This window comes from Ipomoea triloba, chromosome 15 (genome assembly GCF_003576645.1).
Source record: "Ipomoea triloba cultivar NCNSP0323 chromosome 15, ASM357664v1".
Lineage (NCBI taxonomy): Eukaryota > Viridiplantae > Streptophyta > Magnoliopsida > Solanales > Convolvulaceae > Ipomoea > Ipomoea triloba.
In genome coordinates, this window is record NC_044930.1 from 4,390,404 (window position 1) to 4,461,789 (window position 71,386).

The 71,386-nt window shown below is 35.5% G+C and overlaps 5 protein-coding genes and 1 long non-coding RNA gene across 8 annotated transcripts; 2 read left to right on the top strand and 4 right to left on the bottom strand.

Annotated features, from left to right (window-relative positions):
• Nucleotides 1-1,513: 1,513 nt before the first annotated feature.
• Nucleotides 1,514-3,327, bottom strand: LOC116005621 (cationic peroxidase 1-like). The gene is made up of 4 exons (XM_031245864.1): nucleotides 3,014-3,327; nucleotides 2,715-2,906; nucleotides 2,301-2,466; nucleotides 1,514-2,208 (listed from the first exon to the last, which is right to left on the bottom strand). Exons 1-4 carry the CDS (start codon nucleotides 3,233-3,235, stop codon nucleotides 1,823-1,825), a joined length of 966 nt encoding a protein of 321 aa, XP_031101724.1. The 5' UTR covers nucleotides 3,236-3,327; the 3' UTR covers nucleotides 1,514-1,822.
• Nucleotides 3,328-18,033: 14,706 nt separating this feature from the next.
• LOC116006002 (G-type lectin S-receptor-like serine/threonine-protein kinase SD2-5) lies at nucleotides 18,034-20,558 on the bottom strand. The gene is made up of 3 exons (XM_031246246.1): nucleotides 19,987-20,558; nucleotides 18,540-19,901; nucleotides 18,034-18,436 (listed from the first exon to the last, which is right to left on the bottom strand). Exons 1-2 carry the CDS (start codon nucleotides 20,368-20,370, stop codon nucleotides 18,897-18,899), a joined length of 1,389 nt encoding a protein of 462 aa, XP_031102106.1. The 5' UTR covers nucleotides 20,371-20,558; the 3' UTR covers nucleotides 18,034-18,436; nucleotides 18,540-18,896.
• Nucleotides 20,559-23,851: 3,293 nt separating this feature from the next.
• Nucleotides 23,852-26,290, top strand: LOC116006341. Its single transcript, XM_031246675.1, has 4 exons — nucleotides 23,852-24,143; nucleotides 24,389-24,946; nucleotides 25,044-25,388; nucleotides 25,709-26,290. The coding sequence occupies exons 1-4, from the start codon at nucleotides 23,928-23,930 to the stop codon at nucleotides 25,982-25,984; spliced, it is 1,395 nt and encodes a 464-aa protein (XP_031102535.1). The 5' UTR covers nucleotides 23,852-23,927; the 3' UTR covers nucleotides 25,985-26,290.
• A 13,923-nt stretch (nucleotides 26,291-40,213) lies between these two features.
• On the top strand, nucleotides 40,214-53,190 carry LOC116006523 (regulatory-associated protein of TOR 1-like). Of its 3 annotated transcripts, none has more exons than XM_031246936.1 (23): nucleotides 40,214-40,976; nucleotides 43,044-43,146; nucleotides 43,683-43,765; nucleotides 43,867-44,025; nucleotides 44,111-44,215; nucleotides 44,303-44,463; nucleotides 45,575-45,729; nucleotides 45,828-45,972; nucleotides 46,062-46,140; nucleotides 46,298-46,399; nucleotides 47,820-47,903; nucleotides 47,982-48,092; nucleotides 48,294-48,647; nucleotides 48,729-48,918; nucleotides 49,269-49,856; nucleotides 49,988-50,320; nucleotides 50,430-50,553; nucleotides 51,051-51,175; nucleotides 51,254-51,399; nucleotides 51,627-51,728; nucleotides 51,851-51,936; nucleotides 52,261-52,345; nucleotides 52,466-53,190. In XM_031246936.1, exons 1-23 carry the CDS (start codon nucleotides 40,629-40,631, stop codon nucleotides 52,802-52,804), a joined length of 4,107 nt encoding a protein of 1,368 aa, XP_031102796.1. In that variant the 5' UTR covers nucleotides 40,214-40,628; the 3' UTR covers nucleotides 52,805-53,190. The 3 variants fall into 3 exon arrangements, with proteins under 3 accessions (XP_031102796.1, XP_031102794.1, XP_031102795.1); XM_031246934.1 differs by having other exon boundaries at nucleotides 40,215-40,976; nucleotides 44,099-44,215; XM_031246935.1 differs by having other exon boundaries at nucleotides 40,215-40,976; nucleotides 44,099-44,215; nucleotides 49,991-50,320.
• A 158-nt stretch (nucleotides 53,191-53,348) lies between these two features.
• Nucleotides 53,349-57,557, bottom strand: LOC116006525 (TOM1-like protein 6). The gene is made up of 9 exons (XM_031246937.1): nucleotides 57,163-57,557; nucleotides 56,649-56,727; nucleotides 56,391-56,489; nucleotides 55,914-56,027; nucleotides 55,405-55,568; nucleotides 55,244-55,325; nucleotides 55,076-55,161; nucleotides 54,620-54,892; nucleotides 53,349-54,512 (listed from the first exon to the last, which is right to left on the bottom strand). Exons 1-9 carry the CDS (start codon nucleotides 57,315-57,317, stop codon nucleotides 53,654-53,656), a joined length of 1,911 nt encoding a protein of 636 aa, XP_031102797.1. The 5' UTR covers nucleotides 57,318-57,557; the 3' UTR covers nucleotides 53,349-53,653.
• Nucleotides 57,558-63,068: 5,511 nt separating this feature from the next.
• On the bottom strand, nucleotides 63,069-65,054 carry LOC116007574. Its single transcript, XR_004095293.1, has 3 exons — nucleotides 64,738-65,054; nucleotides 63,748-64,461; nucleotides 63,069-63,430 (listed from the first exon to the last, which is right to left on the bottom strand). It is a non-coding gene; the product is annotated as an uncharacterized LOC116007574 (long non-coding RNA).
• Nucleotides 65,055-71,386: the final 6,332 nt, after the last annotated feature.

Genomic DNA, 71,386 nt, shown 5'->3' on the forward strand with positions numbered 1-71,386 from the left:
ATACATGTTTAATCCTGTCCGTGCAATTGAAATTTTGGATGGTGTGGATTAAACCACATGACCAAGCCTAAACACAAAGAACACACATATATATATATAATGACAACAAATCCTTAGCAGAAAAAATTAAGAACTAATCTCAGCCTATCAGATTATATTTTAAGAAAAAAAATGCAGTGTCATTTTCATAATTATTACCAATTTTACTATGCAACCTAGAATACTAAAATTTGCACTTAGAATTTTTCAGGATTGCACATTTAGTATTTACAAAATGTACATTTAATATTAAAAAATTGCACATTTAGTATTTAAAAAATTGCACTTGAAAAATGCGAAAGTACATTGCACTTAGGATTTTAGATCGAGTTTATGACTGAGTATTTAGTTTTATTTTATTTAGGGGTTCACTTTTTTACTGTTTAGGATTCATTTACGATTTAGATTTAGAATGTAGATTTTTCATTGATTTTTTAAAAGTTATCCAATAATGCATAGTTAGCTGTCACAAAATGCATTATATTGTTCTAAAATGCATAGTGAAGTTGACGATAATTACGAAAATGCATGTATATTTTTCTAAAATCTTATATGATCCGTCCGATTTTTACAGATGTAAGACTGAGATTGGTTCTTTGATGAGTTCATATTTTATCATATGTTTCATCATATTTGATCTCCTTTTTATGCTCAAAATGTGGTCATCATATACATACAAAAGAACTCTTATTTGCTTTGATTGTGCATCTAGGTACAAATAATCATGTCAACACAAAAATGAGTGATTTTCAAGCTTTTTGGAAGAAGATTAGGGTCAATTATTGAATTGGAGACATTGCAAGGTTAACATATATTGCATATTAGAGATATCAAGGAAGCATGTCAAGTCACAAAAGGCCATACAGGATGATGTGCATCATGCCTAATCGTTCTTCACATTTCCACACTAGACTAGTGGCATGGTCAGGCATATCGTCTTGCCTAAGTCCATGCCACAAAACCAATAATAAGTATCAACGGACACCAAAATTGGCCACATAGCTTCATATTTGACCTCTATTTGACTCTAATGCCTCCCAAAATGCATGAAAATGTTCAATTTTGCTTCTAATATTTTCCAACTCATACTCCTTGCAAAATAGCACAAATAAGCACTAATTCTCATGAAATTTGGAATAATGTATAAACAAAATGACTTAGTAAAATGAGGAAAAATATAGACAAATAAGCACCTATCATGGGCAGTTGTTAAGGACCATCCACTCGTTCTACTGACAAGTACCCATGCTAACAAGAGCATCGACAACTCGATTTTGTTCCCGGTATATAATTTGAGTATTTGATTCTTTATATTAAATATTCTCAATAATTTCTCTCTTGCCATTAAAATATATAATCTGCCTTTATTCTATTGCATAAAATTTAAATTCTATTCCTCACAATTTTTTTGCATAACCTAATATAATAATCAAAATACTCAATTAAGCACAAATACATAACAACCATGGCTAAATAGCCCAATACTTTTGTTTCCATTATTTTGTTGCTCAAATAATGGAAGAATTGAAGTGTTATATTGCACTGGAAAGCTTAATTAACGTTGCTTAAGGAACACATGTATTCATACAATTAACTGCCAATGGATAAAAGAAAAACATTATCTTCTAACATCAACCCAACTTGTTTGCTCCAGCTCCCATAACCCCCCAGCCCCACACAAAACACTGAAATTCGATCACATTACTATTACAAAACTTTATTTGAGAATTGTAATATTGATTATTAAAACTAAAAATATAAGCATGGGCACTTTGAATGCAACTCAATTGGTTTTCCTGCAATTCTTCCTAATTTGGCCATTTGAACCTGTTAGAGGGCTGAGATTACCCATTTTCACCATAGCATTTGCAAAATCAGAAGCAAAGGTAGAAGGATTTGAGCTATAAGTGTTGACAATAGAATCTGCGGAACCTCCATTGAAGAGCTCCTGGTCAGAGTGTAGAAGTCCTTTTTGACTCTGCAAGTTCTTAAAGTAATTATTGTCAAATGACGTTGGAGTAACGACATCAAGCGGAGCAAGGTTGTTGTTACCCCCGCTTTGGGGACAATTTCCTTTCAATGATGTGGCAAATGTGCTGTTTATATTGGCATCATTATAAATTCGGTTTCTGAAAGTCGCGCATCTAGCCTGCCCAATTGTGTGACTACCTGCACAAAAATACATGTAACATATTTTAGTACTAGAAAGGACAACTTAAATTGTTATCATAATAATTAGGGTTAAATATACTAAAACAAACCTGAGAGGGCAACCATTTCCCTAGCGCTAAAGCCTTTGTTTGAGAAAGAAGAGATGAGTTGACTGAGACTAGAAGTTGGTCCAGGAATATTGCTATTTGCACCACTCAAACTTGCTGTGGTTGAGTCTCTTCTGCCTACTACAACATTCCAACTAGGGCCACCTAGCTGTAATAATATAATTTTATAACACTTTTAATAATGAACTAATAATTTCAAGTTTTTCACATAATTTTAGTAGTTTGTCCCCATTCATGGTTTATGATTGGTTTTTTGATTCCTAACTTTGACTTGTTCATGCATGCAGTGAGTCTTTGACTTAGACAATAATTATCCAGTATAGTTTAAATATAGTTTAATTTGCAAACCTAGACAAGAGGAGTAAATAATTTGTATGTGAGAATATATTTTTTTACCGCAACAACTGAATCACGAGCAGCAACAGCAACAATATCAGCACAGGATACAACACCAGCACAAGAACTCTCAAGTTGAGTTTTAATATTGTCAATCACGTTAAATCCCCTCAATGAATTGTTGTTTGGACCAGCAGTCTTCTCCCCCGTGAAGTTTGCTGTGTCATCCAACAAAACCGATGCATCACAACCCTATTTTAATCAAAACCAGAAAAACTATGTTAACATAATATATATATATGTCATAGACACCATCCCATTAAGAAAACTATATATGTATGTAGGGAATGAAGACTTGCATTCACGAAGCAGTCATGGAAATGGAGACGAAGCAAGGAAGCTCCCATGCGAGCCTCAGACTGCACAGCGGAGTTTACGGCCGATTTGATAATGGAGAGGGCATTAGGGCAGGAGGATGAGTAAAAATTTGCAGACAACTGAGCAGAGCTCACAGTGAAGAGAAGTGAGAAGAGTATGAGTCCTGCAACATTATGCAGTGAAGAAGGCATTGTAGTCTTCATGACAAAGCTAGGGAGAAGATCAGAGAAGAAAGAGAGTGTGTTTAGCAAGCTAATTAAGCTTCAGCTTCTCTCTGGGCTTGTGGCGTAGTGATGCCTCCCTTCATTGATTTATAGTGGCGATAGAGATGGTGTAGACAAGTATACGCCAGCCATGCATGTAGCATTGTTCTACAAACTCCTTTAAATTTTGTATACTCAAATATTCGTTTTTGGTATGCTTAACAAGATCAACAATTATTATACTATACACCAGGTCCTCCTTTAGTCCTTTACTATTCAAGTTATGTACCTAGAATTAACAAGTATTTTTAATTAATGAATTATTTATTTATTATAAGTAACCTATTATGTATCTACAATTAATAAATTATGCATATGTAACACTTCATTAAAAAAAAATCAAGAGATGAGCTTTTCTAACACTTTTGTGTGTGAAAAGAAAACACCGCGGAATCTGCATTTGTCAATCGTCAGAACGTTGCCGCCGGGAAGGTCATTAATTATTTTTGTTTTTTTTTTTAAAATTATACTCCGTTGCATGCTGAAACGCGTAGTCTCTCTTTGCATGGACATCATGTGATTTCGACATCAATAGACTTTTTTTTTTTCTGAAATAAATAAAATAAATGACCTCCCGTTGACCAATCGCATTTACTACCAAATGCCAATCATAGAAAACTCTAAAGTTAGACCTTGAAGAGTCAAAAAAGATGTTTACCCCCTGTCCCACTTAACATATTTAGTTTATTATTCAATATTTACCTCTATAAGTGATGGAGACATTAGAGATAGATCAAGAATAAACCGACTCCGCTTCGCGGAGTAAGGCGAGTCCAGTTGGACTCGGGGTCGAGCCCCGTGCTGGGCTGGCCAGGCGGAGTCAAAGTGGTTACAAGTAATTCCCCTATTTTCAGCTGCGATTAAGGGCACAACTTAGTATAAATACAATAGTCATTATCTTGTTAGGACATCATTTATCATCTTCAATCTTCGATCCTAAACTCACTTGTGTTACATTGCTACTAAGTACAATATCCTTATCTTTTCAATATCATTTTTGTCTTTTACTATTACGTTTTATGGGTTGCCTCATGGCCCCATGGGAACATTGTGCAGGCTTGCAGAGATCGAGTTTATGGGACGTGCTTGAACTTCAAGTTATTTATCTGTTTAGAAAACAAAATAAATTATTTTATTTTATTTTTTTTCCTCTCCTTTCATTTTCTCTTTCGTAATCACACTTACAAAAACTCTTAAAAACCACAAAAAACCTCCAAAGTGATAAGGATGCTTATTCCTTTTCAATTACTCCGTATATTTTAATCTTGTTAGTGGCGGTCAATTTGTTTTATAAATCCCTTCTCATGAATTATATTTCAAAGTTTGAATTTTATCTCATATATTGAATAAAGTGTTGTTATTTCACTTGATGAGGGATTGAGGGTACTGTTAGATTTAAAATTTTTGTTAATAATTGTTAGTTGTCTGTTTATTTCTGTAATTTGTATAAGAATTAATTCTATTTTTTGTCATTTATTCATTTTAGTTATTTTTTATCAATACATCCTCCTTTGTTCCTAATATTATTGTGACATTACCATTTTTTGTCCTACATTAACAAAATCGGTGAAATGCCATTAATACAAGCACATTGTTTTTAATACAAAGTGTGTTGACCCATTATATTTTTTATGTTTTGTTTTTTGAAAAATTCATAATTGAAGACCAAAATACCCTTGCATTTAACGGCATTTAAACTGTTTTGTTGATAGATGACCAAAAATAGTTAGGCCACAATAATAGTATGACCAAAGGATGATGTTTTGAAAAAAAAAAAAAAAGAAGAAGAAGAAGTGGACTGCTACCTATAAATCCAGGATAAGAAATAGAATTAACTCTTTGTATAAATAAAAATTAATATAACTTACCATTTTTATAAATTTTTAATAAAAAAAAAACTCAATTACATTCAAAAGGGTACATTTTTAAATTGTATTCAACAATTTAAAATAATGTTAATTTTTTAAAATCATTTTACATCATCTACTAAAATTGCTCCCTTCATATGGTATAACTCTAATATATTATATATACCAACTAAAATCTAAACTTTGATTTACAGAAAAGTCTGCAACCACTACTTAAAAGTACGTTCTGTTCTAAGTCTAATACCAATTAAAAGTTTAAACTAATAATTGAACTACATGTCTATTATTACATGCTCAACATCTAGGTTATGTAATGAATATTAGAATCTCTAGTACATAACATAGCTACTATGAGAATTTTTTTTACACATGCATGACGGTTTTTGAAGTGTCGTGTAAGTGACCGACATTATAAATAAATACTTTCTACGGTAATTTTGGAAATCGTCGTATATGTTAACTATATATGGCGGTTAAACAACCACCGTATAATCATAAATATATATGCCATATAAAATATTAATTAACAAATACATATACTTTATACGGCGGTTCCCGCTTGAAACCGCCGTCTAAAGTACTTATTTAAGATATATATGCTTTAGACGACAATTCCCACTTAGAAACGCCGTATAATTATTTATTAAAATTTAAAAGAAAATGTGTATATAAGGCTGTTTTGAGATGAAACCGCCATATATTACAATTTTATATACTTTATACGGCGGTTTCAAACGGGAACCGACGTATAAAGTATATGTATTTCTTATTTAATACTTTATAATTAAGATTCAAACCCTTTTGATATTATCTAATTAAACAAATTAGATAACAATCATAATATTAATATTATTCAAAATATATTTAAATATATTAATATTAAAAATAATCATATTTATCAAATTTTATGTGTCAACAAGTATGAAAAAATAAAACAATTTAAAAATAATGAATCTTTTATCGTCGCCTCTGTCATCAGATACTTTTGAAAATTTTGTTTCGGGTAAACAACTAAACATTCTTTTATCTTTTCTGGGTATTTTGTAATGAATACAATAAAACCTGTACTTTTATTTTCAAACAAGGAAAATAGAAAATGAATTAAAAATAAAAATAATGAACCTATTTGATTAGTCTCAAGTGCAAGAATAGGTAAAATCAACGTCAAAAAGCAAGTGGAAGATGATGATAGATTCAACATCGCGCCACGCGACTATAAGAAGATTAGCTTTAATTAACTGTCATTTTCGTGTAGGCCGGTTATCCTTATAATTGATTTTGTCAAATTTTGCGCAATCTTTTGACATTTGATACTCAGCTCGTAAGGTTGCCTAGAGGGAGGAACTATAAAAGTCAAATTTAACACTGTTTTTCCATTTTCCGACCCCACTTATTTTCTTTCGTGCTTGGAGAAATCAAGAATTATGAAATTTTCTTCCTTCGAACGCGTTTATTAGGAGCTGTTAATAATAACTAATAATCAATCATAACCATGCATGTCACGTTAATACAATTTACAATATAATAGAAGCGGACCAATCTTAGAGTAACTCCATTTAGAATTTTATGAGGTTTTTACATAACTAAAAAATTAAAGAGATGATTTTTAGCTAGTGCAATAAATGATTTTTTGATGGATTTTACTCTTGAAAGTTTATGACTTTTGTCAGGAAAAAAAAAAAAAAAAAAAAAAGACGTGTGCTTGCACCGCACACCTCACCCCAGCGGAAGCGTGTCACGGCTGGCGACCACTCTGATGAACTATTATAGTTTTATCTTCTTCTTCTTTTTTAATAAAAGCGGTCTAACGGCGCCGGTCAACTTCTGTTTATTTTTTCTTTTTCTAACATTTTTATTAAATTTTTTAAAATTTATGCTATGCCACTGCCAACGTCTTTATTTTTTATATATATATTTTTTAAAAGTTTATACTATCACTTAAATTAACTTTGCATAATTACCAAAAATATTATTACTAAATTTATAATATCAATAATATTGTTATTAAATTTATAATTATAGTTACAATTTTAATTTTTAGAACGACAATCAATAAAGAAATAACTAAAATATAATTGTGTAAATTGGTGGGTCCATTAAAAAAATTGAGGAAAAACTTAAAACTATTGGGAAGAATGATTTTTGAGATTGTGTGAGATAGTAGATGATGAGGTGGATGTTGGAGTTCACAAAAAACGGGAGGAAAAACTTCACTATTGAATGAGGTTGCTCTTATTTGATAAAGATTTTCAAAAATAATATTTTCTCTGTTCAATTTTACTTATCATGTTTATTATTTATGTGTTAAATCACTTTTTTTGTTTATTTTTTAGTATTTTTAATTATTCTTAAATTTAATTTTTCTATTTAATAGTACTTTTAATGTAAATTCTAAATATATAAATTTTATGTACTAATACTAAACTTAACATTATAAAAATTAAATTAAAAATAACATCAGTTAAGTCCGATCCCATTAACAGAACTAGACACATAAAACGGTATGGAGGGAATATAAAAGTTTGTCTCTATATAAATATATGAAAAAACATCTTCGGATCATGTTTTAAAATGACATTTTATATTTTAAGAGTACTTAGTAATAGTATAGATACAAATTTTAAAATGACATTGAAATTCCCAATAATTTTATTTCTGTAAACCAAACACGAGAATTTGAACGAACTCTCACTTTATTTCCACGTTATTCTTTTTCCATAGAATTATAATTTCTTTTCAACCTAATTCCTTCCCTCGAACGAAACACCCCGTGAAAGCGTGATCTGCCAATTCACCAGTAATATAAAATAAATAGTTTTTCTTTTTTAATTTAGAAGTGACTAATAGGGAATAGTAATGGTAAGAGTAGTTGAGTGGGAAGCATTTTTTAAATATTAAGGAGTCGTCTTTCTAAAAATTAATACTTTATGATCTAACTAGTATATGACAATAATGATTGAAAGTTACGTAAATTACGTAGTTAAACCTCTTACAAATCAGCAATCAGGACCAAATTTTCTAATACCTAAATCATTCATCGGAAGATTCGGTTAAAATGTGATAACCATGTTGCATAATTGCAGACATTATCCATTGAATTAGCAAAGCAGCGGCTGTTTAGAAATAAAAGTTGACTAAATTAAGTTACGGACTATTACATTAATTTTCTTTTATTTATAATAAAACTCATATCTGCTACTTAAAAAATGTGTTCTAAGTGAAACTTTATGACTCTAGTAAACAAAAATAACTACGAGGTAAATTAAATCAGTCTAAATGGTTTATAATTGACATGGAGCTATACATTTTGTCTTACACCCTACTTAGTAACATTTAGATGAGTAGTAAACTTAAATACGTAGTATTGTATATCAGTATATCCCATCAATATAGGTAGGTGTACTATTCTAAACCAAATCGGCAAATGAAATAGTATACCAAATTACCTGCTTTGATCAAACCTTTTACTTAATAGTCAATATATCTATATTTGTACCACAAAAAGACTTAATTAATATATATTGCACGAAAGTATGTTATAGAATTATTAATAATATAATTTTCTACTTAAAATTTATTTACATTTTTAATTTCTCAAATGTAATCATATTTTTTTATACCACAATTTTCAATAGATCGAAAGTAAAATTCCATTTCTCATATTAAGTCGAGTAGACTACAAAGCAAATGCAAGTTAAGAATGGCATGGATTATCATGGTAAGCATGAGTTGTGTACGTGTTGACATTTCTAATATTGTCATTGTCAACTTTAATCATGTACATATTACGTAGAGAGAGTCAAAAAGGTTACTTTAACTACAGCGGTTTTTCTTGGGAATTATAAATTATTATTTTTTGAACGAAGGAACTATAAATTATTAAACATGATAAAATCACAAAATCTTCTATAAGACCAACTTATATATTATTGTTTGTGAGACTGGTCAAATTTTTCAAAAGTATTGCATTTTTTCTTATAAATTTTATAATTTTCCTCATAAATAACTATTCAACCCCTATACATTTTTGTTTAAACGTATTACATTTTTAATCAAAATGTATTATATTATTTCTTATAAATATTACATTTTCTCTCATAAATAATAATCATTTAATTAGTATTACATTATTCTTTCCACCACTAAATATTATATTTTGATTTAAAAATATTAAATTGAGTACTCACACAAATATATCTCACAGGAAACTCACCCATTAAACATATATTCCTCCAAAGACAATATTGTACGCTACGTGACAAACGTTTCTGCCTCCGTATTTATTAAAACTGACCTTCATTCATGTCCTCCACATACTAAAAGTCGCAGATTCCGTCTATATCTTCTTTTTCTTTTCTTTTAGACGACTTCGTGATGTTTTACAACTCAAAAGCATCCCGCCGTTTGCGTTAATATTTGAAAAAAACGATAACGGAAACGAAAAGTACACACCGAATTATAATTGGGTGCAATAAGGATAATGTGGGGACAATTGTTGTCCATATGTCGGGTTGACCCAGCCCCTGCTCAATTCGACAAGTGGTATTGTGGCTAAATGGTTAATGTTCACCTATTTATTATTAATTTATTTTAAATAGAATATGACAACCAGGTAGTCAAAGAATTCTATGATTAATATTGTTTGACTTACAGCAGTCACATGATGGTAAATCAATCAACAATTCTTGTTATTTTTAAATGTTCTTCTTTACAAGTTAGTATATGTTTTATACTTTCTCAATCATTTTCAGTTCAAATAATCAAAGTCTCCATGCCACCGGGTTCAATCATATGATAGATCATCCATTTAGAATAGTAGCAATGTGTCATCACACTACAAAATAGTTGGCTGGGACAATCTTTTAAAATCATTTTAAAAAAAAAAACAAATCTTTGTATCTAGCCGGAGCGGAAGAGTTATTTTTTAATTTATTTTAAATTATTAAAATATATTAAATAATTAATTTTTTAATAGTTATCACCTCGTCAGCCAAGTACATATAGTAGCACAAGTCACTTTTAAGTTAATTGCACAATTTTAGATTAGTGTTGAGAGGCTCAATTACATTTTTTTTTTTAGTTTAATAACTCAATTACAGTTTCACGTGTAGTTCGATGACCTATTCAACTCTTATTTTTAAAAAAAAATTGTGCCAAATTCTCTTCTACATTTCACTATATTTTTTTTACTACCTAACTTATAAACTATAAAACCATGCTTTCTAGCAAGAAAAATGTGTCGACTATTCAACCTTTTTCATCATTTAGTGAACCATTCAACTTAGCAACATCATGGAGGAATGCTGGTCAGTGAAAATGCTGGGAAAGAAGTATTTTTCAAAAAAAAAAAAAATGGAATAGAAAAATGCATTGTGATAATTGGTGGATTGGACAGGAATGTACGTGAATCTAGAAGTGGATGGGTTGCCATGCATGCAAGATTGAAGATTGGTAGACAGAGGTTTTGGAAGCATGCGAAAATTCCGATAATCAGTACCTAACAACTGACAATCGGGACTGGCGACTCTTCTTTTACTCTCAGTAGAATTTAGATTGTATATTCATCGTACTCAATTTGTTAAGAGTATTGTTGCAAATATTTCTATAAATACATTGTACGAATCACGGATGAGTCTTTTAACTCTTTTTTTTTTTTTAATAAATATGAAGTCTCATACTCTCATTTATTTAATTAGAATGTTGTACCTACTATTGAATTGAGTATATAAAAACATTTTCGAACAAGTTTAGTTTACTTGTTCAGTATACCGTATACCCGTATTTGTGAAAGAGACTAAGATTCGAAATTCAGTATCGGTAGTGTGAGGATTATGTCCAAATTGGGTGAATTCCTTGTGCGCACTGATATTTAGTTTGTCTACTAAGCCACTAAGTTACTAAATATTTTGTCAGGCCGGGGTGTAAGGGTTCCTTGGAGTTGAGAATTCAATTTTTTTGGGAAGAGTATATAAAAACATTCTAATTGATGCATGTATGGATTAGTTGATAAATATAAATACATCATTATAATTAATAGATATATTTACCATCTTTACTTGATAAATTAAAGTGTCTCATTATACCATAATTGTATTGAAACAAATTTTAGTAAAAATTATCTATTTCGTATAAAAATTGGAGTCCAAGTGAATAATAATACTCCGTATTTCTTCTTTAAAAAAATAATAATACTCCGTATTTAAATTTGTAGTCACAAACTCACAATTTCCAACTCCAGTCATTCAACTTGCACCGCCTCCACCTACTTCAACTTTGATTAGGTGATTACTAGAGATATTTATAATATTGATTTGCAACACTCTTTAGTACGGAGTATTATTCAATGATGCAAATAATCATCCGGAAAGATATGACCGAGCAAGTGAAGTATTTTTTTTTGTACTTATATACTACGAGTTTAATGCATATACTATTATACAAGAGCGAGATTTATTCAAAATAAAAAATATAAGATCGAAATTTATTTAGTGTACAATTTTCATTGTCACCCTAGAAAATTAGGATAAAGAATTTAACTACTTTTCCTTCAACTTTTTTTTTTGAGTACTATTAACTCCATTACAGTATAGTATATGTTCATATAGAATACACTACGTACTTTGAAAATACACAACACTGATTGGGCATGATTTCAATTTCTTCTTCAACTGGCGCTTGGGTAATGGAGACGTATTGTGTCAGAGACGATTTCGTCATCACTAGTTGCGAGTGGAGAAGCTATTGCGCAAAAATCGAGATACGAAAGGGGAGAAAGATTTAATTCGCATCATTGATCGCCTCTCATCCAATGGTGTATTAAGAATTAGTCTGTATTAAGAATTAGTCTTTATTCTTTATATTTATTGTTTATTTGTTTGCCTAGTCTTGAGGAGCAGATGTAACTTCTCCTCATTTTGTGGCCCTGTTTGCTATTTAAATACCTCTGTAAACGTTGAATAAATATCAAGATTCAGATTTTAACATGGTATCATAAGCCCTCTCTCTAACGAGAATTTTTTTTTCCCTCCCATCCCACCCTTTTTGTTTTCCACTTTCCGGTCATGGCAGCTACCAGCTCCCCAACTATTGTTCATATTCATGCTCCTAATCATTTACCAATCAAACTAACATCCTCAAACTTCCCTATCTGGAATAAACAAGTTGAGTCCACTCTTATAGGCCTGGACCTTCTGGGCTACATCACAGGAACTACTAAAGCTCCGGCCAAGTACTCTGATGAGGCTCAGACCGCGTTACACCCGGCCTACACAACCTGGTTCAGGCAAGATCACATAATCCACCCGGCCTACACAACCTGGTTCAGGCAAGATCACATAATCCTCAGTGCCATCCTTGGTAGTCTGTCAGATGTTTTGCAACCTGTTATTTCCTCCGCTGCCTCTGCATATGATGTTTTGCAACCTGTTATTTCCTCCGCTGCCTCTGCATATGATGCCTGGACTCGTTTGTCCGTTACTTGTGCCGCTACTTCACGCGGTCGCATTGTTTCACTTAAAGCAAAGCTTGCCAGGAATCCGAGAGCAAACCGGTCGATTGATGCATATATGAGGGATATGCGTTCGATCGCCGATGATTTGGCTTTGGCCCAATCTCCGGTTTCGGAAGAGGATCTAGTTGTCCACATATTCACCCAACTTGGCGATGAATACAACTCTATAGTGGCGGCTCTTCGTGTCCGAAACGATGCCATCTCGTTTGGAGAATTACATGACGTTCTTACTGACTATGAACGTCTGTTGAAGAATAATGAGGCTACCTCACCTGTCCATATGCCGACCGCCAATGTTACCCAGAGACGGACCACTGGTTCTAACGACACTCACTCTCAAGGGTACACAAGGCGTGGGCGAGGTGGTTCGGGCTTTTCTAATGGGCGTCCATCACGGAGCTCCAGTAATCGGCCAACCAGGTATTGTAATTACTGTGATTACCCTGGTCATGACACCAAGTACTGCAGCAAGTTAGCTAAATTCCTGAAGGAAAATGGTGTACCCGTGTTCGAGCCGCAAGGCACTACGGATCCACCCCCTTCAGTTCACGCTACCTCAACTGCCAATATGCCGACTCAGTCATGGCTCATGGACTCAGGGGTTTCCCACCACACTGTGAACGATTCCCTGTCTCTTCACACGCTGTCTGACTACACAGGACCTGATGAAGTCATGTTGGGTGATGGTAAGTCCCTTCGTATATCTCACACCGGGTCAGTTTCTTTTCCCTCTAAAAGTCGGTCTCTTCACTTATCTAACGTGTTATGCGTTCCGGGTCTACAAAAGAATCTTGTTTCAGTTTCTAAACTATGTCGAACTAACTCTGTCTCGGTTGAATTCTTTGACACATACTTTGTTGTTAAGGATCGGCAATCGGGCACTCCTCTCATGCAGGGTCCGGTCGTCAGTGATGTTTACGCTCTTCCTGTCCGGCAGCCGCAACTCAATGTCACCACCAAATCTTCGTTGTCAAACTGGCACCACCAATTCGGGCATCCTAGTGTTCCAGTTTTATCGTCTCTCCTGAAAAATAATGGTGTTAATTTCACGCATAATGAACTCGCAGCATTCTATTGTAATTCCTGTCACGTGAATAAAAGCCATAAACTGCCATTCTCCTTTAGTTCAATGTCGAGTAGTCGACCGTTGCAGCTAATCTACACGGATGTGTGGAGCTCTGCAACAGTCTCGGTCGACGGGTTCAAGTATTATGTAAATTTTGTCGATCATTTTACTAAATATGTTTGGCTTTTCCAACTAAAACTTAAGTCATACGTATTTAGTGTCTTTGTTCAATTTAAATGGATGGTGGAAAATTACTTTGGCTACAAAATTGTGTCCATGTTCTCTGACAATGGTGGAGAATATTTAAAACTAATTTCAGTTTTTAATTCTCTGGGTATCTCACACTTCACTTCACCCCCCCATACACCAAAACATAATGGTCCGGCAGAGCGCCGACATAGGCACATTGTTGAGATGGGAATGTCGCTTTTTCATTATGCGTCTATACCCGTCTCGTATTGGTCCTATGCCTTTCAAACCGCAGTCTACCTAACAAATCGTATGCCCACAGCCCTCCTCGGCCATATCTCACCTTATGAGAAACTCTTTAACAAACACCCAAATTACAAAAAAATTAGACCATTTGGCTGCTTGTGTTACCCTTGGTTGAAGCCGTATTTCCCATCCAAATTAAGTCTGAAATCTTTGCCGTGTGTTTTTTTGGGATACTCGTTGAGTCAGTCAGCTTATAAATGTTTAGAAGTGTCTAGTAGGCGTCTATATGTTTCTCGTCATGTCCGGTTTGTACCTACTGTATTCCCATTCACCACCTTGGCTAAACAAGTCGTGCCTGCCAATGAAGTATCATCTCAAGCCATGCAATTAGGAGTGCCTCTGTCTTCCTTTACTCCCTATACTACAGGTATTACAGGGTTGTCTGATGCTACTGCTCTTCCGGCGTCTTTGGGAATCGCAAGAGACACAACTCCGGTCTCTACCTCGGTGGGTGTCCAGCCACCGTCGCCTGCGGTGGTTCTAGAAGCTCCCTCGCGCACACCGGTGGAGGCCAGTCGCGTCGGGAGCGGTGTGGAGCTCCGACCGACAACGCATCCGACTGCTCAGGGCTCTTCGACGACTACAGAGTCCGGAAATGCGGGCTTGCAGGTTGGGTCGGCTGGTCCAGATGTATCGCCGCCTGATGCTTTTCTAGAACAATCCTATGGTGGTCAAGATGCGGGTATGGCAGAGACGGACGCAGTGGCGACCTCGGTGGAGTCAACGGACTCCTCGCATGGGGTTTCCACGCAAGCTGCTTCTTCGCAAGTTGATGTGCCATTAATGGTGCCAGGACAGGCTGCTGTTGCTGCGCTGCCTTTACGACGTTCTCAGCGATCTCGACGACTTAATCCAAAATAGTTTGGTGAGAAATTTGTCAATTTCACAACGTCGTATCCTCTTGCTCAGACTGCCGAACCACGCACTGTAGATCAAGCACTAAAGGATGATTTGTGGCGAGCGGCTATCTCAGACGAATTCAGTGCATTGGTCAAGAACTCCACATGGAAGTTAGTGCCCCGGGCGAATCACAATGTGGTTGGCTACAAGTGGGTGTTCAGGGTGAAGCACAATGCTGATGGATCTGTAGACCGTTTCAAGGCTCGTCTAGTAGCCAAAGGTTTTTTACAGAAACCTGGGCGAGATTATTTTGAGACCTTTAGTCCGGTGGTCAAACCGGTCACGGTACGAATTATTTTAAGCATTGCCTTGTCACAGGGTTGGTCGCTACGTCAATTAGACGTGAATAATGAGTTTCTAAATGGCACCCTACACGAAGAAGTTTACATGGCCCAACCGGCAGGCTTTGTTGATTCAGGGAAGCCAGATCATGTATGTCGGTTGAGGAAGGCGATTTATGGGTTAAAACAAGCCCCCCGTGCTTGGTACCTCGAGTTGTCGTGCTTTCTAGTTTCCTTTGGTTTTAGAAAATCGGTTGCAGACACCTCTCTGTTTATTTATTGTAATGGTGCCATTTCCCTATATTTTCTAGTGTATGTCGACGATATAATCGTAACAGGCAATAATGACGACTTCACCTCGGGCTTCATCCGCAGTCTCGCAAAGCGCTTTTCTTTAAAAGATTTAGGGTCGTTGTATCACTTCTTAGGTGTGGAGGTGGTCCCTACGGCCAATGGTGTATTCCTTTCCCAAAGTCAGTATGTGGCTGACATTTTGGATCAGTTTGCAATGACGGGGGCGAAACCGGTCTCTACTCCGATGTGTACATCCGTAGATTTGGCATCCGATGTCACACCTTATGACTCCACAGCGTATCGTCGTGCCATTGGTCGCTTGCAGTATTTGGCTATTACCAGACCAGATATCTCATTCGCCGTTAATCGCCTGGCACAGTATATGGCGTCACCCACTAAAGGGCACTGGCAAGCTGTGAAGCGGGTACTGCGTTATTTGAAAGGTACACTACTCTTTGGTCTGCATTTATAGCGAAACAGTCCACTCTCTCTTGTGGCTTACTCTGATTCAGACTAGGGCGGTGCTCGTGATGGGGGGCGGTCTACAACGGCCTACTGTGTGTTTTTTGGGACTAATATTATCTCCTGGAAGTCTGTGAAACAGCGGTCAGTTTCTCGATCCTCCACTGAAGCAGAGTTCCGCGCGCTTGCTAATTCCGCTGCTGAGGTTATGTGAATTCAAAATCTGTTATGTGAACTTGGGATTCGTCTTTGTTCTACTCCGATGCTGGTCACCGACAACTTGAGTGCTTCGTATGTTTGCAAAAATCCAGTTTTTCACTCGCGTATGAAGCACTTAGCTCTGGACTACTTCTTTGTCCGTGAGCAGATTACTTCTGGCGCTTTACGTGTTAGTTATGTTCGTTCAGCTGAGCAGGTTGCTGATCTCTTAACTAAACCGCTTGGTTATCGGTTATTTGATGTGTTTCGATCCAAGCTTGGGCTCACTGACGGCGCCTCAATCTTGCGGGGGCGTATTAAGAATTAGTCTGTATTAAGAATTAGTCTTTATTCTTTATATTTATTGTTTATTTGTTTGCCTAGTCTTGAGGAGCAGATGTAACTTCTCCTCATTTTGTGGCCCTGTTTGCTATTTAAATACCTCTGTAAACGTTGAATAAAAATCAAGCTTCAGATTTTAACATTGTGTCCATAAAGCCACATGACCGCATATTTCCATAAGATCGAAAGACATATTTTCTTGTGGTTGAGAACTCATAAACTCAACTCATATCGCCAGTGATTGAGAATGATATCCAGGTCCACGGCCTTAGCAAATCGATCCTTCAAGTGAAATTTGCGCAAGGCAGAGTCAATACTTGCCGGAGCATTGTCGAGTCTGATCTTCTCCCAGAAGGCTTGTTTGTTGAAATCATAGGTCGACAGGTTTGAAATGGCTCCTTCCTCTTCTAGGCAGGGGCGGAGCCACCTTAGGGGTTAGGCTGGCCCCCCAACCCCCACTCCATCTCTACCTTCACTTTAAAATATTTTAGTAAATATATATGTATGTATATATTGATTTAGTAGGGGTAAAATAAACTTTTGGCCTCCTTTAATTTTTTTAAACAATCTATTATGTTTATATAATATGTGTATGTGTCTTGTGTTGTGATTATTGTGTCTTGTGTTATGAAATTATGTACCTTACAAGTATGAATTTTGTACCTCATCGTTTCGCCATGGTCTATAATGTCATGTGGACCCTGATCCATTATATAAATTGCCGGAGAATATTTATCTGGGCCAAAAGTTTTACTATTAGTTTCTGGGCCAAAACCCGATTCAAATATGGGCCAAGCCTATGCTATCGTAATTATATTGGAGTATTTAAAAACAAGTACCCATATGACGGCCCATTATGATATGGATGGGCCTGCTTTAGCAGTTGAGCTGAACAGAGAATCAGATCGTCCTTTTTACCGGAAAATTTCCCCGATGTCGGAAAGGTGAAATTGTTCAATGGAAGGTAATCAAGGTATTGATGTAATGGGTAACGGAATATCATAGGTACTGGTGAATAATTCTCGGAAGCCCTAGCTGTCGAGCATAAGCACATCGATTTTTTTAGTAAGGTAAAACGTAAAAGTATAAACTATAGGCAAAATCGTTTTTATGTTTTAATTTTAAGTATATTATGTCAAATTTGGTTTAATTCCATAATCAGTGGCCTTGGATGGTGTTAAACTGCGTAGTTCGGAATTAAGCGAGGCTGATATGCTAGTTTTCATAGTTTGAAGGCAATGGCCATCCATCTTTGTGTATACAGAAGAGGATGAATGAGCTGGGTCTTTTTGAAGATAGAAAAGCTACAACATAAGAATCTATTGTGAAAATTAAATAAATGAATAAATAGATTTATCAATTCTGCTTCAGTTGTGTACTGTGGTCTGTGGAACAAATCAATATGTAAAAAAGAATTGAAACTAAAAAGATGGTGATAAACAAATTGGGTAAGAGACCAAAATCATTACTTAAGTTAAAAGAAAGAATGAAGAACTAATTGCTGTCAGGGGTAGCTTTTACTCCTTTTATAGTGTCTGATTTGAATCTGTGAGGAGAAATGCTTCCCTCCAGCCATCTCAGGTGAACTTTGAGGAAACAGTCAGGTCCTTCACTTTGGCATCAGCTCATCAGGTATATCTTCCCTTCTTTTCAATGCTTTAAGGCTTGAAAATTTGCACTTGTAAGTGTGACCCTGTTGCGTTCTTGTTGAGGTCCTCTGTGTGTCTATTTTGTTATTGTGTGCAAATAGTTAGTCAGAATAAAACTTTTTTTAGGGTAATCACACACATAAAAGGGGGAAAAAGGGGGGGGGGAAGCACCTTCATACCTGGTTCATCTTGAAGTCTTTACATCTATGCCTTTTGTTGTATATCATTCAGTTGTAAATGTGGCTTCCACTCTTTCTAGCTGAGCTTTTGTATGATTGAGGTGATTTTCTGCCAAATGCTTGGCTATCTGCACAAGTGTCATAAGGTTTTGCTTGAAATAGAAACATGAATTCTCACCATTTTCTAGTGATTGTCCAAGACCCAGACGTCTGGTGGGTATGCACCTATTCTACCACTTGTCCCTGATTTTGAGTTAATTCCCACATTGTAAAGTAAGCCTTCAAGCATTGAACAGTTTATTTGTATTGTTAAGTTGGATATTGAAACTCTTGAAGAAAAATTCCGAGTGAATGAGGTTAGTTTGTGTCTTCTGTACTCTGTGTGCTCGTTTTCCTCTTTTGAACTACATAGTACCCAATCCCTCCCAAAACAATTAAAATAACAAATCCATCAACTACTCCTACCACAACGGAGACCCATTTCTTTAGACCTGAATGTTTACCATGACCCTGATCAACTTCCTTTGGCACCTTAACCATATAGCTCCATTTGCTGTCTCTTTCAATTTGCTTAACTCCTCTTACTAACCCATAAAGATAACATTCTCCCAGGTTTGCATCATCACCAATTTGTGAATATAATGCTGCAACACATGTACAGTTATCTAAACACAAATTTGCACACACTTCTTTCTTAACATTGACCTTTTTAGAATTGCTACTGAGCACACTCGTAACTCCTCGTAACTCGAGCATTTCTACCCTACTTGTATTACAGATCCCACCAGTTATCTCTTCACTGCAATCCGAAAGTAATCCATCTCCTCTTTTTATTAGCCTTATACATGAGCAGTCACTGGAGAAGGTGCAAATACCATATGGTTTACACACCAAAGGAAGATCACAAGTACTGTTGATTGCCTTGTATGAAACTTCAAACACTCCCTTGTCAGCTGAGTAGTAATAAAGTCCCAAGTTACCTGAATTGTTCCCTAGTGCTAAAAATTTTGGAGGTTCTTGTATTTTTGACCTTAATTGAGCAATTCTCCATTGTATACCATTATATATCTCTAATCCTTCTGAAGTCAATTCAACATATGTAATAGTTCGGTTATTAGAGGGCCTAAATTCCCAGTAAGAATACTTCCACTTACCAGAGTTCAGATACAATGCAAGCTTGTCATCGTGGATCTCCAGTGAATAAAATAAACTAGAGTTACTTGGGAAAGCAGTCAGCCGAGTTTTTGAACTTAGTCTCTGGCCCCAGAGCATTATATTTGTTGGGAAATTGAAACTTTGCCATTTTATCATGTTCTGGGAATCAACCAAAACTAGATTGCCTGTCCGTAGCAAGTTTAATCTCTGCATCAATACATCATATCAGATATTAGCCTTTAGTTGTCAATACAAGTGTGACATTGAACAAGTAGTTATAATTCTATCTTACCTTAACGCCTTGTCCAAAAGTTCCTGTTCGCCACCCAACACTTCCTCTCTGGCCCTTCAATCTTAGGTCTCCATTTTGTGTTAACTCAAGAATGCAGTTCTCCGTTGTGTAAAACTGTGACAAATGACCAGAACTCCATACCTTGACATCTCCAAGAAAAACATCAAGCGAGCACGTATACTTCTCATCAACTGCTTCAACGCTAATTGCAGCCTTAAAGTTGAGCACTGCTTGGTCAGTCTCCATCAGAAAAGCCCTCCCCACAAACCCTCTGCTGTATTCTATTGGTACAGCAACAGTTACTTGGTAACCAACATGAACATCAGAAGTGCAGCCACCACACGCCAGCCACTGAACGAGAAAAACAAGTATGTAGATATTCATGTGTGAGTGTTTCTCTGTCTTTTCTTCTCACATCTGGTACTCTCTTTATGTTTTGTTGCAAGTGGGCAGTGGCTTCCGCGGTGAGCTGAACTGGTGGGAACGATATACACACTACAGAAAGGATAAAGTTGGTACAGGTATAATTTGGTAGCATTAGTAGTGTCACCCCACTCCCTAAAAGTATCATACCTCTGTTATGCCGTGGTTTTGAATATGTTTAATGCAGTGGTGGGTTTGTGGTTAACAATGTGCCAGCTGATAATAATGCTATTAGTATATAGTGCTAAAAGATTGTTATATCGGAGCTGTCTGATTAAAAGATTGTTAAAGGAGGACTTTTAGAGAGAAATCAATTGATTGAGGTTGTCAAAAAGGTAATCAAATATAATAATTGATTTAACAGTGATTTATGCCCCTAGTAACCAGGGAAATTGGATCTTCTGGGCAGGTAGTGATGGAAGATGATAAGGACTTATTGTCCAGATTTTCGTTGAGGGGTCAATGTGGCTTGCCTTTTGGGTTGTGGCATGCTGACCCCTTTTGAGTGGATTTTTGAATAAGTTATGTTTTTGGATGCCACATGGGGGCCATTAAGGGAATTTTCTCCATTGCTGACTCCCATCTGGCGTGCGAGTGACGTTCACTATCTTGAAGCTACACAAATTATTACATAGAGATTCCTTTAGTAGCATTAGTGATTAGTAATGTTATAAGGTGGTCAATTTTTATCATGATTATATGTTTCCTTTAATTTATTTTATTTGTCTGATAGTATTTGGAGTAATTCTCAAGCTCACAAGTATGCTTTGTTTTTCACTTGTTTCTCCCTGACATGAGTTGAAAGTTTGCAAAATGAGGCAAATTTTCTTTTTGTACATCAAAATGCCAACTAAAAGAGCAAACTAGAAACGAAACTAAACAAAATAGACGGCTAAAACTTAAGGTGTGTATGGCTCATGGGTTTACACGCTAGGAATAAAAATTAAAATTATATTTAGTGTTTGGTTGACAACTTTTTAAAACACAACTATAGGATTTGATTACCCTTTCAATTAAAAACTTCATTCCCTAATTAAAAAAAATGTATCATTTCATCTTATTGGTAATATATTTTTTAAGTTTGGATTAGTGCTTTTAGATTTTTATTTTGATTTCTTTTTGTTCATATTGGTGCTTTGGATGTCATTGTACTAGGATTAATTGCTTTGATTTTTTGTTTTTGTATTTTTAAAATTTTTATTCCCATTATAGGGTTATACATAACCAAACATCAATATTTGTAATCATTCTAATTTCACCAATCACCATAGTGCCAAATATGCAAAATACTTTCACCAAAACTCATACCATTACCAAATATTTGATTTCGGTTCTCATGTGCGAACCAAACACACACTTAGCTTTATGTGATTCAATCCTGACAGAATTCGGAGTAGTGATGTGAAGTCGGCTATGTTGTTTTGGTTTGGCTCAGCCTATATTACATAGAGGTGAGTTAGTACAATTTTGTATACAAGACCGTGTGGTGTCGGTTCAAGCATACATGGAAGAGAGAAGGTAAGAAAGAGAAGAAAGAGTTTCATCTGTAAAATAGAGTTATAGAGTTTTTGGAACAGTAAAAATGCATATTGGAAAATGTGAACTGATATTTCTTTTTCTTTTTTATCTCGTTGGTTCATTGTTTTATTGTAAAAGTGCATTGGAGAAGTGAACAAAAGAAAGGGTTTCATCTGTTTTATTGACTCCATGTCAGCCTTCCATTTTTTTTCTTTTTCTCTTATTTCTTGCTCAACTATCTCTCTCTTATATGGCACATTAAAAACTGTGCAAAATGTGAACTGATATTGATGCTCAAATACATGAATTGTGTATATAGAGTAGGCCGCATAGGCTAGGTTTCATGTGAGTTTAGTCCATATTGGCATCTTTAATTTAAAGAAACAAGTGTCTAATATTTAAGATTACTGAAGTATTATTATACATTCATCACTCAATTCTTTCAAATTTACAATGTGATCTGTAAACTAATTAGCTTCTCACAATTTATACAAAATTTCTTAAACTCAATTCAAATTTAGTAACTCTATTCCCTTCAATCGTACTCCAACTGCTATTTCTAAGTCTATATAAACTCAGACATTTCTAGGATTTTCATCAATATGAGTTCCTTTTTTAGCCCCATAAATCCCTCAAAACTCAAAAGGCTGTCTGTGAGTCTTATTCTTACAGTAAGTTCCGTCACCCAAATTACCTTCGAGAATTATGAACCACTCCTCCTTGGGCAAACTTGGAAAAGCAAAATGATTGCTAATTGATGCTTAACCAACTACTGACAATGAAATTGTCCTTAGCTTCTTTTCTAAGCATGTCCACACAAAAAAATAATAAATAAATAAAATAAAATAAAAAAATCCATAAACAAAAATATTCCACTTGGCTTCGTAATTTTTTTTATTCATTATCCATTAATGAATTAACTAAATTTATCAAATAGATATAAAATTATCCATTCATATATATAAGAGGATTTCAGCAAATAATATCATGGACTCAATATCCATTATGCAAGGTGAAAACCCTGATATATATAGGGACAAATCCAGAGGGGACAATGAGGGCAGTTGCCCCCTTCCCTCCCCCGACTCTCACAGTTCTGAAAAATGGTGAACCAATCTTCTAGGACGATTCCAATTTGAACCGAGTTTTTTTTTTTTAAATTATGTTTTCTATTTTTAAAATAGGTCAAATTTAACAATTAAATTTTGTGGGGACTATTTTTTGTACCTTACAAGTAATTATCCTCTACTACATATATGTCATATTAACTTTCATTTGTATTCTCAGCATGCAATAAGGTAAAAAGCGACAAGTAAAAACAAATAAAATGATAATAAAGATAGTACTGTATTAAAGCTACTTTAATTTAGTTAAATTATCTGGTCAAGCTAAGCCTTTGATAATATTATCTTCCCATCCCATGTCCCAAACAATTTAGTATAGCCACCGGATTAAATATACCAAGTTGCCATTCTTAACAAAAATGAAGAAAATATTTTATTCATTAATGAATGAAATTGATGAAAAGATTGCAAGATGCCAAAACATGTTTATATGTATAAAAGCTTTACTATACATAAATAATTTATATATTATATTATACATAAAATCATGAAATTTGAAGTATCATAGTTGGTTGTTAGTGGTTGTTTATTACAAAATATCTATGGATCAAACATTGCTAGCCACATTTTAAAGTTTTCTTATTTTCCACTAAAGTTGACCAAAATTTTGGTTCTGGTCCTGTTGATACAGGTTCATTTTTAATATACTACATGTTATTTTTAGTAAGTTGACATAAATTCATTTTTAGTATAATAAAAATAAACATATAGTATACTAAAAATGACTAGCTTAACAAGATAGACTCCAGTCCAAAGTTATAGCAATCGGGGGATTTCGGGCTGGACCATGGTCCATGGGCTATACATAACTGAGAAAACCATGGAAGATAAAAGGCAAAAGAACAGTTTGGGCTTGCTAGTGACAAGATTGGGGAAATGGGCTTTTGGCTGAGAGCTCAACCGTCTTCATTAATGGAGCACGTGCAGTTTCCCGAGATGGTTTGGCGCGAGCTACTGACTACAGTACTTAGGATGCTAGTGGGCGGGCGACTCTTCGCGGGCAGATACTCACGAGCGTTTTCCGTTCATCGGAAAATTAAAAGGAAAATGAAGCCGAGCACCGACGATTGTTCTGAAACCTCCTGTGCCGCTGTGAGTTCTTTTCTTCATTTCTTGGTTTCACATTTTTCTCTTCCGCTAGATGTCAAATTAATCAATGTCTCTTTAAGCTTTGAATATTGTGAATCGTATTTGTAAGGCCTCAGAGTGATTGAATCTTTAATTTAGATTTTATTGTCTTTCGTAATTCATACTGTTAGGAAGGGTTGAATTATGTGCAGGGATTTTTGTGCGAGTAATACGAGTATTGATCTAAAGCTTCATTGTTGGCTTGTTAGGATCAATTGCCCCAAAGAAAGATATCAGATGATTTAGGGAAAAGAACTCGGTTACATATTGATCAAAATTCTGGAGATGGACAAAATTGTGATTCACATTTAGGTAGTGTTATTAGTTCTAGTCATAGGAGTATAAGGAGAACTAGAATTGACTTGGGAACTCGGTTTGAGCTACCATTAGACCAGACAGAGGGCATTGGTTCGCAGAAAATTCAAGGTTCGAAGATATTGAATTCTTTAGACCATAAGAGAGACTCTTTGCTGCCTATTAGTTTTGGGAAGAGGAGTGTGAGTTTCGGTGATAATAAGTTGAAGCTTCAGAAAGCATATTCTCCTTCAAGATTTGGTGGTACGAAGCGTAGTTTAGTTGAAGCTTTGAATATGAATGAGCCATTTGATATTTGCCTGTCTGAGAGTAGAGAAGCTGTCACTCTTGAAGCTCCTTTACGAAGAAACGTGATGGAGAAACAAAGTGATGTGGATCAGTGGATTGAAGAGAGAATCGTATTGAGACCAGGAATGGTTCTACTTAGGAAATACATCTCTCTCAGCGAACAGGTAATACTTTGGGGCTCCACTTCTCTTTGCATATCTATGAGTTGCTTGGAATTATATATCCATCAGTATGTAACTATGTGCATTGGGTATGGTTTAGGTTTCTATCGTAAAGACATGTCAAGAACTAGGTCTTGGGCCAGGTGGATTTTACCGACCTGGTTACAAAGATGGAGCAAAGCTACGTCTGCATATGATGTGTCTTGGTCTTGATTGGGATCCGCAAACAAGAAGATATAGCAAGACAAGGCAACATGACAATGCTGAGCCACCTTGTATTCCAAATGAATTCACTAGTTTAGTTTCCAGCGCCCTTCGTGATTCTCACGATTTGATCCAAAGACAATTCAAAACAAGCAGTCCAGTTGAAATACTTCCTTTGATCACTCCAGACGTATGCATTGTTAACTTCTATACAATCGAGGGGCGACTTGGTCTCCATCAGGTTCCTTATGCTTCCATATTATAGTAAAACATGTCTTTTAACTGCATCTAGTTAATGTAATCCTCCAAAAATTGATCAGATTGTTTTGTAAACACAGGATCATGATATCAATAATTCAATACATATGATGAAATAGACTTCTTTTTTAAAAAAAAAAAACTGATGAAATAGATTTCTAAAAAACATAGTTATTGAACTAACACCAATGACTTGCCAACCTCTAATACTCTATATGTTTTACTGCTTGACAGATGTAGATCTTTATGAGCCCTAGATGAATTCGTGGTTAGAGGACTCATTTCATTATTTTTTATCCACAGGATCGTGATGAAAGCCCGGAGAGTCTTAACAGTGGATTGCCTGTTGTCTCTTTTTCCATTGGCGACTCTGCTGAGTTTTTGTATGGAGATGAGAGGGATGTCCAGAAGGCTGAGAAAGTTTTCCTGAGATCGGGAGATGTGCTGATATTTGGCGGCAAATCAAGACATATTTTTCACGGGGTGACATCAATCATCCCGAGCACAGCTCCTCCTGCCTTGTCTAAAGTCACAAAGCTCCGTCCTGGGCGTCTAAACCTCACCTTCAGACATTACTAATGAAACTGCATTCACGTAAGCATTCATACTTTGGTTTTAACTTGCGTTTCCAGTATTTCCCAGAAAGGAAGCAAGCAAAAGGATAAGATTTTAGATTCTAGTGGAAAGCCTGAAGTCTTCAGTTGTAAACAAGACTTAATAACTTCTAGCTCCTGAAAACAAGAGTTTAGATGATTAGCACAAATGTTGGGGCAAAGTTCTGTATAAAGTAACTGTCTACTGCAGATTTTTTCATTTTTGTCTCCCTTTGAAAACTGATCATCAAATCCCTAGTGGATGAAATTTTTCATCTCTTTCAGTTTTTCATTTGGAATTTTATGTGTCATCATTATTCATATTCTTTGAACACTTTAGTATCTTATTAATTAATTCATTAAAGGGTTGATTTGATCTCGAGAACTTTTATAACAAAGTCTTATACTTGTACCATTAAACTATAAGATCAGCATTGATAACTTTCAATATGTTAACAATATATTATATGTCTGCAATTAACAGTTTATGTGTCTGTAGTTACCATTTTATGTGTTGTAGTTAATATATAGAATATGTCAGTTGCATACACGTATTTTAGATGAGGACCTACAATGCAAGGTAGATCCTGTTCATGGTATAATTTGCCCTAAATTTTTTTCCTTTGTCTTTTTGGCTCATTTTCAAATACAAGATCAACATTGTGTCCCAAAATTCAAAGAGAGCAATATAATAAGAAAAAGGGTGTACATGAAAAAGGTGTCTGGTTATTTTAATTGTAGCAACATGTTTTGACACATACCTTCATTTTTAAGGTAATCATTGTGTCACATCAATACCATTTTTTGTTTTTTGACAAAATTAAATGTGTTAACTATTTGGATAAGCCTTTTTGCAACGGTAAAAGACAGTTTGATGACATAAAAGTGAAGCAAATATAAACTAGGAAACAGGCATTTTAGAGGGCATAATTTGGTCTTGAGCTTTGCGGCTGCCTAAGCATCAGAGATTCAGAGTCAATTCACCGCTTCAAATACCTTCATACCATTTTTACTGCAAAATACAATATAAATTTCTATATTACTCTCGTATATCTTTATTATGTAAAGTATTTAAATCTTTATACGTATAATTTCCAACAACTTAATTCTTTTTGACAAATATTAATATTTCAAGTGATATCTTTTCCATGAAATTTAAATTCAAATTCTTCTCAATTCTTTTCTATGAACTCAATTATTAAATAAAATTTGAAGGGTGCCCTTTGTGATTGTGAAGAGCATGGGCAACCAGTAGTAGTAGTGAAGCTAAGGGACTATCATACAATAACACAACAACCGTGCGGACAGCTTTTTCTAGGCATGCGCTACACTGCAAAATTGTACCAACATTTACTTAAGGTTGTGGAAAAAATCATATTACAAGAAGTCACCTAATATAAGAACTTAAAAATTTATTTAAAAAAAAAAAATTTAACAGCGTTTAGATTACTCTTCTTTTCAATGAAGCTATTATTTGCTCGATGTCAATTAGGCCAACCCGACTAGTTCAATTGGGCTAGTTTTTCAACCCTAATCTTATAGTTTTTAGGTCAACACATCAGTTTCATACTACAATTGGCATCCGTAAGCACTTGCAACCTAATTCTTAATAAAAACTTTACACTTGTAATATTTGGTTTTAAATAAGTATGAAATGGAATACTATTTTCAAGTAGAATAGTTACTTCCTATATATCTAACTTGTCTTTAACTATTTTGTTATGTATTGTAAATATATTTCATAATAATAAATATAAATATTATTACTAGTATTGTGTGTGTATATTAGTGTGAACGATATTTTTTGTGTTTTGAGTGTGTATTCCATTCTTATTACTTCAAACATTAGAATACAATTTCTAAAGTTGATTTCTTCTCTAACTTTAGAATATTTTATCTTCAAATTGTGGTTCCACCATTACTTATGAGGGAACAAATCCATATATTAATGTTAGCAACTACCAAATTATAAATATCAATAAATATATCATCCTAAGTGGTACAAGTATGCATTTGAAATTAGCGTTTTAAATATTGATAACATTTAGTTATTTATTATTATTTTTATTGAATGTGTGCTCCAATTGCATATGATATATAATAAAATATAGAGCTAATCCACATTTTGGTCCCTTAATTATTTCTCAAATGTCATTGTAGTTCTTAGTTTTCAATTTCAACCAATTTCATCCTCAAATTATTTAAAATTTCGTGAATTAAACCCTTTCAAAGACCAAATTGACAAAATTTTAAAAATGTGAACATCACTATTTTGAACCCTAAAAGGGTTTAATTGATAAAATTTTAAACAATTCGATTATTAAATTGGTTGACATTGAAATAGACTATATTGACAGTTGAAAAATAATTGAGGGACCAAAATATTGATTTCACCTAAAATATATTTATTAATGACTATTTTCAAATATAAAAATCACACCTAAAAACTTTGTGACTAGTTAGAATAGCATCCATCTTTTTATGGCGTACCTGCATGTTTATAATATAATATTCAAAACTTTGTTGAGTTAATAACACCTAAAGTTTTTTAACATGAGAAAAATGGCCTTTTAAAATAATTATAAACAGAATATTTAAAAAAATTATTGTACTAAATGTAATTAATTTAAGTACTAAAAAGGACACGCGCAATAACCCTGCACTGCACTACAAATTGTTAGCTGTAATATGTTATGTATGCACGTGCTTAAAAGTTAAAAAAGGCAAAATTCCACTTAACAGTTAACACGTCACAACTCACAACCATTCATTCAGGAACGCAAGATTTCAAACTCCGATCTATGCGCCAAGTGAAGTGGCACTTATATTTTCACGGTTGACTTTCCCATTAACTACATTATTTTCATCACGATAAAACTATTCTTTTTGTTGTATTTTATCCCGGGGCGAAGCTACAGTGGGGGCAGCTGTGAGCTGCTCCCACTCACCACACTCCTACCACATATATAGTCATTGTATGTATATATATATATATATATATATATATATATATAGTACATGTTTTAGATATAAATATATGAAAACATATAAAGTAAACAATTGATTAGTCAGGTTGGGTGACAAATGCACGTATCATGCTACAGACTTGGGTTATTTTTGGGGATTTTAGCGACCTTCTCTAGGAGAGGGAGAAAGTAGAGAGGGTTCCTCATCCTGGTTGTTGAGGGGTTTTAGTGAGGCTATGAGGGAGAGTGGGATGTCTGACTTTGTGTTTGGGGGTTGTCAGTACACTTGAGAAAGAGGGAGGGGTACGAGTAATAGGGTTAGGGAGAAGTTAGATAGGATCTTAGTCTCCGATGGGTACGAGTAATTGGGTTAGGGAGAAGTTGGATAGGATCTTAATCTCCGATGGGTGGCGTGAGTTGTTTCCAGGAGCTAGGGCTTTGTCGGTGGAAGGTAGTAATAGTGACCATTTGCCTTTTTTTATAGTTACTCGGGCGGGGGGAGGTCGTTGACTACCTAGGAGGAGTCACTGGTTTAGAACTATTACGATAGAAATCCCGAGTGTGTGGAGGTGGCGAAGGAGGCATGGGATCGCCTACATCGGTTGGAAATCAATGCTCAACTTGGGCGGTGTGGGGAGGCAGTGTGGGATGGGGGTAATCTATTGGCGAAAGAGGAGGGGAGGGAGTTGAGGAGGTGTAAGGAAACGCTGGGTAGGTTGAGGGGCTATCGGATAAGAGAAGCTTGAGGGAGTTTGGGGAGTGTCAGACAAAGTATTTGGGGTTTCTTCAAAACCAAAATGATAACTGGAAACGAAAGGCTAATGAGAATTGGTATTCTGGCGGTGACCGGAATACTCGATTTTTCCATACCTCTGTGAATCGGCGACAAATGAGGAATGCCATTGCTCATTTGATGAATTCCAGTTGGGACTTGGTGACTGGTGAGGATGAGATGGGGGAAATTATGATTTCTTATTTTTCTCATCTTTTCAAGACAATAGAAGGGGATGACAAGCTGGTTCTGAAGTGTGTCGAGTGCACCGTGACGAAGGAGCATAATCAGGATCTTGTAAAGCCAGTCTCGGTTGAGGAGGTCAAGGCAGCGGTGTTTGCAATGCACCCAAATAAATCTTTGGGCACTGATGGTCTGTCTCCGTCTTTCTTTCAGTTGCATTGGGATGTCTTGGGTGCGGAGGTAGTTCTGTTTTGCAAAACTTTTCTTGCTTCTGGAAAATTACTTGACAATATTAATGAAACCCAAAAAATTAAAGCCCTTGAGTTAATATCTGATTTCCGCCTTATTTCACTTTGTAATGTTGTGTATCACATTCTGGCTAAAGTCCTTGCAAATAGACTTAGAGGGGTGTTGAATAGGGTGGTGTCTAGTTCTCAAAGTGCATTCATATCGGTCGTTCTATAATTGATAATGTCCTAATTGCTTTAGAAACTTACCATACTATGAGTAGGCAAAGAGGTAGTAGGGGGATTATGGGGCCCTTAAGGTTGACATGAGTAAAGCTTATGATCGGGTTGAATGAGGTTTCTTGGGAAAGTTGTTGCTAGGTATGGGTTTTAGTGAACATTGGATTTAGTTGATGAGGGAGTGTGTGTCCACTGTGACTTTCAAAGTCTTGGCAGATAGTCAGGAATGGGGGCCAGTTGTTCCGAGTAGAGGTTTGCGTCAAGGGAATCCTCTTTCCCCTTGCTTGTTTATCTTGGTGGCTGAAAGTTTGAGTGCGATGTTACATGTGCAGGAGAGGGAGGGTGGACTTCATGGGGTGAGTGTGGCTAGGGGAGCGCCAGCGATTTTCCACTTGTTTTTTGCCGATGACTGTTTGTTCTTTTTTAGGGCAAATAATCTTGAAGCGGGGCTCATTAGACATATTTTGTATGAGTATGTATGGGAAGGCTAGTGGGCAACTAGTTAATCTAAGTAAGACCTCTATTGTCTTTGAAAGGAATGTTCAATAAGAGGATAAGGAGGATGTTTGTGATAGCTTAGGGAGTTAGGGGTTCATGAACAACAGGGTAGGGGTAAGTATTTGGGTCTCCCGGGACATGTGGGGCTAAAGAAGAAAGAGATTCTGGGGTTTGTAAAAGAGAGGGTGAAAACTCGTATTTTAAATTGGGGAAATCGTTTTTTTATTGAGAGTGGGTTGGTAGGTGTTGTTAAACACGATTCTCCAAAGTATTCCTAACTATGTCATGAACTTTTTTTTTTTTTTTTTTTGTTACCTAAGGGGTTGTGTGTTGAGATCGAAAAACTTATAAATTCTTTCTGGTGGGGTTGTGAGAATAGGGGAGAAGGGGATTAGGTAGAGTGCGTGGGGGGGGGGGGATTTATGTAAGCCTAAATGTTTTTGGGGAATGCGGTTCGTAGGGTCTGGGATATGAATTTGACTATGTTAGGGAAACAAGGGTAGAAGTTTTTGACTCAAGCCGAGGCTTTGGTAACTCAAGTGTTTAAAGCTTGCTACTTTCCTAATTGCTCTTTTCTGGATGCTAGAGTGGGTTCAAATGTGTCGTTTGTGTGGTTTAGTATTCAGGAAACCCAGTTTTTGTTGCGAAAAAGGGCTTAGGTGGAGGATAAGGGATGGTAAAAAGGTGAGGGTGTGGGGGGATCCTTGGCTCCTGAATAATCACAATCCTTATGTTGAAATCCCAGAGCTTGGTTATTCGGAAAATCCTTGTGTGAGTTCCTTTTTCGTCCTTAATACTCAAAATTGGGATTATGAGTTGGTGCGGGATCTTTTCTCTCAAAGAGATTATCAACTTATTGTTAGCTTACTTACTCCTTCGGTGTGTTGTGAGGATTATTGGTTTTGGAGAGGGGGGGGTGATGCGTACACGGATTGCTTCCCGCAATAAGTGCACACTCAAGGAATCACTCAAGAACCTTTCGTGTCCAAAAGAGGATCTTACCTTGTAGACTCTTGGATTTTGAGATCCCAACTCTACAAATGCCTCACCAAACTAACAAATAATACTCTCAACCCTTAGATTATTAAGCAAGGCTAAGAATTAGAGTATTAGGAATCTAGCACTAGAATTAAGATACAAAAATAAAATTAGCTATATAATATGAGTAATAGTATTCTTTTTGGGTTTTTGGATATGTGTGTGAATATAAAGAACAAGATAAAGGGATAAACTAGCTTCTCACTAGCCTACCAAGATTGAATGCTTCTCACAAACAACCTAAACTTCAATGCACTTCTCATGCAAAGAAAAGAGAGAAATTTCACTCAAATTGAATTCTTACAAGGTGTGTCTCAAACCATTGGGTTTATGGGGTATTTATAGGGGAAAATAAGGTATTAAATATTCTAGGTCACTAATCCCACCCAAAATAAAAAATTACAACTTTGTAAAAGTAATTCCCACCCAAAATTAAAAATACAAAATAATTCCCCACCCAAAATTAAAATACAAAATAATTCCCCACCCAAAATTAAAAATACAACATTTTGCAAAAGTAATTTCCACCCAAAAATAAAAAATACAATTCTTGCAAAGTAGTTTCCCACCTAAAAAAAAATACACCTTGCAAATAATTTCACACCGGGAAATTTGATCTGATACTGAAGTCTGAATTGTCTTCAAAAGTTTTTATGTGAAAACAATTGAATAGAATTATTTTTCCAGATTGATCTTCTTCTTCACAAAAAGATGTTGGACTCCAATCTGTTTGCACAAAAGTGTTAAAAGCCTCTTGAATCTTCCTTGACTTAGATCTTGTTACCGGGCCACTCGAGACTTTTAATGGATCATTTATTTGTTGCATTCCGGTCTCATCATCCTCCCCTTCTTGAAAAAGATTCGTCCCCGAATCTGAAAATTCAAAAGGAGCTAAATCAGCAACATTAAATGTAGAAGAAACACTATGCTCACCTCGAAGATCTAATTTGTATGCATTGTCATTGATTCTTTCAAGCACTTGGAAAGGTCCATCTCCTCGAGGCATCAACTTGGACTTGCGTTGGTTTGGAAATCTGTTTTTGTTGTAGTGGATCCAAACCCAATCTCCGGGTTTAAAAATTATTGCCTTGCGTCTCTTGTTGGCCTTTTGAGCGTATTGCTCATTTTTCTTTTCAATTTGAGCTCGAACCTTGGAATGAAATTCACGAATCCCTTGAGCTTTCTTAGCAGCATCCGCACATTCCTTATCATTCACATGTAAGGGAATCAAATCTAAGGGGGTTAATGGATTAAAACCATAAGCAACCTCAAATGGTGACATATTTGTAGTGGAATGTATAGCTCGGTTATAAGCAAACTCCACATATGGTAAGCTTTCTTCCCAAGACTTGAGGTTTTTTCTAATGACTACCCTTAGAAGTTGTGTTAGAGTTCTATTCACAACTTCGGTTTGGCCATCTGTTTGTGGATGACAAGCAGTAGAGTACAAAAGTTTTGTACCAAGCTTTCCCCAAAGTATTCGCCAAAAATGACTTAGAAACTTGGCATCTTGATCGGACACAATGGTGCGTGGAATCCCATGTAAACGCACTACCTCTTTGAAGAATAAATCTGCAATATGAGAGACATCATTAGTTTTGTGACAACCAATAAAATGAGCCATTTTACTAAATCGATCAACAACAACATAGATTGAGTCATGGCCCCTTCTACTTCTAGGTAACCCTACTATTAAATCCATAGATAAATCAGTCCAGGGTTCCTTAAGAACAATTAATGGTGTGTATAACCCTTGTGGGAGAGATCGTGATTTAGCTTGTTTGCAAGTAACACATTTGCTAACAAACAATTCCACATCCCTTCTTAACTTGGGCCAAAAGAAGTGTCCATGTAGGACTTCCGGTCTCATCAGGGGGGGGGGGGAAGAGTGGGGTTTATTCGGTGAAGAGTGCTTATTACTGGGTAGCTAGTGAGGTGGGGGGGAGAGTGGCAGGACTTGAGTGGGTTGGGATGTGAAATTTACATATACCTCCAAAAGTAAGTGTTTTTTTTTAATAGAATTTGTGTACTAGGAGGCTCCCGACTAAGGATGTTCTGCTTGTAAAACATGTTAGTTGTGATCCGGTTTGCTCTTTGTGTGGGGGAGAGATTGAAAGGCAAATGAATGTAACCGTGCTATTTATACCTAGGGCACAAAGCCATTGTTCTGAAACGTGAAGGTTGAAGGGCAACATAGGAATTTTAGGTTTAGCTCTTAGGTTGATATTTTATGGTCCAAGATGAGTCAAATGATGAATATGAAGCAATGTAATGAGTGTAGGATCAGAATAGGTTCATGTTTTGGAATCAAACTTGACTATCGGGTTCACAGGTTCGTCTCAGATAGACTTTTGGTTAAAGATTTTGACTTATAAATATTTTATTCAAATAGGACTTTTGAAACCATGAATATTTATATAAGTATGGATACTAAATTATTTTGAAATCTACATATAAAATATTTTACGAATATATATATAGAGTCAATTCCTTTTTTGGTCCTAGACTTATGGTGGCAAAGACAATTTTAGTCCTCCATAAAAAAATCAGACAATTTATGGACATTGTTATTGTGACGGGGACAATTTTAGTCCTCCGTCTATATTTCCGGTTAGATGGCCATTTGAGAGAGGGCAATTGTGTCATTTCACTATATCCTTCCCTAAACGACGCCGTCCTCAGATTCCCCTTCCCTTCTCGCAGCTTTGCACAGGCCTTACCAGCATCCACCAACGGGTCATCGGAGCAACCTGTCACGAGGACCCCCCAACCTCTTTATATCGTCAAGATGTTTCGACCCGCCGTCGACGCCCAGGTTCCGGAACTCATGATCATCACCGGCACCCTTCGGCAAACACAGAACATACATCTGGTCAATCGCGTACAACGGCAAAATGGAATTGTTTTTGAGCCTCTCCTCGGATTCAGACCTAGTCTTCCCGCTGAAATAGGGATGGTGCAAGGTTATCCCCTTGATATTCAGCGGCTTGAGCTCATCCGCCGCCCTTAGCCCGGCAAAGTAAGCAAGGTTTTTGCAAAGGGGTTTCCAAGCTCAACAACATTATCTGCCTTCATCCTCTGTTCGCCGAGAAGAAGAACAAATGGAAACAGAGGAGGGAGACACCGCCACCGTTCGTCGTCGAGGAGTCCATGCTGCTGCTACCGTCGATCTGCTAAACCTACCGGAGATTCCAACCCCGTCGCTGCTGCCTTGCATAGTCGAAACCAGAGGAGGGAAGCTATTACAGTCCTGCCTCGGCCACCGGAAAAGATCATTCGCGCTGCCGTCGGAGTGCTCTGCCTCGCCGGGAAAAGGGAAAACAGGGGACGCCATTGTCCGAGCTGCTGTCGTTGCTCCGTTCGTTGCTGAGCTTCGTCGAAGGAGAAACAACCGACCGCCGTCGCCTATTGTTGCAGTCGAACCGCTTGGCAAGAGGGAGAAAGGAAGATAGATGGGAGTTTTTTTTTATGAAGACCTTGCACCATTGACAAGCAGTCAAGCTGTCGTAGCTCCGTTCGAGATCCGCGTGAAGGGAAGAAAATTATATTGAATTGTGATGAATTGACAAAATTGCCCCTCATTTAAGCAGTCAACTAACGAGATAATAGACGGAGGACTAAAATTGTCCCCGTTACAATAACAATGTCCATAAATTGTCTGATTTTTTTATGGAGGACTAAAATTGTCTTTGCCACCATAAGTCTAGGACCAAAAGAAGGAATTGGCATATATATATATATATATATATATATACACACACACACACACGAATTTATATACTTCGTGGGAATGATAATTTATAATAGGATTTATTTGGGCTTAAATAAATAAAATTTTCGCGAAAACTTTTTCGGGGTCTCACGCTAGCCCTGTGTGTTCAACAACAAACTGAGGAAGTAGCCCCTCACCTGCAACATTTCATCAGAAAACTCCATTCTCTCAAACTAGAAATCATCCAACAATATCATTATAGCATTTAAGCATCACTTATTCAACAATATAAACACATAACACCATTTATCACGTCATTTCTAAGTATCAAACAAGAAAAAGTAGGCAAATAACACATATATACAGAACATCATGGTAAAATAACATAGGTTTTGAGTTTGCATTGTTTATACCTCAAGCTAGTCTCAACCTCAAGAGTCTTCCGTTGCTAATCCCAAGTTAGATCTTTTCTTTCACCACTTCTTAAGACCCAAAAACTCAAAGCCAACACAACAACAACATATACACATACAAACACACACATAGAATCAGGAAATAGGAAGAAGAGAATGGAAGAAGAATGAAGAAGAAGGAGAAAAGAGAGAAGGAAACTTACTGGAGAATGTCTTGAAATCCTAAGCTAGCTTGGTCTCATTGTTGTCGTCTGACAAAATGAAGAAGAAGGAAAGGATGAAGACATGAAGAGGCAGATTGCATTACGATAGTATTTATAGGGGTACAAAACCCTAGATCTCCATGAGAAGAACAGCTAGGTAGGAGGGAAAAATGGGAATTTGACTCTAAACCTTTGATTATAATTTCGGGTCAAAGATTGGGTCAAATTTGGATAAAAACATAATATGATTAATATAGAAATATGATAGGTTCGTTTTGAAATCATGAGTATTTATATAAGTATTGATATTAAATTATTTGAAATTGGTATATAAAATATTTTATGAATACACACACACACACAGTTATGAATATATACGAATTTATATACTTCGTAGGAGTGAAAATTTATAATAGGGTTTATTTAGGTTTAAATAGAATTTTCGCAAAAAATAAAAATAAAAAATTCGGGGTCTCATAAGTATCTCATGATGACAATATTTTATTGGATGTATTTGATGATACTCATAAAGTTACATGCATTCCTGAGGTTGATCATATACGTTATACATGAGAAAAGGAATCTCTACCTTTAATGTCATAGCAAGATGTGATTTTGATATGTGTTTAACGTTTTTATCAGTTGGTGGGAAGGGTCAACACACGATACACAAATTTTCTTCCATGCAATTAATATACCATTAATGAACTTCCCCGAGCCGCCACAAGGTATCATATTCCTAATCCGTTTAAGTAAAGTAAAATCATATAACATTTATTTCTAAAAATTTATTGTTTTTGATTTTTAATAGGATATTATTTGGTGGATAAAGTATATCTAGATAAATCATGATATTTGGTGTCTTATTCAAAAATAAAGTATCACTAAATCAGTAAATCATTGTCAAAGACCTTGTGGTCAAGTGGCACCCGGTGTCCCAATTAACACTATCACATGGATGATGGGAGTGGGTTCAAGGAGCCTCAATGGGTTCGAGCCTTAGTGGAGGCAACTGTTGACTCATTAGCTGTTAGCTGATAGTTGTTTGGTATAATTTCTTAAGGCTGCTTTGAGTAGCCTTTTGAATTTTAGCATTTTGGAGTTACAAAAAGCTTATTAACCAAACAACTAATAGTGGTCAAATAAGCCAAAATTGGCTGATAGGCTGATTATTTACCAAATAGAAAATCGTGTGAGTACATATACATACAACAAAGATGACAAGTAGCGTAAAAAAATTGAGCAATAAGATAAGCCAGTGCAAAATAATGTGACAAAATAATAAGTAAAACATTAAAAACATAGTAAACCAAACGGAAGAAATTAAAAAGCTAAACATTGTGATATACAAACACCAAATATGACATAGTAGCATGACATAGTAATGAATACAAGGCTAGTACAAAAGGACGTGGCAATACAATAAGGAAAACATTAGTAACATAGTGAACAAAACGGAGAAAAAAGTTCTTAAAAAAAAAACGGAGAAAAAAGTTAAACATCATGCATGAGTCAATGTAAAAACACCAAAGCACAAGTCACAATAACACAAAGTTAATATAACTAGACGGAAAAATGACCATTAATTCCCTTTCACATTTAATACATACACATAATGATAAATAAAGAAAAAAAATATAACTTTATCCGGTATAAAATATATTTATATTATTACTTGGGATGGTGTATTAAAATGTTTTTTCATATTACATAAATAGAGAATTAAGGAGTAGAAAATACTCCAACTTTTTATTTGTAAAAATAGACATTGTATGATTTAAATTAACGGAGAAAAATCATTAAGAAGTTAAAAATATTTTGAAGAAATACGATAAAGCTTTTAACATTTTATATAATATAAAAATTTAAGACATTCAAAAATATCTAAGAATTTATATAAAATGGAAGTAACAATTAGATTGAAATTGTTACAATTTTTAATTGTTTGTTTCTTGTCATAATTCCTATGTGAAAAGGAGGAAGAAGAAGATATATTTTGATTAGGCTTATGGGTCTATTAAATCCTTCAATCAACCAAATTCGTATAAAAAATTAGAGAAACGGTGGTGAATGATAAAGAAATGAGATGATGGAGAAGGACTAATGATGACAAGAAGCGTGAAAATTGGAGCAATATGTGAGTGCAATGCCCGTGCGTGACAACACAAGAGGAAAATATTAGCAACATAGTAAACAAATTGGATGAAAAAAAAAAAACATCACAAGTCAATATACAACCACCAAAGATGGCAAGTAGCATAAAAATGGAGTAATGAGTATAAGATCAGCTAGTGTTGCAGTGCAAAATACGTGAAAAATAATAAGGAACTATATCAACAACATAGTAAATAAAATGGATTAAAAAAGCTAAACATCGTGAGTTAAAATATACAAATATCAAAGATGACAAGTAGTGTAAAAAACAGATTAATGAGTACAAAGCCAATGCAAAATAACGCGGCAAATTAATAAGGAAACATTAGCAACATAGTGATTTGAATGAATGAAAAAGGCTAAACACCGCATGTTAATATACAAACATCAAATGTGACAAGTAGTCTGATAGAGCAATAATTATGGCAGTGCAAAAGAGCGTGACAAAACAATAAAGAAAATATTGACAATATATTGAACAAAACCAATAAAAAACCATACACCGTGAGTTAATATACAAACACCAAAGATGGCAAGTAGCATGATTGAGCAATGAATACAAGGCTAGTACAAAACAACGTGTACAGTAAGGAAAACATGATCAACATAGTAAACAAAATAGATGAAAAAAGTTAAACACCGTGAGTTAATATACAAACAGCAAAGATGACAAGTCACGTGATGGAGCAATGAGTACAAATGCAAAATAATGTGTACAACAAGAAAAACATTAGCAACATAGTGAACATAACATAATAGATGAAAAGGCTAAACATCGTGAGTAAAATGCTGAATGCAAACATTAAAGATGACAAGTAGCGTGATGGAGCAATGATTATGCGAGTGCAAAAGAACGAACGTGACAAAACAATAAAGAAAACATTAACAACATATTAAACAAAAATGATAAAAATAAAATTAAAAAAGCTAAACACCTAAGTCAATATACAAACAACAACACACATGCATAATAACATGAAATTGAGATCACTAGGTGAAAAATGACCACTAACTCCCTTCTACACTTAATAATAATACATATAAGAATAAAGAGAGAAAAATACAACTTTATTAAGAATAAAGTACACTCACAACATCAATTACGTACAAATTTTAAAATGTTTCTTCATATCATATAAGTAGGGAGTTTATACAATACCATTTCTCACCGGAGAGTGGTCGCCTTCCCAGTGAGTCACCGGCGACCGTTCGATGGTCGCCGGTGACTTTTGTGCCGGAATATGGCCGGAGTGTGCCGGAAATTTGGCCGGAATTCTAATGACCTGTGATCACAGGTCATTAACAGGTTTATGGGTTTTTTTGCATCAAAATACAATGTTTAAGGGTTTAATTGCTACTTTAAAATGTTCAGGGGCCTAATTGACTCCTTAGGTAATATTGGAGGGCTTATTTGACCCTTTTCCCTTATAATTTTTGTTTTTGTTAAAATAGAAAATAAGAGGAATATAATATTCATTGATGATGGTATTGGCAATTCAAATTTACAAAAAGGAAGTATTAAATAATTATTGGATATGCATTTTTTCAATATTAATTTAAAATATAGTAATGAATATTGTCGAGGGCAAAGTAAGTGTAATACAGAAAACCAAGTTTTGTGTGGTCAAACTACAGCCTCCTCTGCATCAGCTGACTTCAGCCCTTAAAAGGCGTGCAAATACGTAAAATTTATACGGTGCGGAAATACGGAGTAGAAGCCGTTACAGTGTAAACGGAACAACGGAGTAAAGGAAAAAAAAAAAAAGAAAAAAAAAACCGTGCGAATTTGTTTCTCTCTCTTATATTTCACAAAATCCTCCATTTCTCTCTCTTTGGCTTCAGCAGCCGCACTGCGCTTCTTCAACTCTCTCTCTTCTCTTTCTCTTCTCCTCTTTCACTACCACCACCACCACCGTCTTCTAGGGATTCATCTTCTCGGCTTCTCCAGAAGCTTCTCTGGTGGTTCTCGAACTGGATTCCTCTCTCGTATTCCTCTCCGTCTCCCAGCGCCGCTGGTTCTCCGGCTTCGTTGATTAATCCCAAAACCTCACCGCACACATCTCACTCTCTGTATAACTTACCGGGGAATCAATCGCCGATCTTTTCCGGATTCATTTCCGCCGGGGTTGGGGGTTAGGGTTATGAGTTGCAGACCAAAATTTGTGAGATTAGGGCAAGGCTAATTGCTGGCTTGAGTTGTTGGATTTCGCTGGTTTGTTTTTGAATGGCATTGGGGGATTTGATGGCTTCCAGGTTCTCGCAGTCGTCGGCCACCGTTGTTTCCAGCCACTTGGAGGACTATGCCAATCACGAGGACGGGGAGACGGAGAGTAGCAATCCCAATAGGATTAGGGACTCTTTGGAGACTGCTCGTAGTAGCTATGCCGGCAGTGGCAGTGGTAGTGCTAGTGGTGACAATGCAACCACTTCGATGACGACGACAACCACAAGTATGGCGTATCTGCCGCAGACTATAGTCTTTTGTGAGCTTCGGCATGATGGCTTTGAAGAATGCGTGCCGTCTGGACCCTTGGAAAGTGGGCTGGTTTCCAAATGGCGTCCGAGGGATCGAGTAAGATGTGCCCCCATTGCCCTCTATTCCTTTGCATCACCTTTGTGCTGCTGCATTTATTTCACTTATTACTATTGCACATTCTGTTTTGTTTTGCTGCTTTCTTAGGTTCCATGTTCAACTCGAATATAATTTCTTCTGACTTGCCTCGTGTGTAGATTAGGCAAACATGTATATGTTGATTCTTATTGATTGCATTTTGTGAATGAATTTTTGTCTGGGGCATTTAAAGTGTTAACAAAGCAGTAAAACTAAATAAAAGAGATAATAGGCTGAAGTGCTCATGTGGCTGACTACTTGAACTATGGATATCAAACCATATTAAATCTCAATTAAGCATTATCATTGTAGGTGCCAAAAGTAAATGACACACTTCTCCCTTTCCTCCAGTGACTTACAGCAAAATATCTCAAATCGGATTCTGCCTTTGTGTTATAAGCTCTGATTATCTGCTTTATTGAGAGTGCCTTGTGAGCTGGGAGGGAATTAATATTGTTTTGCATTTGTCTGTAATATAGTTGATAAAACTACTTAGGAGATCAAATTTGTTGGAAAAATTGGGATAATGATCATTCCCATGTATCACTGTTTGGAGGCTAGGACTTACTTTTTTGGGTTGAATTTTCAAATATTGATCTTTTCAAAAATCCCTTTTTAATTTTATGCACCTTTTCTCCACGAAGGCCCTGATTGGAAATAGAGAGAGAGAGAGAAAGAGTGAGTGGTGGCTGCCATTATGGGTGCCTTCCACCCTTTTGAGAGGTATTTTTCTTTGATGTGAATATGGTATATTTTACAAGGAATTTTCATTGTTCCATCTGCACTCTATAAGTAACACTAGAATATCTCAATGAAGTATTGAAGTGATAGTTCAAGTTATGGAAAATAATTTAAATAGCAAGACACTCACTTGCTACCATTAAGTATGTTTGAATTATAAAAAAAACGTTTTAGATTGGTTGAAATAATCCTTGGTAGTTATTCTTCCTTTCATTTGACATTTGGGCTTATAATTTTAGATTAAATTATTATTATGCTTAATAAATTTGGCATGATTTGAATTCTCATAACCAAAATTTGATTTGTGGCCAATCTTTTACCAAACACCACCTCCCCCCTTTCCCCTGACACACTTTCTGGCCTACTTACATCATCTGCTATAGTTTGTATTAGATATCTTGAGCATGGTGCTTGATTGGGAGGCAAAGAGCCACCACTCTCCAATAAGGTGTATGTGATAATATAATAAGATAATATACTTTATGTCTTTCAGTATGTTTTAATGTATACTACACTATTGGTCAGGTGATGGGGAATTAGGAATCTTACCATCCTTAGGATTCCTAAACTACAAGGAACCCAATACTTGAATGATTCCTAACCTTTTTTTTTTTTTTTGAAAACAAATGATTCCTAAACTTAATTTAGGAGTATTCTAACTATTTAACAGATAGGAAGTGGATTTATGTACTAGAAATGGTCCTTGTCTTGTAATTTGTGCCAAATTGTTTGCTCTATGATTATTCATGCCTAACACTTCGAATAACCTATTTGGTACTAAGTTTCATGCTTCCTAACCACTGTTCTATGAATATTCATTAAAAATGGAAGATCTTTAGCTTGCAACCTGTGATGGTAAGTATTGAAGTATATGTTTTGGAATGAACTAGATATAATTATTGCATCTGGTTGGTTGGATATTTTCTAGACTTCTATCTAACCTAAATGATTTTTTTTTTTTGGCTTGATGCTTGTGATTCTGGAAGAGGAAAGTTTAAAGATGATGAGTCTATCAATTAAAGTAAAGATATTCTATTGGGTCAAAGATAGTCTTTGCTTGTGAATGCACATATTGTATACTGCATTGTATTGATAGGTGGACAACATTGTTAGCTTGCTCGTAATGCAATTCTTTATTTTCAGATGCCTAATGTGATATATTTTTAGCTTGTATTTTGTCTGATAGCTTTTACTCTCCGTATGATTATTATTATGGTCCATTTTAGATGCAAAAAGATGTCAATATTTTCTATGCAGTCTTGTCTTAACTCAGAGTTTTTATTGTAGATGAAAACGGGATGTGTTGCTCTTGTTTTATGCTTAAACATTAGCGTTGATCCTCCTGATGTAATCAAGATATCTCCTTGTGCCCGGATGGAGTGCTGGATTGGTAAAATGATCTCTCTAGTTCCTATTGCTTGTTTTACTTTGGTTCTGTCTGTTTGCTGACAATTCCCAGCTTTGATCAATATCTATGATTTTCCAACTTTTGTACTAAGCTAATTCTTGATCCTGAACTTTCTGGGAATGAACTTTTTAATTTTTTGATAAGAAAGAATATTAGTATATCATTAATAATGTTGTTAACTATCTGAGATATTCATGTCTCTTCATTTTTTCCTTTCCTTTGCAAAATGTTTTTGTTTTTGTTTTATTTATTTGTTTATTTTTTAAATTTCATTTTACTAGAAGAATTGCAACTCATGACCCCTCAAATTCAAACTCAGAAATTGGATTTTTCTATGAATGTTGTTTTGTTTTAGTGGGAACAATTTGAGATGTCTTCTATATCATGAAAAGGGTTATATTGTTAAAGAGGAAGAGTGAAATTTTGATGTTAATGCTTATTATCTATTACGTTTGTTCTTCAACGCCGGCATGACTAATTTTTTGCCAAATTTGGTCTATTTTTCTGACTTTTGACAGATCCATTTTCAATGGCCCCACAAAAAGCACTTGAAACAATTGGGAGGACTTTGAACCAGCAATATGAGAGATGGCAACCTAGGGTAAGAATGATGCAGTTTACATCATAAGTACTGCTTGAGAAGTCTTAGTTCTGTTATATGGTTTGTAACTTGTGAATTAATAAAAAAATGTCTATTTGCAGGCCCGCTATAAGATTTCCTTAGACCCCACTGTAGATGAAGTAAAAAAACTGTGCACAACATGTCGTAAATATGCTAAGTCAGAACGAGTGCTTTTTCACTATAATGGACATGGTGTTCCAAAGCCAACGCCAAATGGTGAAATATGGCTATTCAATAAGGTTTGTTTCTTGCCATGAACTTTTTAGGCTCTGTAAAATGTTTTTTTAATTCTTATTGGTATGGATTGTTTAGAGTTATACACAGTATATCCCTTTGCCGATCAATGACTTGGATTCTTGGTTGAGGACCCCATCAATATATGTCTTTGACTGCTCTGCTGCTGGAATGATTGTTAATGCGTTCATAGAGGCAAGTGACTAATTTTTGTTCATGAAGTGCAAACTAGTGGTTTCCTGATCTTGAATTGACAACCGCATTGCTATGTTTCTAAAACAGCTTCAGGACTGGAATGCTTCTAATTCTTCTGGGCCTTCTACGAGGGATTGCATTTTGCTTGCTGCATGTGAAGCACATGAAACCCTTCCGCAAAGTGCTGAATTTCCTGCTGATGTTTTTACTTCCTGCCTCACTACGCCCATTAAAATGGCATTGAGATGGTGACTAATTCTCAACTACATTTGTCTTTTTCTTCTTCTTCTACTTGTCATTTATTATTCTTTATGTATCACATATCTGTAGTCAGAGAGGCTGACAATAGGTGCTATTTTGATTTTGATTCTTAATAACTATCTCAATTACAGAATTGTTACCTTTGATTTTCATGCTGCATAAAGTTTTCACTTTTCACTGCCCTTCTGTTTGGGCTGCTATCATATTGAAGGGAACCTATTGAAGCGTTTTCCCTCATCGTTGAAGTGGTCCCTTTTACACCTACTTCTTGTGTCACATGCAGAGCCATATATAGCGTGGTTGGTCCCACACCCCTTTCTTGTGTGTGGCTGCCTGGATGCATATCTATTAGGATTAACAAAAGAGCTGGCATCCAAGTAGTTTCTGTTAATCAACAATTTTGTCAATAACTGAATCTATTGACAGATGCATAAATGACTAAAATTTGTTTTTTTTTTTTTTTTTTTTTTTTTTATTGAAACTGGTCCGTGTTGAACCTTCGGTTGATTCAGCGAGTGGTCTCACAGCTTCAAAGTAAAGGAGTAAACTGACTAATGTAACCTTGAGTTCTTTATTAGGAGTTGGATTTGCATAAACAAGTCCAACACTTGTTTTGCAAATATTGGACTTTAATCTCAACAAACACAGAATGAACAGATTGTTCCTCCCTTAATGATATTAAACATATAATATTTCCTTTTAAGTTTTAACCTAGAAGCAGTGTTGAATACTTGAATTGGCAAAAAGGCATAAGGCCTTTGAGTATGTGTTGTCTTAAATTTATGATACTATTGCACTGGGTTTTATTGAAGATCCTCCTGGATGATAAGCTTAGTTGTTGCTGTTATTTTTATTTTTTTTTTAAATTTATTTTTCCCCTTGTTTCCTCTAGTTCATTTCTGTCCTGTTTTCTCAATTTCTCGCTTGAATTCTATATTTTTCTCTCCATATATTAAATTGAACTGCTTATTTAAAAAATCAAGTGTAACTTGTTTGGGATGCTTCTGTTTATTTATTTAATTTATTATTTTATTTTATTTTTCATTATTAGTTATAGAGTATCTTGTAGTCTCACAATTTTCATTGTTTGGTTATTAGGTTCTGCACTCGATCGTTGTTGCGGGAGTCACTTGATTATTCTCTCATAGATAGAATTCCTGGCCGGCAAACTGATCGGAAAACACTTCTTGGGGAATTGAACTGGATATTTACAGCAGTTACGGACACAATTGCTTGGAATGTTCTTCCTCATGGTAAAGGGAAAGATTAATAATAGGGTCAGCGTGGCCATCATCTAGTTTTATTGCATGTTGATCTTTGTCTTAACCTTAAATGATTGTTGAATGTGTAGATCTGTTTCAAAGATTGTTCAGGCAAGATCTACTAGTTGCCAGTTTGTTTCGAAATTTCTTACTTGCTGAAAGAATTATGCGCTCAGCAAATTGTTCACCAGTTTCGTACCCGATGTTGCCACCTACTCATCAGCATCATATGTGGTAACTACATGTAGTTCTTAATATTGTATGTTCTTCTTCAACTTTGCATCCTCCTCATTCATTCATTTGTGTTAACACATGCTCTATAGGGATGCATGGGACATGGCTGCTGAAATATGCCTCTCTCAGCTTCCAACTTTAGTTGAGGATCCAAATACTGAGTTTCAAGTGAGAATTATCAGTTTGTTCTTCTGTTGTAAACTTGCATCCAATTTTTTCCACATTTGTTAAATTTATGCAATTCATCAAGTTTTAAATGTTTTGGAAGTATTGACTAGCAACATTTCTCTCCCAACATTGACTTCATACCTTTTTCAATTTTCAGCCTAGTTCCTTTTTCACTGAGCAGTTGACAGCTTTTGAGGTATGGCTTGATCATGGATCAGAGCACAAGAAACCTCCAGAACAGTTGCCTATTGTGCTTCAGGTAGAGTTTTTCTTCGTAATAATCAATGAGGCCCATAATTTGGTTGGTCTTGAGTAATTATGAACTTTGGTAAATTTGTTGGTATTTAAATTTGATGCTTCTGTCTCTCCCGTCCACTCCAGTTTCTTTAATGTTATTTTGATGACAAGTTTAATATTTTCATTATTTTATAACTAGTGCATATTTTGCTATGTGTGTGGTCATTTTAATCACTATTGTTTTTCTAGGGGCTTGTATGTGTAGTTTCTATCTTTTGGGGCTGTTATGATCTTATTTTGGGAAAATTGCTTTTTTGATCCCCAAGTTATGGGCCACTAGTCAAATCAATCTATGGTTGACAGGTAAATGCAAATGTGATCCACCCTTGTTCCCAATCATTGCAGTTTGAGTCCTCAAATGACACCCTCTTTTGAATCTATTGCATGGCAAATCTAAATTTAGAGGGGTAGTTTGGTAAAGGGATCCTCATTTATCAACTATCCCTTCATGAGCTATCTCTCCCAATTCATTTAGTGGTTACTGTTAAGGCTATTGTCCAAGTAAACAGACCTGCTTGGCCCAAAACTGCCTCTAGCAATGACATAGACCTGTACTTCTTGATTTTCCCTCACTGAACACCAGATGTGAACAGCCACAAGTCACAGCACCTGGCAGCTCATAACCATCATGGTACCTGGGCCATCTCAGTTACAAGTCTGTCAGGGTTTGGATTTCCAACATGTATTTTTTTTGTTAACTTTATCTCTGTCTGAGATAGTACCCAAAACCAATCTTTTCATTCATTCCCAATCCAAACCCTCTTCTGTGAAGACCCAGCATGGAGAAGACAGGGAAGAAGTTCCAAAACTCCAATTGCAGCATTTATGCTGTCATTGCAGCATTCATCACTTATTGTAGAAGTTTGGGCGATAAAGTGGAGATTCTTTTAGGTGGGAAGGAAGCAGTGTTGGTGTTGGGAGTGGCTGCAAGCCCAAGTTCATGTTTTCTTCTCTTCTTGAGAAGAAGATGAAGAATATATGCATTCACACAAAGGATGGCTGAAATGTGATATTTAATGATGCAAATGCCCCCATCAGATTAAGTTTTGCAAACTTGTGGTTAACCCATATACCCCTTTGTCGGTGGTGATATGTAAATCACAATGATTGGGAATGGAGGATGACATTTATGTTGGTCTGTGAACCAGAGATTGATTTGACTAGATGGCACATGGCAGTAACTAACCAAGATGCAAATTTCCCTTAATAGTTTGGCTATTATCGTTTTCCTTTTTCCTACTAAAGATTGAATGTCAAAACATGATCCTTAATGCCATTCTTGCTTATTGTATTTCTTAATATGGGTTCTGTGTTACCTTTAGCTTGGTAATGTATTGATTGGTGTGCAATATATGTATCTGGTTCTACTTTTTCATTTATAGGTGTTACTTAGTCAGTGCCATCGGTTTCGTGCTCTGGTACTTCTTGGAAGATTTTTGGACATGGGCCCTTGGGCTGTTGATCTGGTACATCATTATGGTTTATGGTTTTAGTTTTTTCTAGCTTCTTATTTCAATACTTTGACTAACTGTCTGCTCTTCTAGGCATTATCTGTGGGTATATTTCCATATGTTTTAAAGCTCTTGCAAACCACCACTCCAGAACTTAGGCAAATTCTTGTCTTCATATGGACAAAGATCCTTGCACTTGATAAGGTAGACATTGAAATTTCCTCTGTTGTCTATAGTCACTGTCAAATTTGTTCTTATTTTCCACATACTTAACTATATTATACCCATATTTTTTATGGTGCTCTATTTCCAACATTTCTTTTTGTTTTCCATGACGAGTGTGGTAAAAGAGAAAAATGAGAATATTATTTACATTCTGAAATATCAATATATTTGTGTTATCAGTCTTGTCAGGTTGATCTTGTGAAGGATGGTGGGCATACATATTTTACTAGATTTCTTGATAGTATTGAAGCCTATCCAGAGCAGCGTGCAATGGCTGCGTTCGTTTTGGCAGTCATTGTGGATGGTCACAGACGTGGTCAAGAAGCCTGTATTGAAGCTGGTCTTATACATGTCTGCTTAAGACATCTTCAGGGGTCGGCTCCAAATGATGCACAAACAGAACCTCTTTTCCTTCAGTGGTTGTGCCTATGTCTAGGGAAACTCTGGGAGGATTTCACTGAGGCACAAATGATAGGCCTACAGTCTGATGCACCTGCAATATTTGCACCTCTACTTGCTGCACCCCAACCTGAGGTTTGTACCAAATCATATTATTTCCCACTTTGATTTCTGCTTCCATGTTAGGAGTCTAATCAACAAGTCTTTTGGCATCAGGTCCGAGCTGCTGCTGTGTTTGCACTAGGCACTTTGCTAGACATTGGGTTTGACACCTCTAAGGATGGAGTTGGTGGCGATGAAGATTGTGATGATGATGAAAAGGTCAGGGCTGAAGTTAATATTGTTAAGAGCCTTTTGAGTGCTGTGCCTGATGGAAGCCCATTGGTTAGGGCTGAGGTTGCAGTAGGTATGCAGTATTTTGACTTTTGACCCTGTTTTCATATGGTAGAATTTTTTACTTTGTTTAAAGGCCCTGTTCACTTTCTGCTTAAAGATTTCTAGTGTTTAGTTAGTATTCTTTGATAATGTTTTGTACTTGTTTTGTTAGAGATTTTTGGCATAAAAAAAAAAAGAAGTGTTAAATATTTAATCTGTTTTGATCCTTGAAAGGTTCACTTTTACTGTTGCCTAAAGTAGAAATTCTCTAGGGAATTGCAAAGTTTAGGATGACATTTGATTGGAAGAGCCCATGTACACTGGATCTAGTCCCCACATACATGCAATTAACTTTTGTATTGTTTTATCTCATCATTGCAGCTCTGGCACGCTTTGCCTTTGGGCATAACAAGCACCTGAAGTCTGTTGCAGCCACTTATTTGAAGCCTCAAAATAACTCTGTGCTTACTTCATTGCCTTCTTTTGCTGTCAAGAGTTCAGGCAGTGGCTATACTACTCCAACCCATTATGTCCCTCATGGAAGTATCATTCCATCTCCAATTGCTCCTTTATTGAGAATTGGAGGTGAAAACCAGTCTACAGCTCGGGATGGAAGAGTGTCCACTAGCAGCCCCCTTGCTGCACCAAGTATTATGCATGGATCTCCCTTGTCTGATGATTCATCACAACATTCTGATTCTGGTTTATTAAATGATCCCATTAGCAATGGAGTTTTGAACCATACAAGGCCACTAGATAATGCATTGTATTCACAGTGTGTATTAGCAATGTGTACCCTGGCGAAGGATCCATCACCACGCATTTCGGGCCTTGGTCGTCGTGTTCTGTCCATTATTGGTATTGAACAAGTGGTTGCTAAATCTGTTAAGTCTAGTGAATTTGCAGCAGGTCCAAGCACTAGTTTAGCTGGATTGGCTCGATCGTCCTCTTGGTTTGACATGAATGGAGGTAACAAACTTGTTCATTATTACTAATTAGCCATTTCTAATAGTTTTAGATTAATGCTCTCTCCTTTTAGTCAATGTTTTGACACTTTGCCTGCTACTATATTCTTTTTGAGATTTTTTCAATTGCTGCAGCAGGACATCTGCCTTTGACATTCAGAACACCTCCTGTCAGCCCCCCTCGGGCCAGTTATATGACAGGCCTCAGGAGAGTTTGTTCGCTTGAGTTCAGACCACACTTAATAAATTCTCCAGACTCTGGGTTGGCTGACCCGCTTTTGGGCACAGCTGGATCTTCTGGAACTTCTGAGCGTAGTTTTCTTCCACAATCAACCATATACAATTGGAGTTGTGGTCACTTCTCAAAGCCACTTCTTACTCCAGCTGATGATAGTGAAGAGATAATCAGTAGAAGAGAAGAGAGGGAAAAGATGGCCCTCGACTTGATTGCAAAATGCCAACACTCTAGTAGGTCTTCTTAGTAGTGTTTTCCCATCTCCCATTTCCTTCAGTTCTCTGTAAAAGCATGTTACCCTAGTGCACATTAATGTTTCTAAAGCTTATCTTCCTTTGTCAGCTGTGAGCAAGCTACATAATCAAATTGCAAGTTGGGATACAAAATTTGAAAATGGTACCAAAACTGCCTTGTTGCAGCCATTCTCACCTTTTGTGATTGCTTCAGACGACAGTGAAAGGATCAGGTAGGAACCTCATTGACCTCTCTTTTCTTGAGGCTGTAATTGTTACTATACAATTGGACTTCTGAAACACAATATTTTCTACTAGGTAGGAACCTCTATGATTAATTAGTTAATATCTTATGAATTGGATTGGCAGTAGCAGTTGTTTAATCTAATTGGTAGTAGAAAAAAATGATCTCCATAGATGGTGCATGTAGCAGTGTCTCCCCATTTGTTGAGATATTACAATTTTATGGGACTTGAACTAAATCAGTCCAATGGCCCCAAGTCTTTAACCGTGTTTTACTGTTAGCAATAGGGATCCATTGCCTAGAATGTGTACTGTCTTGAATCCTGCTTTGGTTTTGCCAAGTTAATTTGAATTTGTGAAATGCTGTAAGTTATGAGTAGTTATGGATTTTATTATTATTATTATTTTTATTTAAGTTCTATGAATTTTCTCATATATTTACAAGCTCTAGCTCTATAAATATAATTTTTTGTATGGTTGTCATCAGGGTATGGAATTATGAGGAGGCAACCCTGCTTAACAGCTTTGATAATCACAGTTACCCTGATAAAGGAATCTCAAAGCTGTGCCTTGTGAATGAGCTTGATGAGAGTTTGCTACTTGTTGCTTCAAGTAAAACTTTTATTGCTTCATTTTACATTCAAGACTCTTTGTTGATGCAGTAATGATCAATGGTGCTGCCTCTTGCAGGTGATGGCAACATCCGCATTTGGAAGGATTATACTTCAAGAGGTCAGCAAAAGTTGGTTACTGCATTCTCTTCAATCCATGGTCACAGAGTGGGTATGCGAAGTGTGAATGCTGTGGTGGATTGGCAGCAGCAATCTGGTTGCCTGGTACATCCTGACTCTCAAATAATAGAAAATATAGAAGTTTATGTTGTTTGTGTATATAAAGCCTAGTGTATATATATATATATATAAAACATTTTTTTGCTTATTGTATAACATTTACTGGAATGTCACTAGTAGATCAATGCATCTGTGTATGCATATACATTCTGATGTCACTTATGTACGCCCTGTCATTTCTATTTTTATGTAATCTATTATTCTTCTATCAGTATGCATCGGGTGAAAATTCTTCAATCATGGCCTGGGACCTGGACAAAGAGCAGCTTGTAAATACCATTCCATCATCTTCAGATTGCAGCATTTCAGCATTGGTAGGTATTTCATAGGTCCTCCTGAATTTGTAATGATAGATTCCTGGAATAATTTTAATCATTTATATCATTAGTTTTACAATTAATTTTTTAATTTATATGTTTTCTTGTGCCTTGTGTAGTCTGCATCTCAGGTTCATGGAGGTCAATTCGCAGCTGGTTTTGTGGATGGATCTGTTAGGCTTTTTGACGTTCGAATGCCTGAAATGTAAGGCCAATTATTTTTTTCGCTCCTGTATAAGTTCATCCAACTTATATACTCCATATTAAGATGTGAAATCTACTTTTGACTATTTCAATGTCTTGGCTGGAAAGTGCTCCTTTCTAGTAAATACCTATTTGCCTCCTATCTTAAAAGCTTGTATATGGACTACTTTTGGATGAATTGATTGTTCTAATCTACTTATCTACAGCTGCTATCTGCTCTATATAGATAAATAATATGCAATGTAAACATATGCATACAATTGTTTGTGTATGTAAGAATAATTGCACAGTTGACTTGTTTGTAACTGGATCTGCATTTATGTAGGCTCATTGGTTCAACAAGACCACACACCCAAAGAGTAGAAAAAGTTGTGGGGATTGGATTTCAACCTGGACTCAATCCAGCTAAGGTGAAAAAGTTTCATTGGTATTTTGCTATAAATGGCAAATTTTGTAATGAGAAGTCATTGTATAGATGATATTTGAAGATTGTACAATACCAAGCAAACATATCTACTGTTTCATTTCAGATTGTCAGTGCATCTCAGGCGGGTGATATTCAATTCCTTGATGTGAGAAATCTGCGGGATGCATACCTAACAATTGATGCGCATAGGGGATCACTTACAGCTCTAGCTGTTCATCGGCATGCACCGCTTATAGCTAGTGGGTCAGCAAAGCAACTTATCAAGGTGTTCAACCTGGAGGGCGAGCAATTAGGCACCATACGATATTTATCAACATTCATGGCACAGAAGATTGGATCCGTTAGGTGTCTCGCATTCCATCCATACCAAGTGCTGCTTGCAGCTGGTGCTGCAGATTCCTGTGTGTCTCTCTATGCTGATGAGATATCTCCACCAAGATGAAAGCCTGAGTCTGGAAATTGAATTGAAACACCATTGTGGGGGATGGGAGTAGCAGCAAAATTGGGTTGTTGATGAATCTGCCACTCAGCATTGAATCTCTGAAGATCAGGTCGGCCATTGTATGTTATCATATTCATTGGGCCTCCAGGACAGAGTATTCCTTGAAGTTGGATGAATCTCACACTCATTGGAGGCTTATCTAATAATTTGATACATAGGTAAAGAAAGATGTAAATATGTTTTCGTCTATTTTTTCCCCCTTTTTTTGTTTGTTCTTATTAATTCCTTTCGGCTTAGTGTGCTTTTTTTTTTTTTTTGGTCAGCCCCTTTAATCTGTATAGATCACCTGCACTTATTAACATAATTTAATTTTATTTTGCAAAGCAGCTGTGGTTTTTCTGTACCCTTCCCAGGTTTTTAAAAAAAAAATCTCACTTGCCTACATTTGTGTTAATGTCATGTGCAATTCGCAGACTAGATAATATCTGCTATTTTGCATTTGTCATAAACTACTGTCCTGAGTAATCTATATGTATTCAAAGCATTTGATTGAAAATTATTTGTGATTAATAATGTCAACGAAATTGGTTTACAAACATAACCTGAGAAACATCTGCAATAGGAAACCAAATGCCTAACCACTGAGATATCTAAATACCATTAACAGTAGCCATAAAAAAACCTATGAACCCCTGGCACAAAATACGCACTAATTGTGCAATGGCCACAAACTCAATCAATCTTAAGTTATTCCCCTGCATACAAACGAAAAAAAAGAGACATTCCACCCCCATTTACATAAATATTGACAGAATTATATATGGCTGGTATGTGATATATGAATGTGTTTCACTTGTGCCCTGAAATCCAACTTTGGTTGTTTTCCCCAGACATACCAGCAGATGAGTTGCTTGTTGCCTTGAATCTCTGGTCCTCGTTACCAAAAACATTAAGATCTTCAAACAGCCTATAAGATGGAATAAACGTTTTTTGTGCAGCAGCAGCTGGGGGATTTGTTGCAGAGTTGACACCGATCCTTGCACCTCCATTAATTGCTGTAGTATTGCTTCCTCCTGCTGGGAATGAGTTGACTTGTTTTACAGGTGTGGGCATGCTTGTAGTGGCTGGTAGAGTTGAGGGCATGTAAGGTGCCCTAGATGATGGATTTGGGTTGCTGAAATAACCAGGAGTTGCAGCCCAAGGCGGAGGGGGGTAAGCCGAGTACTGAGGGAATTGAGGTTGAGGTTGCGGGCGTATCTGATATTGGAATTGACCATTATGTTGAGGTTGAGGTTGTGGTTGTGCTTGGTATTGAAGATGACCATTAGGTCGAGGTTGTTGTAATTGAGGTTGAGGCTGAGGCTGGGGCTGGGGCTGAGACCGAGCCCAGGGCGCTACATAACTGTTGAATGTCTGGCTCTGATATCCAGGGTAAGGCTCGGATGAGGTATGCGAGTTCTCTTGATTGGTAGTAGAAACTGACCTCTGATTTACATTTTGTGCAGGAGTTTGAGGTGCCTGTGGAGACACAGTTGACAAGGTTATGCTCAAGAGCTCGATTATATCTTGCTCATTTGTGGTCTTGGCAGGTGCAGGAGGGTCACGAAGAACCAACGCACTGCTCATGGCTGGATCCGAAGACACTCCTTGGGATGTTATCGTGCCGGTAGTACTAACACCTTCATTTGTTTGAGGAGTTTTTGAATGCCTGCATTTGCGTGATACTATCTTAGAACAAAACGAAAATAAAAGATAAAACAACAGAGAAAATACAGCCCAGCAGAATCCCCCTTCGGACAGAATATCAAGAACTACCTTCGGGCCAACTGAGCAAAGTCGTCTTCTTCATCTTCCTCTTCATCTAAACAATTTGGTATTGCAGCAACAGGAGCAGCGGGTTTAGTATCCGGTGGTGTACTAGATCCTTCAGCTATTTTTTGGTCAGGCTTGTGCGTCTCGATTGATGGCCGATTGACGGGAGAGGCAGGATTTGGAAGTACGGTGCCAGAAGCTATAGCATCATGTTGTGCAAGCACGCTTTGTAGACTATCGTTTAATTCAAGACCCTGTGCTAGAAGATTTTCATCCCTGAAACAATAGAAATAAATTCAGATACTATAGATCCTAGTTACTAAACCTTTACCGAACAGCAAAATGGCATTGTTTATTTGTTTTGATAAAAATAAAAGATTGAATTTTCACAACAGCCTTCTTAAGCACCAGAAAATTAAAAAAAGTTGAAAGCCTCTCAACACGGGAAAGAGAATTTACCCAGTTGTGGCTAACATCTGCATTAGTTTCTTTTGATTGGCCCGACAACGGTCAACAAGATCAACTATAACTTCATCTTTTACAGCCTAGAAAATAAAAACGAAAAGAAAGTAAGGACCTTATGTGGAATTAAATATCAGATTAGAGAGAAAAGGTTCGTGCACTTACTGCAGAATCTCCAGGATTCACGGCTTGCAGCATGTCAGCTAAAAGATCCAGAACATCCCGCATTGAACTTACAGTTGATAAACTGTATTCACGAGAAAATTAGAGTAAATATACGACAATACGGATCACAATATGCACATAGAATCCAAATTAGTTTTTACCTTAAATTTTCCACCTCAGCTGCCATGGCTTCATCGAGTCTCGTTGAAGAGTTGCTTGGCATTCCATAACCCGGTTGAGGCAGTCTAGGCCCCGCGTGTGTTGCAGGTGGAGTAAAAATCGGAGCTGTATCGCGAGAACGCTGGGGAAATTGCACACCAGAACGCTGCAACAAGTTTCAAAATCAAGAATGAGAATCATTATCCATAAGTTTCAAACAGTCCTTAGCCACAGATTTAAACTCATTATTACCTATAAAACTTTGCAATATTGATTATTGAATGGCTTTATCATTCATAAAAGAAAACAAATCGTTTTAATAATTCACTGGACCCTGTCTCCCATCTGTTTCTGATTGATCTCTCTCACATAGTACGCTCCACAAGGCAATAGACGCAACACAAACACACCACACACATAATGTTTTGTATTGAATAGTCAATCATCTAAAATCACAAACTTGCGACCCACACAAATTTCTAAACTAAAAAATCAAGCATCGAAAACTCACCCTCAGTTCTTCGTAAGCCCAATAATACTGCGAATATTTTCCTCCAGGACCACCAAATGCCTCTTGCCAAGAGTCGAGCAGTACTAGGATTTTATCCCTCACATTCATATCAGTCTGCAAATCCATCAAGTTTTTACGAATTGCGTTTGATTGATCTCAAAGCAAATGGTAAAATGCAAAACTAAAGCAACATAGTACAACAAAGCTACCTTTCTTCATCTGAATTATGAATATACAAGTACACGCAAGTGAAGTATTGAACCCACCCATAAATAAAGCACAAAAACCCAAAATCAGCTGATTGATTCTAAGATAGTCAAGAAAATTTCAACTTTTCAAGTCACGCTGCTGTCTATACACGAGATATTCTTAAACCAAACCTCAAAGAATATCAAAGTGAAACATAAATTATGGCAAAAAAGTCACACATATACTCAAACTATGATCCCATAGAATACCAAAACGAAACTTGCTTGCCTTCTTCTTTACAATTTTGACCATATCTTGCAGGATATTTCTCTCTGCAATTTGGAAGTGCACATTATCCCCGCAGTTCTTCACCATTGTCTCCAGCAGCTAAAGGGAAGGCACAGAGAACAGTTAACAAGGCATGAATATTGAACAGTGGAAGCAACTACTTTATAGTTGAAGTTCATCAATAGATTTCAATTCTACACAGCACACTAATATGAAACAAACTAAACCCAAATATTTGTTTGACAAGAAATATTTTACCGTCAAAGAAAGTAGCTGCACTTTAGGATTCTTGTGCTGCAACCTTTTCTTCAAGGTTTTTACCACATCTTTGCCTAACCTGAAAATTGGAGCAACAGATAGATTCCAACTTAATGATTATTGGCTACTCAATCCTTTGTCAAACAAATTTGCTAAGAGAAACATAAAACAAGGATAAATAGAAAACATCTTTTGGTCAACAAGGGCAACAGAAACTCCAAACTCATAGAAATTATGGCAATCATCATAATTATATAAATAAATAGATAAATAGATACCCTTTTTCTCCATCAACTTCAGAAAAAAAAAAAAATCCATGCAAAATCAGCTATGAAATTCAAGATTTAGTGATTATATATGCAAACATGCACAAACAATTTCCAGTTAATTACCCTTGCTAGAGCCCCAGGGAGAAAAGAAAGGGAAACAAAAAAGTCAACTTTTTTCCCAGAAGAAAAAAAGGGGGGATTTTAGAGCTTGGGGACATGAAAAGAAAAGAGAAAACAGAAAATACCAATGGTTGGAATTGATGGTATCGCAAATTTCAATATTGAGAGTCCAATCCGGGCCGATCAGGAACTCGCTTGTGGCCTTCTCTACTCGCACCACAACTGAAGACGACGCCGAAGACGAAGACGAAGACGACGGTGACGCAAAGGATGATATCATCTTTCTTTCTTTCTCCCACAAGCACACACAAAATTTATTATTTTTTTTCTAAATTATCTGCACAAAAGCTCTGTTCTATCTTCTGGGCCTTCTGATTCTTCTTGTTCTTGTTCTGGGTTGTTGTTATTTTCTCGGGAAAATTTGCAGAATCATTTTCTTTCCCCGAGAAAGTTTTCTCCTATTCTTGTTTCGCTATGGGAGCTGGAGCTTTCTTTGTACCTTCTTTTCTTCCCTTCTCTATATGCCTACTTTGCCTTTTCCACTTTTATTTTTCTTATTATTTCTTCTTTTTTTTCCCGGAATTTTCGTAACCTTTTCTCTTTCTTTTTCTTTTTATTAATAATTCCACCCAAATTCCTTTCCCTGTCTTCTTTTCTATTTAATCCAATTTTCTAACATTTTTTTTAATCTGCCTAAATTAAATTAAACTATTTTTATCAATAAAATCACAATAATATGAATAATTTATCTTTCCCATCATTCTTTTTGTTTTTCTATTTTAGGTGTAGCTTAGGTTCTCACTATCTGACATAGTGATTAATCTCTTTGTTGAATTGTAGACACTTCTATTGGGTGTGACAGTTGACATGGAGATTTAAGATTGTTACATACTCAAAGTTAAGGATCGAATCCGTGACCTTTGCTTTTCTTTCAATCCCTCAATTTAGGTTGAATGACAATGATATACTTGATAGAAATAAAAGCCTAATAATTCAGAGTGATTGATAAACAAGATATTAATAAAATTGTAAAGTTATACTGCAATATTTTTGAAATATATATAAATGATTACCGGTCAGACTACTCCAATACCCATCGAACCAACTTGTACCTGATTGATTAATACATTTTCATCTCCTAATCTTTATTATCATAGTGTAACTTTACACTTTTAATCCAGTCTAATTTACGATTTATATTTTAATAAATTGAAGCATGAGGATAGAAAAGATGGGTGAAAAGGCAAATGATGGGAAGGAGAAAAGAAAAGTATGCTAAAAATGTCTTTTTCTTACCGGCAAATGCCATTGATTTGTCAAATGTGGATCCTCCTTACAAAATTACAAAACTTTTTTCTTTTTCTTAATAAATAAGCTCAGATTGCCACGCCTATGGAGGTGATAACGAAGGACATCGCAATAACTGCAACAACAAAGACAATGTGCAGAACTTTACCACACACCAACAGTAAAAATGTCGATTTTTATTTAAGAATATAAAAATATGATATATTTTGTATTAATTATATTATTGGAGCGTATTAGGTAATTTATTAATTGTTATAAAATCAGAATAGCATCAATCATACATCCTAGTTGGGGCTATTATTATTATTATTATTATTATTATTATTATTTTGAGGATATTATTATTATTATTATTATTCAGTGAATTATATATGAAGAATATGGTTAATTTAAAACAAGTGGATTACTGTAAAGCGAGGGTATAGTTTCCCAGTCAACTCACGGGACTTGAAAAGTCGTAAATACCAACTTAAAAGGTAATGGTCTATTCACTCTATTGGTCTACAAAGGAATACTCAACATTGACTGGTCTGCTTAGTTTTGTTTCTATACCTAATTTTGCAGCATCTCACCATAGGGTGCAAATTTTGATGAAAAATTACTTAATTGATTCCACTCACAAAATTCAATTAATTGTTTCTTAGAACATTATTTATGTTCACTGGCACAAGTAATTCTTTTTAAAACATTGTGGAGCCCACTCAAAATCAGATCCTCTTATAAATGCGATTCTTTTTTCTCTTTCTTCTTCCATCTCCTCCAGCTCATCTATCCCTTTTTTCATGTGTGCAAAAAATTCTCCTAAAAATTATTGGCGAGGACGCTCTTATTTAAAGTATTTTAGTTTGATTAATGCTGTGATGAGTTATAAGATATACCCGTTAGCCCTATAACTCGACTGACTAGTTGGAGCATTTTGCGTCGCTAGACTATCAAGTAGTTGTGGACTATGCTGGGTAGCTAGATGCTATGACTGATTGATGATGGATGAGCCATTTTAAAAGACAGTCGACTAGTTTACCTAGGTATTTCATCCTCCTAATCAGGGTTCACCATGTAGACCCACTTGTTATAGTTCATTATACCCATAACCACCTTATTGTAATATAAATAGGTTAAACATTCTCGTTCATGGGATCATCTGCTACTCAATTACTTGTATTAGTATACCTCCTTATGAAACTGCTCTAGCTCTGGTTAGACCAATTGAGTGAGACTGCTCTAATTCTGGTTAGATCAATTAACCGGACTCTTCAGAAATTATCAATACATTCATCTCTGATAAATCCTATCATAACATATCTCAAACCTAATCCAATATAATCCACGCTATATTATACTTTTTAAGAATTTTAATTACGAACATTTTAAACTAGAATTAGTTGGAGTAAAGGTTGAGAAATAAATAGAAAGAAGACACGTAAATAAATAGTGTAAGGACAGGGAAGGGATTGTGTGGTTTAGGAAGCAAGATGGGGTTATCTTTAATGACAAAGTTGGACCAACCGGGTGGGATTACTTTACCATATGATGATATGAAAATGACACAATAATTTCTTCCCACCATGGCTTTCCTCTTCTGTTTAAAATAAAGCTAATCTGTGGGGGAACCTGCTTTGATCATTAATAATCATCATTATACTTAATTAATGAGCTGGAATCGTATTAGAGGTTGGGACTAAATTTATTATATTCACATCAATCAATCACAAACCTTTGACCTTGTTTTTTAGACACAATAAACATATAATTTACGGAGTATTATATTACTTATGGAATATATATTTAGGATTCGTAATAATTAAATAAATATACATACGGAGTATTATCAATGAAGATTTTATCAAATACACAAGATTATATGACATTATGTAAGGTCAAATGATATTTAGTTTCGGTTTAATTCAATAAGAATGTTGTATTTATTTGATTAGGTTAAAGTTTGTTGGGTCAAAATAACATGTTGGAGGGCATGGTCTTTATAGTAAGAGATGAATAAGGAGTAGTAACTTCTGATTTTTTAATATAGATCAGGTCTACATTGCAATGTAAATTATAAACATACATTTTCCATTTTTGCTTTAAAAAAAATACATTTTTATTTTTAATATATTGAAAATTTATTATATATATACTGCATATTCAATTTTTGAAAGTTAATAAGGTTTATTTTTTGTATACTATCTAAAAACGAACATTTTCAATATATTAAAAAATAACATTCAATATACTAAAAATAAACATACATTTATTAATGGTTCACTTTCTAATGTAGACCATGGTCCATAGTATAATTTGTCTAGATTTGCTGCAAGTATATTTTATATCAAAAAATGAAAAATATTGAATTAAATATTCTCTAATGAATTTACGTTCTTAAACATATTTCATTTTAAACTCGTAGTGGAATTAGCTAATTCACGAGTAGAAAATAAATATAAAGAGTTTTATTATATCTGTTTAAGATGTAAAAGATTACAAGTTATATCTAAAAGTTAGGAAAAAATAACTATTTTCTTTTAAATAAAAGAGTAAAACATACATACAAAAAACAAGAACGGAATAAAGAATTTTTAAAGTTAAAAATGAGTAAGCTAGTTATATACTTATATAAGGATGCTTGAAATGGTGTATGTATATTGACAATTCAAACCCATATTTTTATTTGATTTTGTACACATAAATCACAATGTTACATAACAAAATATTGTAACTATAGCTTATTGGCCTTCTTAGTTTAAACTAGTCAGCTATAGTTTATGGGTAGGTAAATATTCTTTGACACCTAACTGACCTAAGAAAAAATAAAATTTACTCAATATACACCTTTAAATAATGGGTGCGAGTTTCTCTCGTTATTCGATGTTATCATAAAAAATGATATGGGAGTATGGGTTGATATAGGGCTAATTCCGCAGTCCAATAAAACAAGAATGTACAACTGTATACTGTAGATGGTTATCCAAAGTGTGATACAACAAGCACTAGCTTATAAAGGTTGACAACCAAGATTGTCAGTGGGCATATCATAGCCCTCCATTCTCTACATAAATGCTCAAAACATGCTGCCAAAATCTCTACTTATTGGGGTTTCCAATTCCACTTTTTCACATCTTGTGACTACCCCCAAAAAACATACAAATCTAAGGCCTACCTGCCTAGCCTAATTAGCTTCTTGTGACTTGTGACGACCACTCCCAGGTTTTTCTTTCAGTGTTGAATGTGATGTTTGAGAATAATAATGTTTTCTGACATTCAATTTAATCTGTATGATATGATGATGTTGTTGTTGTTCTTTGCAGGACTGAGCCATAACGGTTATAATGATAACGACAATTATCGCCGAACAAGACACAACTTGAAGCTTTGTGTGGTTCGTTTGGGATAACAAAAATATGAAAAAGGATCATTACATTCAAATTGAATTGGGCCATACAGTTAGAATTATTGGAGTCATGGATAGTTTTATGGAGTTCCAGTTTAAGTTTCACTTGAGAATGTAGTCGAGGTGTAACTGAAACTATCCAACTATTTCAATTTCATGCGTTACTTTTATCAGATACTTATCTTTTTGTTGAAATTGTTACAATTGCTCCAATAACAATTCATCAAAATGACTATCAGTGAAAAATGGTTGCAGTAGTCGACCGCCCCACAAAAAAGTACCAAGAAGCAAAGGAATAATAATTTAACCCTCAAAATTATAAGCATATAATGGACTAGGCAAACCAAAAAGAAATTCTAGTTGTCCCGAAAGAGATGATCGAGTGTGTGAATCATTATTCTCATATCAGAATGTCATAAGTTTGATTATTGTCATCAACAACCCTTGGCCAAGCTCATTGTACATATAGTCTTTATAATGCGATTTATCACCCTTATATAGTTTATAAGCTATTACACATGAGTATGATTTACTCAATACACATTATCAGATTAAAAAAAAAAAAATCTCAACTGTAAAATCTTCAATAATTTGGATTCCAAATAAGGATTTGTGGCCAACACCATGAAAAGGCCGGCTTTAAGTCCTCAAAAATGGGCCTCCGAAAATCTTCTATAAGTCCATTAGGAAGTGGATTGAAGCTCTTAATCCATAATGGGCAAGCAACAACTAGCTTCTAATCCGCAAATCTAAATCTACAATCTACATGCATACAATATGAAACCTAATAAGAGCTAATAAAGTTAGAGCAGAAAACAAAAAATGTTAGTATAATTGTTTGTTGAAATGAATAGTTAATATAATTTTGATTTTAGTATTTTAGTTCCCCTAATAGACTTAACTTTATTGACTCTTATTAGATTAGTAGATTTCAATATACCATTTTAATAATTTGTGAGATGTGTTTGAGGTATTTCAAAAAATAAAAGAAAAAAATCGAACACTACAAACACATTTAGGAGATGTATTTGAAGCTTGGTCAAAAGCATAAACACATCTCTCAAACACGTTTATCCCAGATTTAAAAGTTATCTATTTTTATCTACTCATTTAAAAAAATTCCTCATCTCAGTCAAAAACCTAACTAGTTATGAGTGTGTAATGAACTCATGAACATTTTATAAGATTCTCAAGTTTGGGTTGGTCCGTGAAAATGGACTAAAAACTAACAGTAAACGCTATTTTAAATGAAGTTATATATACAGTCGTGAAAGTTAAACACATTCTTGGAAAATGTAAAGATTACCTAAAATGAATATAATATTGGATAGTGGCCGGTTAAGACTTAAGAGTTTTGCTTAATCTTCCATTTGAGATTATGAAGAGAAAGTATACATACTTTGCAGGCTATCTTAGTGCAGGCTTTGCAAAAGCGGCATTATATTGCCCACCAATGCATACAATAATCAATGCAATCTCGCAGAATGAGATTTGGGGATGCATGCATGCAAATGTGGGAGAAATTAAAATTAGGGAATGAAAATAATAGTATGAATATGGGGGGATGAAGAAAGACCAAAACACGGCGATCTTGCATTAGTTCACTGATTCAAACTAAGAAGACCAATAGGTCACTTCCACCGGGAGTCGAACTTGTAAGCAAGTTAATATATAGCCTGATCAATTTAACTGGAATTGTCCTGTCCAAACACAAACATTCATCCAACTCTTTTAACCATTAAAATAAAGGATTATTAAATATAAGAAATAAAAAAATCAAACACAAACACACGCATGTTGCATATATCCTATGCAGTTTAGCCCAAGGGTCATATAAATGGCTGGGATCTATAAATTAAAGAATTGAAACTCAACATTCAAAATCATTGAAGTGGACATATTACAAGTGATAACCATAGTTCAAAGTCTCTGTGAGAAAGCAAAACATTCATCTCCACAGGGTAAAAGTAAAATCGCGAAAAAGATGCAGAGATGGAGATCGAAGATTGCAACTTACTAATAGACGAAACAATGTTTCTCCAACCAAACATCAACCTGGGATATGATTCTGGAACATTCGGCTTCCGAGTGCTCTCTGTAATGATGGATAACATGAAAATTAAATTGTTACAACTACATAACACAACTGTGGCCACTCACTCACCTACTAAGATTAGATCAGGGAAAAAGTGCTCCATTTCCTCCCTTCTTGCTTGTAGACATATCCATAATTCTACATGAGTAAATACATCATATATGGGCGACACTTGCTAATTGCTATATGTTTATCCAATTTTCTACATCATTCTCTTCACAATCATCCGAATTATTTTAACTGTAATTCTCAGCAGATGAACAATCAAAAACAAGTGTCAAATCAACTTAAATTTTCTTGAATTTAGATATTTCCAGTTTCGACAAGAATTACCTGCAAGGCTGCGACAGAGATCTGCTGAGTGGAGAGGGTTTCGGGCAGCAATCCTGCGAATCCATTAGTAATAAGGTCGAGTGATCACGATGGCGAAGGCAGGCACATGAAGTACTAACTCATTGAGCCAGTTGAAGCACACAATGCACCATATCTATGGATTACATGTGGCAACCATATGGCTAACATTAAGCTTCGGGTTAAAGTGCATGAGTTAGTAATGCACGTGCCCTGCTTCTCCATCTTGCTCAACTAGCCTTGTCGTTCCACAATTCTCCAAGTCTCCAAGACCTGTATACAAGGCTAAAATGTCCGGTTATTAGGGAAGGATATATAAATTGAGAGAGATGTGGGAAAGAGGCTAAGGTAATAGGAATATTTGGAATTTGGAAACCACATGTGGTACACTCTCACCTAGCTCACATTTATAACCATAAGGTCCAACACAAACAGAGGTCTTATGTTCAAAGGCATGGCTCTGTGGGCTTTTTAGGCGTAAAAGAAGAGCTAAAATATTCAGTTGTATGGGGGACCCTCAACAAATTGCAAACTTAGAAAGTTATGTGAATGGCCAAGTACCTTGTGGTTTGATGGCATCACTGTTATCTCAGGTTCGAGTCCCATCCCAATCAAGGATGTTGGCATTATCATGTTGTTTGAGCAGATACCACCCCACCATACCATTACCATGCGATCAATGTAATACAAATGCCTTCCATTTTTCTCCAAAGTACTTTTATCGGCTCTGCAACGTTGCTAAATGGTCTGTGTTGCTAGCACCTGAACTGTACAATACTGGATGTGTTTTCTGGAAATGGTCCTTGGCCTATAGATGCAATAACAGATAGCCATGTTACTTAAAAAGTATTTTAAGTAATGCATATTTTGGTTTAGTTCAGAAAGGATATAGCGAGAAAATTAAGTCCTTAATTACTAGTTACAAGAAGATGGGGATCAATAAACAAGATTTAACCCTTCATGACAATCCCACTTTCTCATTGGACCCATGGTGAAAAAGACGTGGAAAACAAAAGTGAAACTAAGGATCAAGACTAGTCCTAATCAATTATGATAGATGACCTTCAGCTGCTCACCAGTCACCACTGAACGTGCTCACTAATAGCCGTATAGTTGCTGTCCTACATTAAGCAACCGGTTCTGGAAATAATCACCACAACACGTAATTTCCATATAAGCTGGAAAATGTGCATTTTCAGTAAATAAATTGCAATGAAAAACACAGATGAAATTACCTATATACACAACACTCTGGATTGGTGTACAGAAATAGATGTTTCAAAATGAAAATTCTATATATTATGAAAAGCAGACATCATAATCGTGAAAATAATAACTGCCTCAGCGGGGACCTGTTTGAAAGTGAAAAGACCCTTCCTAGGATATATTGCCACTACTTGCAAGTTGCATAGTAGTACTCAAGATTGCGATAAGTGATTCTATATGCAATATCTTATGACAAGCACGTTAGTGGTGAAAATATGCTTTCAATATATTACTGATGTGATCTAAAACACTGTAAAGACTAAAAAGACCTGATCTGAATTTACTCCTGATCTAATTAACTAATAATAGTAGGAAAACCTCTATAAACACATGAACTGATTCTCCAAGAATTGGCCATAGATGCTTCTTCCTGGAATTCAAGTACAGAGTATTAATTTTCTAGTCTTCAGGTTATCCTAGAATGCTAGGCACTCTTCCTAGTGTTTAGTGGATACAAAGAGGATAACTTTTGCAAGACAACATCAATCCTTAAATTTAATTTAGTATCGAACCATCAAGTAGCTGCATATTGCTATACTGCACATTGTTGGTTTCCTAGTGCAGGGCCTGCACAATTCTGCACATGTGCACCTACAAGAGAGATTGGACACTGTGGCGTGAGCCTGTGAGTAGACATTCCACATTCTCCAAGAAGGATTACGAGAATCTTGCAGCACTTTAGAAAACAAGCACTACTATCTCATTTGCCACAATTTTTTTTTCCCTGGTCCAGGCAAGACAAAGGCAGAGGCTAAAAGGTGGATGGTGGGAATAAACAAGCACTTCTTTTTGTTCTCACTAGCCTGTCCTAACATGTGTCCTAATGGCTAATACACCTCTCCAACTTTTCTGAATGCCTATATGTATGTGGAAAATGGAAACCAGTGAATCCTATTTGTGTGCTTAACACGTGTGGAAAGCATACATGTTTTATGTCGTAGCCACTAAACTGTTATTGTATTGGAGAAGAATGCCTGGAAAATTTGGCACTATGCTACTATCAATTTATTATATCGAGTCCATTAACATAACAACTTTCTCAATTCATAGCCCTCGGCAGGATGGGAACTCCATCCATCCAAGTGTGTACGACTTTTTCCATCTCCTTTATGCTAAAAACAACACATTAAGAGCATATCATCAAGCAGGCTTTCCAATGGCAGAGATACAAGTAGGATACAGTGATGCAAAGAATGTATATTATATTGACGAAGAATGGCAACCAATTGCAGCCAGATCCTAAGAATGTCTCTGCACCAGTGTAAGCTAATTAATTAAGAGATGTTATTTTCAAAACTATGCTTAGCATTAGAAAATCCAAGAGAAATAGTTTTCATTATGAAAAGCAGTCTTAGTGGCTAATGATGTGGTCCCCCGTGCAAAACACCATGGATTAATTAAAAGGGTAGAGACAAGCACAGAAGTAGGTAGAAGGAACCATTTAACATCCTAATAGAATGGTACATCACTTCAAATCATTAAAGCTAATATACGGAAGCAAATAATAATTGGATTAAGTTTAACTAAAACGAGGAACATTCTTCTTAGAGGTTTCATGCCTTTCATGTTAACTAAATCTTTTTAATGACTGAATTTCATATAAAACTCTTCAGAAATTAGGAGATCAGGATGCAAACTCATTCAAACAAACATTGGAACATGGTTGTTCTTCTGTATGGCTCTGAACAAATTTACGGTTTAAATAATGAAAGATTCTATGAATGCTAGGCCCACTCACCAGTCAGAAGGAGAACATTATAAACTCTCTAGCTTGTTATTTTGAGTAACATCTGAATACAAATGCATTAAGCTATATAGTGGAAGACACCTTTATTGTTACCTGCCATAATATAAAATATACCACATGGTGAAGGAATATTTAGCTCATGTACTTTAATGCTCTTCTATTCTTTTAAATTCCTAACTTGATCAAAGCACTAAGATTAAGTGGATATAATATAGAAAACATTTAAATCAAGTGGCTATTTTTCTCTAATTAGTAAAAGGCAATGGAGATTAATATTTTTCTTTAAATAGCTCTTGTATCCATGAAATCGGGATTACGTAAACAAATGGCCCATTGGGCAATGATTATGCTTGTAAGAGTTACATAGTCAATCAACTTTAGAGGATGGATTCATTTTTTACTGTTGAACTGAGAATTACCATTACCCTCCAAGACCCTATGAATAAAGCTTGGCATTTTAACTCAAAATGTTTAGCAGAGTTCTTGGCATTTTAATCAGTAATACCCACTAACTTAACTATTGCTACCTTAGGAAAAGAATGCCAAGAAATTTCTCTTCCATTAATGTGTGAAGACATTAGATCAGTAAGCAAAGGTAAATCGGAAAATGATTGATCACATTCTAGTTGAACTTTCCACTTACCTCCAGTGATGGGAAAACTTTATGACTTAGCCGTGGATGGAAAGAATTCAGAGTTATTACTGGGGACCCAACCAGATAGTGCATTCCAGAATATGTCTAAGGTAATCTATCTGTCTTACAATTCCAGAGATGCTAAAATTGTTTAAAATTCTGAAATATAAAGCTGTCACAAATCACATTTAGATGAATAATAGGATTAGAGCATAGAGGAAAGCAACTTTTTCCAAATATATTGAAACTCACCACCAAGCCTACCTAGGGTCCTTATTCTTTCTTTTGCTTTCAAAATTGACATATTACCTAAAAAAATGTACTGTGAGGTGATTGATGCCAATGGTAATGCCAAAAGTTCCCCAGTTGTACAGATTGAAAGGGATAGTCTGGTCCAAGTGATGGGGACCATAAAATTCAATTAAAGTGGTTATGGTTGGTGACAAAAGAAGGAGAAACAATGACAAAAACACATAGAATTCTATGAGTTTCAAAATCAGCTTTCCATTAAATATTCATCCCAGATTGCAAGTTAGGTAACTACACAAGAACTAAACCCCTTGCCAATGGGTGATCTTAGAAGCCATGATGTTGTAGTCTGTCAAAATCATAACTTTTTAAGGTATGTGTGTGTGTTCTGCTTAGCAAGTTGTAAAATTCCAGTAAAACACTACCACCTATCAGTTCAATAAAGTTGCAAAACAACTTGCCTAATTCTTCAAATGGCAGGTTCAAGGATCTTGGAGCACAAAGAAATGCACTTTGCTTCATCCCACTTTATAATCAAATCAATATCATAGGCTAGGGGCAACCCTAACCAAGTTGGTCAAGCTGTTGGCTTGGTAGCCACAAGGTTCCAAAACCTTCGACTTCCAAGGGAAGCAGCCGTTCACCTATGAATAACCTAGACTGGTTTATCTCATTGTAATCCTTCACCGACTAAAGTCACAAGGCAGAATTTACCCAGTGAAAATCCTTGGACAGTGGCTACGGTTTTGCTCGTAATCCAAAAAAAATTAAAAAAAAAAAAAAAAGAAAAAAAAGAAGAAGTTCAGAGGCTAAGTCATAATATCCCAATATCTAATAATCACATTAAGTTCTGACTAATTTACAATAAAAAGCTCTTCTAGAACTTGTTCAATTCAACAGGCTTGAAGCACAACCGGATTAAGGTTTCATTCTTCAATAATCAAAACTCAAGACCTAACTGAATACTTCCCCTATTCCACAGTGCTTAAATATTTTAAGGGCCTTGCCAGTGATGTCCAGTGAGATCTCTAGTCTATGGATCACTTTCTTGTGAGTCATATAAGCAGAGTCAAAGACAAGAAAATTGGTGAAAAGAAGTTGGTCATTTAAGTTTTTTTTTTTTTTTCTTTTTACTGTTCTAGAAGAGACATGTTGATATATATGAATGCAAAATTGAAAAGGGGCCTCAAACGGATAAAGATTCAACCTTTATTTGCACTCGTCATCATGTTTCATTTATTTATTTGCACAAGTTACATCATTTAGCAGCCATGAAAGTTTTACTTTTTCTAATCCAGAAAGTATGATTTTCTCCCACTTGTGCATGCTAGCTAGCTTTAACTCAGTCAAATGTTTGAATTGTAGGTAGCAAACAAGATTAATCTTACCGGGATTCAAGATTTTACCCCACTAGCTCTTCTGCACAGCTCCATTATTTGATAATCCATTGAACCCAAATCTTTGGAAGAACTGTTAAGGTTGTTTTATAATCCGTGGCTTAACGATTGATAAAATCCTGCAAATGTATGCACTGGGGCCTATCGTGGGCTGTCGAGAAATCATCTTTCAGTATGCATGGTTCTGGGTTGGATCTTCACAGCTCAGACATGGCCCAACACTAATCAAATTTAGACTTTACTTGCCGGGCTTGTACATCCCTGCCGGTGATTCAAGATTCCCGTCAAGAATGGGGGAATGCTCTTAAATAATATATGGGGCATTTCACTTTCTTAAAAAAAAAAAAAATTATATTAGGCATTTGGTTCACGAAATGTTACTAGACTCCTAAGTTCTACTTCATACTTTTACTCTACCACTCAAAATTTTTGAGAAAAAATTATACCTTTTGTTTCTAAGTTATAGAATAATTATGAAATTTGTTCTTAATTGTTGCCTTATTAATCGTGCTCACCTTTCGTCCCTAAGCTATATAAGTAATTAATTTAAAAAACACGTTCATAAACTAACACAGAACCTATTATGACATGTTTGGTTGGATGGAAAATCAATTCCATGGAAAAAGTTTTCTAATTAAAAAGTTGACGAAAATGAGTTATTTTGTTGTTTGGTTAGATGAAAAATGTTTTCCACAGAATTTGACTTCTCAAAAGGGAAGGAAAACAAATTCTTAGGTTGAGATATGTATTTTGTTTTTCAAAGAGATTGGTAAGAAAGTATTAAACCCTTGGACTATTTTACCCTCACCAAAATTGATTAATTACACATGTATATATAGCCAAACTATTAATTACTAAGGACATATTGGTCTTTATATTCATAATTCCTTACAATTTCAAATCCAACCAAACAATGGAATTCATATTCCCAGTAATTTTTTTTCCACCAACAAAACAGCGGAATATATTTTTTTGATAATTTGTTTCCCATGATATTTGAATTTCATTTCCTTCAAATATTTTTCAGCAAACCAAACAGGCTGTTAAAGTTTGTGTGTAGAGAGCTTGGGAAATAGCGTGTGTTTTGAGGGGAGAGGAAAGGCAAACATAGTTTGAACTTGTTAATATTAGTAAATAGGTCCTTCAATTATATACTAAAGTGTAATTAAATTCACAAATCAATGTGTTTTAAATTAATCTTAAAACTTGTTAAAATTTTGCAACTAAGCTATTTAACAAGTTAGCAAAAGGTAATCCATAGACTTTATTTACATGATATCTTACGCGAAATCATATTTAAAAAAAAAAAGTTTCTACCAACGGAGAAGTCAATAAGCTTTATGGATCTGAAGAAAAAGCCGGTGGGCTTCTCCGTCAAGCTTCTTCGTCCATGGTAGCTGCCATGGACAAAGAAGCCATGACAGATTGTTGCCTATGTTTTTTAATTAATATAATTGTATTAATTTTATATAAAAAAAATATTAATCTGTCACATCATACGTGGCAAGTGACTTAGGAGTAACATGTTATTATACGTCAAATAGGTTAATTGCACAATTTTAACAAGTTTAAGGGCCTAATTGAAGATTTTTTAATCCGATAGTCTTTTGAGTACTACTGACTCTGTTACAATGTAGTATCTGTTCATAGCTACTTAATCCGATAGTCTAATTACACTTTGATATACAATTTGAGAATCTATTTGACTCTTATCCTAATCTTATAACTCTTAAACAAATATAATACTGGTTATCTTATATATCTTATATTCTCTCTTGATTTCACATTTTAAGAATCAATTTTTTTTATTCAATTATTAATCATTTTGAACATAAAAATATTTTAAAACAATTATATTTTCATTTGAGAGAATCTGGATTTACGATGATCTAATCCAATTTGTTAATAAATCCTTTC

Excerpts from the sequence above, each read along its gene's own strand:
- LOC116005621 (XM_031245864.1), bottom strand. The coding sequence starts at position 3,235 with ATGAAGACTACAATGCCTTCTTCACTGCATAATGTTGCAGGACTCATA. Across the intron at positions 2,907-3,013 it reads TCCATGACTGCTTCGTGAAT|GGTTGTGATGCATCGGTTTT; the intron begins GCAAGTCTTCAT and ends TGATTAAAATAG. Across the intron at positions 2,209-2,300 it reads GGAAATGGTTGCCCTCTCAG|GTAGTCACACAATTGGGCAG; the intron begins GTTTGTTTTAGT and ends ATTTTTGTGCAG.
- LOC116006002 (XM_031246246.1), bottom strand. The coding sequence starts at position 20,370 with ATGAATATCTACATACTTGTTTTTCTCGTTCAGTGGCTGGCGTGTGGT. Across the intron at positions 19,902-19,986 it reads CTTTTGGACAAGGCGTTAAG|AGATTAAACTTGCTACGGAC; the intron begins GTAAGATAGAAT and ends GTATTGATGCAG.
- LOC116006341 (XM_031246675.1), top strand. The coding sequence starts at position 23,928 with ATGGGCTTTTGGCTGAGAGCTCAACCGTCTTCATTAATGGAGCACGTG. Across the intron at positions 24,947-25,043 it reads ACATCTCTCTCAGCGAACAG|GTTTCTATCGTAAAGACATG; the intron begins GTAATACTTTGG and ends GGTATGGTTTAG. Across the intron at positions 25,389-25,708 it reads GGCGACTTGGTCTCCATCAG|GATCGTGATGAAAGCCCGGA; the intron begins GTTCCTTATGCT and ends TTTTATCCACAG.
- LOC116006523 (XM_031246934.1), top strand. The coding sequence starts at position 40,629 with ATGGCATTGGGGGATTTGATGGCTTCCAGGTTCTCGCAGTCGTCGGCC. Across the intron at positions 44,026-44,098 it reads AAATATGGCTATTCAATAAG|AGTTATACACAGTATATCCC; the intron begins GTTTGTTTCTTG and ends TGGATTGTTTAG. Across the intron at positions 51,937-52,260 it reads GACGTTCGAATGCCTGAAAT|GCTCATTGGTTCAACAAGAC; the intron begins GTAAGGCCAATT and ends GCATTTATGTAG.
- LOC116006525 (XM_031246937.1), bottom strand. The coding sequence starts at position 57,317 with ATGATATCATCCTTTGCGTCACCGTCGTCTTCGTCTTCGTCTTCGGCG. Across the intron at positions 56,728-57,162 it reads ACCATCAATTCCAACCATTG|GTTAGGCAAAGATGTGGTAA; the intron begins GTATTTTCTGTT and ends TCCAATTTTCAG. Across the intron at positions 55,162-55,243 it reads TGAATCCTGGAGATTCTGCA|GCTGTAAAAGATGAAGTTAT; the intron begins GTAAGTGCACGA and ends TTTATTTTCTAG.